The sequence below is a fragment of the Lycium barbarum genome, chromosome 5 (genome assembly GCF_019175385.1).
Source record: "Lycium barbarum isolate Lr01 chromosome 5, ASM1917538v2, whole genome shotgun sequence".
NCBI classification, from domain to species: domain Eukaryota; kingdom Viridiplantae; phylum Streptophyta; class Magnoliopsida; order Solanales; family Solanaceae; genus Lycium; species Lycium barbarum.
The window spans coordinates 14,116,208-14,188,296 of NC_083341.1; the positions used below are offsets into that span (position 1 = coordinate 14,116,208).

Sequence of the window (72,089 nt, forward strand, 5' to 3'; positions counted from 1 at the left end):
CAAGATCAGTTCCGGAGCAAGTGGTACATGGACACCATGGGTCCCCTGCAGGTCATGACTAATGAGCGAAAATAGTCGTTGGCATGTGTGTATGGTCGAGATACTATCATTGGTTGCATTGCATTGGACTTATCCTATTCTTGTGATGCATTGTTGATTTGTTGATGATTGACTTTTGATACTGTTATATTGTTTTGTTGTCGTGCCTATCTATCTATCCTGTTGATTTTATGAACGTATGCATGATACTTGTAACACCTCGTAACTTCGGACGAAAGTTTGACTCATAAGATGATAATATAATGGAACCAATATGAGGATTATAGGAAGTGTTTTGAAAACCAATTAAGTCATAAGAAATGTCTTTGGGCAAAGCAAAGTTGAAAACCACTCTACGGAACATGTTTGCAAGAGAGTTTATAGAAGGTCATACTTCCAACGATTATAACCCCATTATTAATTTGGAATTTGGGAAAACATCCTTGATTAAAGTTGTAGCCCTTTGAAATAGCTTTCCAACGGTATATTATGGAGGTCAAACGGACATCTTTGCAAAGAGTTATGCCCATTTTACTGAAGCCTGTCTTCGCTGGAAAATGGGTGACTTCGACGGGAAGATCGACGTTTCGTCGATCTGATCGACGGTTCGTCGATCTGATCGACGGTTCGTCCTTTGAACCGTCGATTGTGCATTATTCACTGGAAATTTGACCAATTCGACGGAGCAGATCGACGCTCCGTCGATCTGATCGACGGTTCGTCGTTTGAACCGTCGTTTGGTCCGTTAAGTACGTTTTCGGGTCAAAAGTCGGGTTTACGCGTTTTCTTGTTATATTTGGGGTTGGGGTTTATTTCCCCAACACCCCATTCACGAAAATTCTCTCTAAACTCAGAGACAACAAATCCCAAACCTCAAGATCTTCCAAGGTAAGTTTTTATCATGATTCTAAGTTGAATTTAAGTCCCTAATCCCTTTCTAACTTGAGTAAAACTCTTCTAATCCATAGAGTTAGGATTGAAACATTTTTGTTGGATGTGGAAACCCTAGAACCCGAATTCAAGAGGATTGGACTTCAAAAAGGTAATGTTTTTATCCCTAATCATTTATAGTTGTGAATTGACGAATTCTTGGGAGAATAATATTTGGGTTGGATGAAGAGAATTATATGAACTATGCTAGAGTTGTTGGATTGTTGATTTGGGATTGTTGTATTCATATGGGTGATGAAGAATGATGTTAATTACATCTAATTGAGATTTTAGCATTTGCTAGAAGTAAAAGAATGGAGATTGGGTGAAGAAAACACCATTAATGAGGGTTATAGAGCTTCATGCCCACTAAGTGTTTGATAAAATGCTTAGATGAACAAAACATGGATATTGTTGCTAATATAGGATCCCTATGACTTGTATTGCTATAGATTGAAGTTGAAGGGGTTGAAGGACATTGTGATACGCTCAAAAGCGGAAAGTTAAGGTATGTAGAACTTCCATCCACATGTGGGAATTTCTACGTTCTTCCCCATGATTCGTTTCGTAAAATATATGAAGTTCAAATCCTAGGGCATTAAACCCAACATATTGGTAGCCCGTAATTATGTATGTATGTACATGAATTTTGTATCTATGTTCGTTATTGTATTCCTAATCTTCCATTACGGATATTAGGAATCCTAGCTAAATCCATGAATCATGAATTCTTCCTCATGTGTTCTCATTATGTTTATATGAAACTTTATGATTTCATCCAGCAAGTTACAAGCATGTTTTCAAGTCAAGTATATATATATGATTATGAACTATTGTTATTACTCATGCATCAAAAACATGTTTTGCAAGACTATGACAAGTTATCTTATGAAACTATATTTACAAGTTATGATTTATGAAAATCATCTACAAGTAAGTTATGATTCATGAAAACCATGTACAAGCAAGTTATGATCATGAATACCATGTACAAGCAAGGTACGATTCATGATATACCATGGGCAGCAAGTGCCACTATTTTCATGTTCATGTTTTGGGAGTTGCATTAATTACCGAGGAGGGCTTCAGATAGCCTGAAACTACGTAGCCACCGTAGGATGAGGATCGCTCCACCCATGTCCCGGACGATCTCTCATAATGACTGGATCCTTTCATATTTTATTAAATCTCATGTTCCCTGGCAAGGACTGAGTGTTCTGCTGGCGGGACGCAAGCACCAGACCATGGATCGGTTATAAGTTATTGCTCTCCCTACTTATGATATTTTTACCATGTTTTATATATATATGTATGCACTCATGTTCATGTCCAGGTTTTCAGTTTCAGTTCTTATCATGTTATTCCATGTCCCATGTTATTTCTTTCAGTTGTTTTACATACCAGTACATTCAATGTGCTGACGTCCCCTTTTTATTGCCCGGGGGCCTGCATTTCACGATGCAGGTACTGATATACAGGACGACACATCTGCTCAGTAAGACAGCATTCGTATCAGCTTATTGGTGAGCCCCATCTCATTCGGGGTTTAGTCAACTTTTGTTTTATGCTTAGTTATGCATCTGAAGGTACGCTGGGGGCCTTGTCCCAGTAAGTATGTTTTCCAGTCAGACTCATGATAGAGGTTTCATAGACTAGACAAGTCAGTTATGTTATGTCAGACATTCGGAGTCGTATAGCCATTTTTGGCTCATTCATGTTATTTCCGCACTCATGTTTAAACAAGTGTTTTTATTAAGTATTATGACTTACTACGTTTTATAAAGGCTCATCATGCATTCACGTTATATTTCCGCTCATGTATGTATCATGATGATTCAGCAAGCCATGTGGTTCGCTCGATCACACGCAGTCAGGCACCGAGTGCCGTGTTACGTCCAGGCCATGGTTCGGGGCGTGACAATACTAACCTTAGTCGGCCTATAATATCTACCAGTACATAGTGTTTGTACTGATACTACCTTGTTGCACCCTTTTTGAGTGCAGATTGTGTGCCAGACACTTCTTCCAGACCTCACATCTAACTTGAGGCTATTTCATGTCCAGATCAGAGGGTGAGCTCCTATCCACACCATGCCGCCTGAAGATCTTTCCTATCTTGATGTCTACTTCATTTCAGACAACTATTATTTCTTAGACAACTTTATGTTTTAGTCCTTGTATGATGACTTTCGGATCTTTGGGGTTGTAATAGTTTAGAATTCCGCACTTTTATTTTATTATGGCATGACTATACATTTTTATGATTATCTCCATTTTTATTGATTTGTAATTGAGTTATGAACGAGAATTTGGTTAAGGGGATGCTTCGCCCACCAGAGGGGTTAGTGTGGGTGCCATCACGACGGGTTGGGTCGTGACACCTTTATCCTAATTAACTTTTGTAAATTTCAATTTTACCCTTACATTATCAACTTTTCTTTTCTTCTTTTATTTATTTAAAATCATGATATTTTTTATCTTCTTAATCTGTGTAACAAATTTCCTATAAGAAAATAAATATTATTTTCAAGAAGGAAAAAGAAAAGTAAGAAATTCTAATCTATATATAATATAAAGCTAGGCATAGACAATCCTATGTGGCACCTCTCTATGGCCTCCATTGACATTTATCTTTTTTCTCCTTTTTTTGGTTTTTTCCTATGTATCTTATTATTAATTTCTTTAAGACTGAATGTCCTAATTATTGTAATTAAGAAGGCTTAAAAAGGTAGTCTCTTTGTCTACTGTGGCAAGTCATTTTCTTGCCTATAATTAATTGCCACATATAATCTTTCTGGCTATGAAACGGATGCAATGCAAAAATGTGATAATCAATTATTATGATTTGAGTATTGCCTTTTTTCAGTTACCGTTAGCGTTAGTGTGTTGCCTTTCTCCCCTATTTTTTATGCAATTTGTTGTAAGAATAAATGACTCAATCTATACATATAATAAAGCTAGGAATAAAAAAAAGTGATGTGGCATTTCTCTTTGGCCAAGAATGATTTTTTTTTTTTTACCAAATTCGGCAATTTTTTCTATTTTCTTACTACACAAGAATAAATATGATAATTATTACTATTCCATTCATTCCTATTATTTAATTAAGAATTTAAATGTTTCAAAATTTACTGCTCCACTAAGTCCTATTCTTTATTATAATACTATGTACTAATTAATTAAGAACTTAAATGACTCAAAATTTACTACTCCACTACTTCTATTCTTTACTGTAATACTATATACTAATTACAGTACTAAAATCCGTTGAAATTCTGGAACTATACTCATATGTATAACTCTTTTGTTCCCTCTATAACTTTATCGTGAGCCGAGAGGGGAACGAAGCTATAGGAGTTTTGTGAGGTATATCCTTATTGCTTCCTCTGTTTGTCCATATTTTTCTTTTTCTTATTTTATTTGTTCTTTTTACATTATGTAGTGTTATTTTGGCTGCAATTGCAGACAAATTTGGCTGCAACACACCATATTAGGTTATTAGTCTATACTTATGAAGAAAAAGTGAGTTAAATACAACTTCATGGGTTTAGTGTCAAATTTTATGATTGCAGTTAATTTGAAAATCTAATTATATTAAAATAATCCATACCAAATAAGTCTTACAACTGATTATATGTGATGAATATTATGAGTTGCTATTTTATAGGATGAATATGAAATAATAAAGTCTTACAATAATTTTCTTATCTGGTATTATTGTATTAGCGTTCATATTGAAGAGCCGAGTGTTCGTACTGGGATAAGAAATTTCATATTGTTGAATAAACCTGGTCTATTCTCTATTTCCTGAAGCCGAGGTTAGTTTTTCATTTGAATTGCGCGTTTTTGCATTTGAATAGCGCTTACTCAAAAAAAAAAAATTTAATTTTACTCGATGAGTAGTAGGATTTACTCAAGAGTAACGACTCTTCTCAAAGTTTTCTTATGTATGGACTTGTATTTTCATTGCTTTTCTAAGTAATTTTGTATGAATTATTTCATATATGATCTTTATTATGGGTCAAACTCTTTCTATTGCATATTTTGTACAAGATAACTATTTGTAAATCTTAATGTTAACATTGCAGGGATCGGACGACATCATAGCATTGTATCCGGCTTTTCAAATTGATGATTCTATAAAAGATAATGACGAAGTATGTAATTTCTCTCAAATACATTATTGCTACCGAAGAAAGTTTAAAAGACGATGCTTTGGAAAGTTTAACAACAACTCTTGGGAAGAGATTTTTGACGATCTTCAGCAAGTAATGTTTGGTAACTTTCTATTATGTTATTATTAATAAGTCAATCTTTCAACTGTGTTTGTGTTATTTTCAATTTTATTGTCTATATTTATTCCTCAAAAACTTTATCGATATTAAACTACAAAAAGTATGAAATGCATTTATTTGAACTTATGGTTAATTTTTTTAATATGTAGTCTTTCCTTATACATTTGATTTTTTTTTTTTTAAAAGCTAGTATGTCTTGTATTACTCCATATATTTGCTTTTTAGTTTTGGTATTTTATTTAATGAGACTAGATCAAGGTTTAGTTCACAATCATGAGATGCATTTGGATTTGAAGACAGAAAACAATATTTGCTATGTTTTTTTACTATTCAGCCATTAGAAGAAGAATATTTCATAAATTTATTAGGGTATCTAATAATTGCACAAAGCGTGGACAAATTCACTAGTTGAGTATATAACTTAATATCGTTCTATAATGAAATAAATGAAAGATTTTTTTTATAATAATCAAAACTCTAATATCTGTATTTACACAAGTAAAAATAACATGTAATAATAACTTTATAAATATATTTCAATGTAGGTAATACAAATTAATTAATAAAAATAGCGGTATATTCTATAACAAATTCCTAAAAGATTATCTATTTATATTGTAAATGAATCTTAAATTATTATTTAAAAATTACTACATCAATGACAACAAAAACTCGCTAGTTTATATATTGACAATAGAGAATAAGAGATAAGAGGAACTTATATATATATATATATATATATATATATATAGACACACACACACACACTTAATGCACGTAATATTAAAATATCAATCATAAAAAGTAACATTAGATTCTGCTTATAAATTCTAAAAGGATTATTCTACTTATAATATGAACTTAATAAAAATTTATAAATACCTAGGTTAAAAAATAAATTTTATATAATATAAAAGGTACTACATAGATGAAGGATTGAAATGTCAATGGTAAATAAACATTACATAGGATAAAAGGGGGAGAATGACTATTGTTCATAGTTGACGGGACAATTTGATTTTTAAAACAAAGTATTTTCACCCCATATGATATTTGTGGGGAAAAAAAACATACGATATTCGGAAGGATAAAATTTACAAATAGTTGTTTTTTAATGGTAACTTACCATATGTACAGTTCGGCGAAATTTAGTTATTAATATGGACGAAATATACAAAATCTATACACTAATTATGTATATTATATGTATATTATACATATAAATATACAAAACCTATACATTTGGTCTTATTTTGCAAATTGGATCACTCAAAAGCATGAGTGTAATTTTCCCCTTTTGTAATCTCTATAATTGAAAAACAATTACCATCATATAGAATTTCAAATACAAAATATAAAATTCCAAGGCCTTATCATAAAGTTTCATTTGTGAGATTGACGCCGCAATTCCTTGCCCACGTCCTGACCGGACTTATCAGTTTCGTCATGATCTTAACGTGACAACAAACCCTTGTATCAAGACTCAATTACGAAGAGATCCCCTATATTTTAAAATTAAATACTTACACACCCTGTACTATGAAAATCCTACACTTATAATCCCTTTGATGTGTATCAGTAGCTAAATATATTAAAACATAATTATTAAAAGACAAACTAAAACTATAAATAAGATGTTTTTTTGGAGTTACTTTTATGAATTTTAGAATAAAGATATTGATAAAAAATATAAATATTTTTTGAAACATTTATCGTTCAAAAGTCATAAATAGAAAAAGGAACACAAATCATTTAATAAGATATACCAACTATCAGTAATATCTTTCTTGCACTTTCTTTTAGAGACAGTTAATATGGCCCACAGTTTATGGTAATAAATTATTTACCTTGTCTTTCAAATAAATGATATATATAGCAAATAATATGTTAGTTATGCATATCGGGAAGTTTTCTTGATAGGCGGAAATGTTTTATTAGGAGTCCTTAGGGCAACCATATTTTATGGAGAAGTCCTACAGTTAAAGTTTTTGCCCAAGAGTCCTCAACCTATCTATAAATACGCCTGCGACTCCATCAGTCCAGCATGCCTTTTGTGATAGGCATAGGTTAGAAGACTCTATGGTTATTTCTACGTTCTTTCGGTGTTTCAAGTCGGTGCCAGATCAAAGGCAGTTCTCCACGACACTTGAACAATCATGGCTGAAGGTATATTTCGATTTAATATTCCACTGCGACAGCTCTGTGTAAGTGTTTAGAATCAACATGTGGTATCAGAGCTTGTGTAAATTATTTGTAATTTTGTTTAATTATACTACTTGTTAAACAAAGTTTCTCTTTTTTTAAATTTAGTTATTGATTTATTCTTTCGCATCAAAATTATCTTAAATATAATTATATGGAGTCTCATTTGTGTATGATTTTTTCTATAAGATTTTTTCTAGTACATAAAGGTTTAATTTTTTTTAGAAAAGGGATAACATCATAGGGGGTGTAAGTGCAAGATTTTTATAATATAGGTGGTGTAAGTATTTAATTTAAAATGCAGGGAGTATATCCGTAATAGTATAGTTAACTCTTTCTTTCTTATATTTTTTTTAATTTTTATTATTACCATATCATATTGAAGGATAAAATTCACAAATAGTCATTTCTAATCTCTCTAATTGAAAATTCCTAGACATTATCATAAAGTTTCATGTGTGAGATTTGAATTCTATGACAAAGTTATTTTTCAACTGAAAATCTGAAAATAACTAGCTTGTACTATTATTGAACTTGGAAATTCACTAGTCCAATAACACAAAACTGGAAGATTTACACAGACAAAATAACTTAAGATCACTATTTTATTTTTATCCTATTTAAGTGGGGTGGTTAGGTTGATTATACCGTATACGACAGAGTATTAGCCAGTCAAGAACACTTATGTCCAAAAGATGAAAGGAGCAAAAATGAGGATGCTGAGATGGATGTGTGGGACTACCTAGAGAGATAAGATTAGGAATAAAGATATCCGGGACAATGTAACGGCCCATTTGATCGTTTAGGCATTTCACCCTTTTTATCCCTGTTGACCCTTTTCCCAGTGTCGTTGGAGTGTTTTTGACTTGTGGGGATGAGTGGAACGGTCCTCGAGGTGGTCAGATGAGTCTTGGTTGATTTTGAGGAATTTAGAAGCTTTTAAGTTGAATAAGTGAAAAATGGTTTACCAAAAGTTGACTTTTGGGTAAACATGTCCGTAATCGAATTTCGACAATTACGACTTAGTGGGGTCATTGGTTTGGTTCTCGAAGGGTTCGGGTGTGATTTAGGTCATTGGTTGAGAAACTAGTTAAGTTAAAGAATTGGAGTTGACCACGGTCAACATCAGGTCAAAATGACCCCTATCGATGTTTTGAAAGTTCCAATGAGTTCGTATGATGATTTTGGACTTGTCCACAGATTTTGGTTAGATTCCGATGAGTTTTGGATTAGTTTAGGTTGTATGGTGTTTGTTTTAGGGTTCGACGTTGATTTGAGGAAAAAGGGTACCATATTGAGCAAACGACCTTTGTTTTGTGTTTCGATTGTATATTTAGATCCGCATCGTAATTTTGGAAATATAGCAACAAGAATCGTCACATTTCGTTGTTGTATGAGTGAGATATGACCATTTTACTTTAAATTGTTGTTGCTGGTTTCTGGTGCGAACTTTTGTTCTTCGCGAACGGGATGAGGTCCCGCAAATGCGAAGAAGAAATTTTCGGCTGACTGTCAACGCGAAAAATTTCTCTTTGCAAAGGCGTTGGTGTCCCGCGAAGGCGATGAGTAAAAATCATTTCGACAGTGTATTAAATGGACAGATTGAATATTTTAGTATTTTAAGCATATTTTGAGTTCCATAGCTCCGTCTGAGATGATTTTCATGGCGTTGTTCTCGTCTCAATGAGATGGTAAGTATCTAACCTTATTTTGGTGTTTTTTCGCATTTATTTTCGTTGGTTATCGTTTATATTCGTGTTTGAATTATAAAAATTGGGGTTTTGAATCCAAAAGTTGAAAAATGGTAAATCATGGGTTTGAAGGTCAAGATGATGGATTTTTGAGTGGGTTTTCTAGATCTAGAGTACTAAGCCATGTGTAACTAATTTTGAAATAAAATTCCTGTTTTGCCCTTGCGGGCTCAGGGTTACCTTTTTGGGGTTTGTTTTGGATTTTGAATTAAAGTATAACAATATGAGTATCATTGGACTCATCTAGACTAGTAGAGTACTATTTTGACTATATTGAACCCGATCTTTCAATGAAATTACAGTTTTGCCCTTATGGCTCGGGTTTGCCTATTTTGGGTCCATTTTGGGGTTTTAGGTAAAACTATGGCATTATGGGTATCCTTAGATTAGTATTCTAATGTATAATTCGTACTTGATAGACGTTAATCGTTCGAAGGCTCTCCGAAGAAGAAGGACAAGGCTCAAGTGGATTATTTCTTGGCAACTGTTCGGCATCGAGGTAAGTTACAACTTACTTTAGTTAGACTTTGATTAGTGAAATGCATATGTAGTAGAATTGATAGGAGAAAGCATAATTAGGTCTTCGGACACGATGTTGGGTTGGATATACTCTTAGGTTGGTATTAACTTTTGATTATGTAGGTTTTCGCCGTTACTTTATGTATTGAACCATGAGGTGTAGTTGTTGTGTTTTGGAAGGACAGGGTTGATATAGACTCTGTATGTTGATTGAGATGGTTTGCATGATTCATTCCATGGTTGAGCTGATTTATATAAGTCTAGATATGACTTATAGTGTTGTGACTTCCATAATATATTCATTGACATTGATTGCATTGATTTAGCATTTTTTCATCCATTCACTCATATATGATGGAAGTGATTCGGAAATGATTGATGAAAGACTTATGGCAACTATGAAAGAAAATGTGGCACTTTTGAGAAAAATATGATATGAATCCGTGATCGGAGGTCTGTTCCGGAGCGGACGGTATGTGTATCCGTGGTTCGAGGACTGTTCCGGAACGGAAGGTATATGGACTCGTGATCCGAGGTCTGTTTCGGAGCGAGTGGTACATGGACGCCATGGGTTCCCCGGCGGTCATGACTATTGTACGAACAATGCCTTTAGCATGTGTGTACAGGTTACTTGCATTGGCACTACATCTGATTCCATCACATACATTCATTGAATTTCATATGTTATTAATTATTGTTTTTGTTGTGATGGTATTGTGTTAGTTCGAGAGTTATTGAGACTTGAAAGACTGGTGGTTTAGAAGCTTCACCTTAGGCTATGATTCGGTTAGTGATATTCTGCAACTTGAGTGATTATTATGCGCCTATCTGCTTATCTTGTTGATTTTATGCTTATATGCGTTGACTAATCTTAGTCGGCCTATGATGCTTACTCAGTACGTGTTGTTTGTACTGATGCTACCTTGCTACACTCTTTTTTGGGGTGTAGGGTTTGAGACAGGATCCAAGCCAGGCCCTCGTGAGTGGTCTCCAAGGCAGTTGCATTGGACACTTAGGGTGAGCCACTGCCAGATCTACAGCCCGAGTTTCCATTCCTCATTATATCTATCTTTTAATTTTCGGACAGTATTTCTTATCATGTTATGAGTCTTATATGGCAATATTCAGACATTTGTACCTATTGCTTTAGACTTGTGTATCGAGTAGTAGCTCTTGTACTAATATAGACCGGATCCTTAGGGTGTCACTTGTATTTCCGCAATTAGTAATTATCTATGATATTGAGATTGCACTTATTACTTCGTATCTCATGTGATAACTAGAAATGGTTAAATAAAGAGAAGGGTTCACCTACTAGATGGGACGGAGTAGGTGCCTGCACGATTCATAATTTGGATCTTGAAAGGCAAGGTGGGAGTGACCTCCATGGTGGACAAGATGCGGGAAGTAAGACTGAGATGGTTCGGGCATGTGAAGAGGAGATGCACAGATGCTCATGTGAGGGGGTATTAGAGGTTAGCCATGGTGGGGGCCCGATGAGAGATATAGGCAGGACAATGAAGTATTGGTGAGAGGCCGACATGGGGCAACTACAGCTTACTGAGGATATGACCCTTGATAGGAGGGTGTGCAGGTCGAAAGTTAGGGTAATAGGGAGTAGGTAGTCGAGCGCATTTCTTTTCTATATAAGGAGTATTACTATTATTCTCGTATTTTCTTAGTCTTAGATTTCTATTACTACCTATTGTTACTTTCACTTCGGTAGCTTTTATCTTGTTGTTGTTACTGTTTCTTTTTCACCTTTGCTTGAAATCGAGACTCTTCAGAAACAATTTCCCTACTGATGTGCCGTGAATTTCAACACATTTTATGTCTTTTTCACTAGAAGTGTTTCTTGTTTTTAAGTGTTTTTACATCGTTTCTTATGTTATTTTGGTGTTTTGTAGGGTTGGTTGACTAAGGAACAGAAATGATAAGAAATGCTGAAAAACGGACAACTTAGAGCAAAAGAACGGACAGTCCGTAACTCTAGTTACGGACCGTAATGTGATCCGTACCCAGAGAGGAAGATCCAGATACGTGCCGCTATAAAGGACGGTCCGTAACTCATGTTACGGGCCGTAACGTGTACCGTAATTTGAAGGAAATTTCCAGTAAGAAGCCTAAGTAGTGTCACATGTTACGCCCAGAAGGACGGTCCGTAACGCAGGTTACGGGGCGTAACATCATGGCGTAACGTATTGGCCACTGAACACTGAATCCATGATCCTCTGGAAGATACGGACCGTAACCTGTGTTACAGTCCGTCTCAAGAAGCCGTAACGATTGACCTATATCAAGCTGACAAAGGACGGACCGTAACCGGTTTTACGGTCCGTAATGATGCCACGGAAGGGTTTTTTGTCCAGAACTTTGGCCCGATTTTTGGCCTTATAAATACTTAAAGTTAGGTTTTTAACATTCATTCTGATCTTTTGGAGCATTAACTTTAAGCCTTGAATATTTGTGAAGTGGTTGGAGCATTTAAAGCACCAACTTCACTCTCATTCCACATTGTATTAGCATTGTAAGTACATTATGTTAACTTTTAAGCTTTCTTTGTTAACCAAAATGATGAGTAGCTAATTTTAATTCTAAGGTTGTGGACCCCATGATGGGTATTATGTGAATGAGTTTCTACTATTGATATATGCATAATGGTTGTTGGTATTTATTCTATCTTTGTGTGTTAGCGTTGGGTAATGGTTGCAAGCATTAGCCTAAGCCATTATACTAACTTTTCTTGGGAAAGAGAGTTAGTATTGGTAAGATTGAATAACAATGACTCGGGGTGTTAACTCTCGTTTAATAGACTAACTTAGGGATAAGAACAAGCCTAATTGGCATTATTGGTTGCTCTTCGAGTTCAACTCTTTTACATTTGGAAAAATCATAAAGAGGAAATACGGCCTAACTGTTGGGAAACATTAGGAAGTCCTTAAGAGATCAAGTGCATACTCTTATAACAACCATTAGAAGTATATCACATTGAAACCTGAAGCATAATATCTAATCAAAGTGGAGAACACAACCTTAGTCTCTCTCTCGCATTAAGTACAATTCAAGTCAAAGTATTCAATTACATTACACATCAAATATTTCAAACTATTCGGAATAGGATTAAAGCCTTTAAAGACTAGTATCGCATACAATTAGTACCCTTTTCTCTCCATATTCCCTGTGGGATTCGACCCCAACCTTGTTTGGGTTATTATATTTGACAACGACCGTTTTACGCCACTCATAGGTGTAATTTGAGCGTATCAAATTTTGGCGCCGTTGCCGGGGAATATGGTTTTGAAATTTCTGATTGTTGCTTACTCTTATTTAAAACTTTTTCTATTCCATCACACCTTGTTTGCTGTTATGGTGAACCAGGTGAAAATGGCAGGAAGACAGAGTCGAAATTAAGGAAACCAAGGTGGACTCCAAGTGAACCCACCTGCACCAGAAGAGGATGAAGATGAGAATATATTTGCAGTGTCACGACCCAATTCGCGAGTCATGGTGGCACCTACACTATCCCTCCGAGTAGGCGAACCACATTACTAATAACAAGTTAAATAAGCAGAAAAATTAAATAAGAATAAGTTATCAAGTCTTAAATGCTTATCATAATTAGAAATGTCACGACAACCCCAAAATCTGGTCAAAGGGTACAAGAGCGCTAATATAGTACGGAATAGAAGTCTGAAAATACCCGAAGGCTACATATTGTCTGTAGAATACAAGAACCGAAATAAATAGAGGAGGTCCTTCAGGGGCCACGGATGACCAAGTAGCTCACCCTGAATGACTGAAGATGTCACCCTCGCGTATCAGCCACGGGGTGTAGAACTGGAACCTGGATCGTACTCTGCACTCAACAAAAGTGCAGCAAGAGTAGTATCAGTACAACACTTGTACCGGTAAGCATCATAGGCCGACAATGATTAGATAACGCATGAAGAAGTTGAAACCAACAAGTAGCATATAGAGCAAACGGGTATGGTCATGTATCATATACAAATAAAGTATAAAGGAATCATGAAATCAACCAAGACAGATATAATTCACCAAATGATCAGTCAAATATATGAGTGGATGAATGCAATGCAATGCAATACAATAATCACCTCTCTCACTCCACTCTCGTACACACATGCTAAGGGCAGTGCCTCAAAGTCATGACCCATGGGGGACCCGCGAAGTCCATGTACCACTCGTGCTCTCCGGCAGAAACCTCGGAGGCTTTTAATCACTCTCAATCTCCGGCAAAGACCTCGGAGTCTCTCAATCAGTCACCTCACCAATCATCACAACAATAATATGGAAAGCATGCCATGCATGATATCAGTCTCAACAATATCACCAATATAAATCAACAAGTACAAGTCATATTACTGTCCACTGTTCAATTATCAATATTACCATTCTTTTTCATGCGATGAGTGAACTAGTATGTGACGGAGATACAAACAGGTGATTATCACAGAAATAACACATTTGGCGACAAGCACACATAACAGCTGACAAACCAACCTAATTAGAATTCACCTCCACTTCATGCCCGAAGGCCTATCATGCTATCCCCGTCACTTTCTACAACTACATGCGATTCTCTAATCAGAGTCTAACTAAAGTAGACCGTAACCTACCTCAATGCCGAACGAGTGCCACGAACAATCAAACTAATGCCTTCCCTTTGCGTAGAGCCTCTGAACGATTAAAATCTATAAGATATGCGATCTACGTTAGAATACGAATCTACGAGCACCCATATTGCTATATTTATATTCGAAACCGAGAAACACACCCCAAAAAGTGGCATTGGGCCCACAAGGGCAAGATTGTAATTTTATTGAAAACTGGCATACAATAGCCCAAACTTATGATTCTCAACAATCATCGAAATCCAATCACGAATCGACGTTCAATTCCACATTTTACTTGAAAACTCGTTTCCATGGAAAACCCACCAATTTCTATATACCATTATTTTATTGATTTTTTTTGAAATATCAAGAATATGAAATATAATGGACAATAATAAATAAAATAAAAAATCTGATCCAAACACACAATATAGATGAAAGCATTCACAGATTAAGACAAAAACATAATTTAATATATTTGAACAAGGGCTTCCATTATGTACATAGTACCAAAACTTTTGCATACTTAATGAAGAAAAAGATTGTTAAATAGACCTCAAGCAATTGCCAAAAACATCTTCGTCAACTGAGGAAAAGCTCAATAAGCGGTAGCTCAACATTATAAAGTCATTAAAATTGTCCAGTCATTAAAATAGTGACTCTAGACCATGATGCATTCATGAGACAGATCAAAGGAAACATGCACCAAAAAAAAAAAAAAAAAAAATCTAACGTACATATATATCATCCAAGAAATCCAACATCAATACTTAGTTATATTTCACATGATATTAAACAATTTAAATATATAATATGAACTAAACTCAAGTAAAAGAAATGGATCCATAATCATTACTAATACCATCTCTGACATGAACACTATAATCTTAATCACTAAACACATAGAGGATTAATTATATTACACCAAGAATCAATAATTGGAAGAAATCCTTACTTGCACAGTTGAGTTCCTAGAATTCTTTTTGGAATGTTTTTGCTCTTCCTCTTGATATTTCTGGTGTTGTTCAAGTTAAAGTAATTTGTGTCCACTTCCAATAATGAATCGAATGGAGCAAGATCCGTAATAAGATCTTGGACATGGGTGGTGTCTTGATAATTTAGAAAAGAAGAAGAATTGGTGTTTGTTGGCAGATAAAGGAGCTGGTGGTTATCATTATCATTGACTTGTTGAAAAGGAAACATTGAGTGGAAATTATCCTTCTGTACTTCCACTAATTAATATGTTTTCAACTTAATAATAAGTACATGCACTAACTAACTGTGACTTTCCTTTATCTTCATCATTAAACCTACCTACCTAACAAATTTATTACTCCCTCCGTAAGTCCAAATAGTAGATTGGCCCATTTCTTTTACCTTTTATTTAATAACCAACCAATGCATTTTAGTCCACCAATCCATTAGCATATTAGCCAAATAAAATAAAATAAAATAAATACTCTCTCCTCATGCCTTATATATATATATATATATATATATGTAAATAATATTCCCCTTAATTTCTACAATTTACTTATCCACTTAACCACCTGTAGAAATATAGTCCTTCCGCCAAATATTTTAATTTCCAACTTAGATCTTATATGTGTGAAACTCATATTCCTATAAATAAACTATTCACACATATTAAATAAAAAGATATTTAAAAAATATCCGCCAATTAAATCACCATGCCACCAAATTCCCGCAAATTAAGAATACCCTTTAAACTACGAAAAGGGTATTTTAGCGAAAACTAGTTCACAGGTTCTAAACGACCAAACGGGTCGTTACATCAGATACCAATCAAACAATCGCTCGTCCTCGAGCGACAAGGGTAAAGGGAGAGAAAAGGAGGTACCTGAACTGTCGAACAACTGAGGATATCTACTCTGCATATCCGCCTCAGTCTCCCAAGTAGATTCCTCAACCGGACGGTGCTTCCACTGCACCTTGACTGAAGCAATATCTTTGGACCTTAACCTTCTCACTTGTCTATCTAGGATTTCTACCGGCTCTTCCTCAAAGGATAGATTCTGATCTAGTAGTACCGAATCCCATTGAATGATATAAGACCCGTCTGAATGGTACTTCTTCAACATAGAAACATGGAATACCGGATGAACACCTGCCAAACCTGGTAGCAACGCCAACTCATAAGCCGCCTCGCCAACACGACGAAGAATCTCAAAAGGGCCAATAAACCTCGGGCTCAACTTGCCTTTCTTCCCAAATCACATCACACCCTTCATGGGTGAAACCTTCAATAGGACCTGCTCACCAACCATGAACTCCATATCACGAACCTTCCGGTCAGCATACTCCTTTTGCCTACTCTGAGCTGCTAGAAGCTTTTCCTGAATAAGCTTCACCTTATCCAAAGACTCCCTCAGCAAATCTGTACCCCAAGGTCGAACTTCAAAAGCATCAAACCACCCAATAGGAGAACGACTCCTCCTACCATATAAAGCCTCGAATGGCGCCATATCAATACTGGAATGGTAGCTATTATTGTACGCGAACTCTGCCAAGGGTAAGAATTTGTCCCAATGACCACCAAAATCAATAACACACGCCCTCAACATATCCTCAAGCACCTGAATAGTCCTCTCGGACTGACCATCTGTCTGCGGGTGGAACGCGGTGCTAAGATCTAACTGAGTTCCCAATTCTTTTTGCAAAGTCCTCCAGAAATGGGAAGTAAACTGAGTGCCTCTGTCAGAAATGATGGAAATAGGAACCCCGTGCAATCGCACTATCTCCCGGATGTAGATCCTGGCCAACTTCTCCACGTTATAAGAAGTCTGAACCGGAATGAAGTGCGCAGACTTAGTCAACCTATCCACGATAACCCAAATCGAATCAAACTTACCCAGAGTCTTCGGAAGACCAACCACGAAATCCATGGCGATCCTTTCCCATTTCCATTCGGGAATGGGCATTCTCTGAAGCACACCACCTGGTCTCTGGTGCTCATACTTAACTTGCTGGCAATTCAAACACTGTGCAACAAACTCCACAATGTCTCTCTTCATTCTACCCCACCAATAGTGTTGCCTCAAGTCACGATACATCTTTGTTGCTCCTGGATGAATGGAGTATCTGGAACTATGAGCCTCCTTCAAGATTAACGGAATCAACTCACCAACTCTAGGAACGCAAATACGCCCCTTAATTCTCAAAATACCCTCATCATCAAGAATAGCTTCTTTGGCTTCTCCACCTAGCACTTTATCCCGAATTTTGCACAATTTCATATCCTCAAACTGCTGGGCCCTAACCTGCTCTAAAAGAGGCGACCTCGCCTCCACACAAGGTAAAACCTTACCAGGTTCTGAAATATCGAGCCTCACCATACTATTAGCCAAACTCTGCACCTCCATGGCTAAATGACGCTCTTCTACAAGCAAACGCGCCAAGCTACCCATACTCACTGCCTTTCGGCTCAACGCATCAGCTACCACATTTGCTTTTCCCGGATGATAAAGAATGGTGATATTATAGTCATTAAGCAACTCCATCCATCTACGCTGCCTCGAATTGAGGTCCCGCTGATTAAGCACATGCTGAAGACTACGGTGATCCGTGAACACCTCACAATGGACGCCATACAAGTAATGTCTCCAAATCTTCAAAGCGAAGACTACTGCAGCCAACTCTAAGTCATGAGTGGGGTAGTTTTTCTCGTGGACCTTCAACTGTCTCGAAGCATATGCGATCACCCTACCCTCTTGCATCAGCACACAACCCAAGCCAATCCGAGAAGCATCACAATAAACAGTAAAGTCCTTTCCCTCCACAGGTAAATCCAAAATCAGGGCTGAAGTCAATAAAGCCTTGAGCTTTTGAAAGCTCTCTTCACACTCATCGGACCACTGGAAAGGCACATTCTTTTGAGTCAACCTAGTCAAATGGGAAGCAATAGATGAAAACCCCTTCACAAATCGACGATAATAACTCACAAGGCCCACGAAACTCCGAATCTCCGTCACCGAAGTAGGCCTAGCCCAATCTCTAACCGCCTTGATCTTCTTGGGATCAACCATAATCCCGCCCTTGGACACAACATGTCCCAAAAATGCCACGGAACGGAGCCAGAACTCACACTTGGAAAACTTGGCATACAATTTCTTCTCCTTCAATAGGCCAAGCACGATCCTCAGATGCCTCTCATGATCTTTCTTACTCCGAGAGTACACTAAGATGTCATCAATAAACACGATCACGAATGAATCTAAGTAAGGCTTGAATATCCCATTCATCAAATCCATGAATGCTGCGGGGGCATTAGTAAGCCCGAAAGACATCACCAAGAACTCATAATGACCATATCGGGTCCTAAAAGCAGTCTTCGGAATATCCTCCGCTCGAATCTTCAATTGATGATAGCCTGACCTTAAATCAATCTTAGAAAAGATCGACGCACCCTGAAGCTGGTCAAATAAGTCATCAATGCGGGGTATTGGATACTTATTTCTGATGGTAACTTTGTTTAATTGCCGATAATCGATACACATCCGCATGGTACCATCTTTCTTCTTCACGAACAGAACGGGAGAACCCAAGGGGAAATACTGGGTCTAATAAATCCTTTGCTCAACAAGTCTTGCAACTGTTCCTTCAACTCTCTCAACTCTGCCGGAGCCATCCGATAAGGTGGAATAGAAATAGGTCGAGTGCCTGGCTCCAAGTCAATGCAAAAGTCAATATCTCGATCAGGCGGCATACCAGGCAAATCTGTAGGGAAAACCTCTGAGAACTCACGAACAACTGGCACTGACTCTAGGGAAGGAGTATCCACACTAGTATCCCGAATATGAGCCAAATATGCTAAACATCCCTTATCCACTAACTTCTTTGCCCGAAGAAATGATATGATCTTCTTAGGTGCTGGACTAGGAGTACCTTTCCACTCTAACCGCGGAATACCTGGCATGGCCAACGTGACTGTCTTGGCGTGACAGTATAAAATAGCATGATAGGGAGATAACCAGTCCATACCCAAAATAATATCAAAGTCCACCATATTCAAAATAACCAAGTCTACCCAAGTATCATACCCTATAAATGTGACCACACAAGACCTATAGACCCGATCTACTATCACAGAATCTCCGACAGGAGTAGAGACGCGAATAGGTACATCAAGCATATCACAAAACATATCCAGAACCGTAGAGAAATAAGTGGACACATAAGAGAAATTAGAACCGGGATCAAATAAAACAGAAGCTGGTCGGTGACAAACTGAAATAGTACCTGTGATAACAGCATCAGAGGCCTCGGCCTCTGGTCTACCCGGAAATGCATATAAATGAGTACGTCCACCCTCGGACTGTGTGCCTCCACGACTACCATGGCCTGCCTGAGATCCTCCTCTCACTGATTGAGTGCTGCCCCTACTCGACTGATGACCACCTCTGCTAGGTTGATGGCCACCCTCTCCAGACTGCGAACCCCCTCTACCAGAATATCCTCCTCCTCTAGCTGTCGGTGCTGGAGGCCTAGATATCTGAACTCTAGAACCTTTTCTGGATCTTGGACACTCTCTCGCGAAATGCCCTGTCTCACCACACTCAAAACATGCTCCTCTGGCCGTAGGCTGCTGAACTGTCATAGAAGAACCAAAATACCCTCCGCGGTCTGAAGGTCGAGAGTAAGAACCTCGGGAAGTCTGCTCAGAATTATGCCCGCTATAACCTGAAGAACCACCTGCTAAAGCCTATAGTGATGACTGGATGGGGCGGCTGTAGGGATGATGACGAACCCTGTCATGGCGTCCCCCACCTCTAATAGGACCTCTGAAACTATCAAATCCACGAGCTTTCTTGTCGCCACCCTCACTATGTGCCCGACCCATCTCTGACTCAACCCTCCTGGCATGCTCTACTACTGACTGAAATGAGGCCCCAGAGGCCTCTAACTGTAAGGTCGCCAGCCGAAGCGGAAGGTCCAAACCCTTCACAAATCTCCTCACTCTCTCAGCCTCTGTGGGAAGTAATGCCGTCGCATAACGGGACAAAGCGAGAAATCTGGTCTCATACTCCGCAACCGACCTACCCCGTTGCTCCAATGTTGAAAACTCATCCTTCCTGTTGTCTCTCAGAGTACGAGGGACATACTTCTCCAGAAACACCTGGTAGAACTGGGTCCAGGTCAAAGGTTGCAAGCCAACTGGTCGACACTCCATGTACGATCTCCACCACTGCTTGGCATCCCCAACTAACTGTAAAGAAACATAATCGACCCCGTGAGACTCCACTACACCCAACTTATGAAGCATCTCATGGCAGCTAACGATAAACTCATACGCATCCTCCCTGGGAGTGCCATAGAACCAAGGAGGAGACATTTTGGTAAATCCCTCGAACAATTTTCGCTCCTCGCTGGTCAACACTGGCCCATCCATAGGCCTTGGAGAAAAATCAGGCGCTGGAGCGGCATCAATACGGGGAGCCACTGCTGCAGCCGGCAATACCCTCGATGTCCGAAATCCTGGAGCAACCGTAGCATCGGGAGTATGACCTCCCACTTTAGGCTGCGAGCCATCTGGAGCAACTAGAATCATGCCCACCTGAGCCAAACTGTCAAAGTACCCCAACACTCGAAGCACAGCCTCCTGAAAATCAGGAGTAGCTGCGACCCCAAGCTGTGCCTCAGCAGCCCTAATCTCCTCTCCCGGAATGTCGTCAAGCTCCCGAGTTAAATCTCTGTCAGGGTCCTGAGCAGGTGCTGGTGCTTAGTTCCTATTTGGATTAGCTGCACGGCCTCTGCCCCTGCCTCGTCCTCTACCTCGCCCACGGACAGCTGCTCGGGCAACGGGTATGGATGCAGGTGCAGGTGCAGGTACAGACTCCTGGCCTCCAGTAGCGGTTGATCGCGTCCTCACCATCTGTGAGCGAACATAGAAATGAGGTTAAGATACCAATTTTAACAATCTCGCACGAAAAGAATGAACCAGATACCAATCGGATTGAACTAGCACGAAACGAGAAAAAGAAGTGGAGTGTTTCCTAAATGTCCTATAGCCTCTCGAGGATGGCTACGGACGTCTACGTACCAATCCGCAAGACTCTACTAGACATTGCTCTTGTACGTATTAGACCAATTAACCTAGAGGCTTTGATACCAACTTTGTCACGACCCAATTCGCGAGTCGTGGTGGCACCTACACTATCCCTCCAAGTAGGCGAACCACATTACTAATAACAAGTTAAATAAGCCGAAAAATTAAATAAGAATAAGTTATCAAGTCTTAAATGCTTATCATAATTAGAAATGTCACGACAACCCCAAAATCTGGTCAAAGGGTACAAGAGCGCTAACATAGTACGGAATAGAAGTCTGAAAATACCCGAAGGCTACATATTGTCTGTAGAATACAAGAACCGAAATAAATAGAGGAGGTCATTCAGGGGCCACGGATGACCAAGTAGCTCACCCTGAATGACTGAAGATGTCACCCTCGCGTATCAGCCACGGGGTGTAGAACTGGAACCTGGATCGTCTCTGCACTCAACAAAAGTGCAGCAAGAGTAGTATCAGTACAACACTTGTACCGGTAAGCATCATAGGCCGACAATGATTAGATAACGCATGAAGAAGTTGAAACCAACAAGTAGCATATAGAGCAAACGGGTATGGTCATGTATCATATACAAATAAAGTATAAAGGAATCATGAAATCAACCAAGACAGATATAATTCACCAAATGATCAGTCAAATATATGAGTGGATGAATGCAATGCAATGCAATACAATAATCACCTCTCTCACTCCACTCTCGTACACACATGCTAAGGGCAGTGCCTCAAAGCCATGACCCATGGGGGACCCGCGAAGTCCATGTACCACTCGTGCTCTCCGGCAGAAACCTCGGAGGCTTTTAATCACTCTCAATCTCCGGCAAAGACCTCGGAGTCTCTCAATCAGTCACCTCACCAATCATCACAACAATAATATGGAAAGCATGCCATGCATGATATCAGTCTCAACAATATCACCAATATAAATCAACAAGTACAAGTCATATTACTGTCCACTGTTCAATTATCAATATTACCATTCTTTTTCATGCGATGAGTGAACTAGTATGTGACGGAGATACAAACAAGTGATTATCACAGAAATAACACATTTGGCGACAAGCACACATAACAGCTGACAAACCAACCTAATTAGAATTCACCTCCACTTCATGCCCGAAGGCCTATCATGCTATCCCCGTCACTTTCTACAACTACATGCGATTCTCTAATCAGAGTCTAACTAAAGTAGACCGTAACCTACCTCAATGCCGAACGAGTGCCACGAACAATCAAACTAATGCTTTCCCTTTGCGTAGAGCCTCTGAACGATTAAAATCTATAAGATATGCGATCTACGTTAGAATACGAATCTACGAGCACCCATATTGCTATATTTATATTCGAAACCGAGAAACACACCCCAAAAAGTGGCATTGGGCCCACAAGGGCAAGATTGTAATTTTATTGAAAACTGGCATACAATAGCCCAAACTTATGATTCTCAACAATCATCGAAATCCAATCACGAATCGACGTTCAATTCCACATTTTACTTGAAAACTCGTTTCCATGGAAAACCCACCAATTTCTATATACCATTATTTTATTGATTTTTTTTGAAATATCAAGAATATGAAATATAATGGACAATAATAAATAAAATAAAAAATCTGATCCAAACACACAATATAGATGAAAGCATTCACAGATTAAGACAAAAACATAATTTAATATATTTGAACAAGGGCTTCCATTATGTACATAGTACCAAAACTTTTGCATACTTAATGAAGAAAAAGATTGTTAAATAGACCTCAAGCAATTGCCAAAAACATCTTCGTCAACTGAGGAAAAGCTCAATAAGCAGTAGCTCAACATTATAAAGTCATTAAAATCGTCCAGTCATTAAAATAGTGACTCTAGACCATGATGCATTCATGAGACAGATCAAAGGAAACATGCACCAAAAAAAATAAAATAAAAATCTAACGTACATATATATCATCCAAGAAATCCAACATCAATACTTAGTTATATTTCACATGATATTAAACAATTTAAATATATAATATGAACTAAACTCAAGTAAAAGAAATGGATCCATAATCATTACTAATACCATCTCTGACATGAACACTATAATCTTAATCACTAAACACATAGAGGATTAATTATATTACACCAAGAATCAATAATTGGAAGAAATCCTTACTTGCACAGTTGAGTTCCTAGAATTCTTTTTGGAATGTTTTTGCTCTTCCTCTTGATATTTCTGGTGTTGTTCAAGTTAAAGTAATTTGTGTCCACTTCCAATAATGAATCGAATGGAGCAAGATCCGTAATAAGATCTTGGACATGGGTGGTGTCTTGATAATTTAGAAAAGAAGAAGAATTGGTGTTTGTTGGCAGATAAAGGAGCTGGTGGTTATCATTATCATTGACTTGTTGAAAAGGAAACATTGAGTGGAAATTATCCCTCTGTACTTCCACTAATTAATATGTTTTCAACTTAATAATAACTACATGCACTAACTAACTGTGACTTTCCTTATCTTCATCATTAATACCTACCTACCTAACAAATTTATTACTCCCTCCGTAAGTCCAAATAGTAGATTGGCCCACTTCTTTTACCTTTTATTTAATAACCAACCAATGCATTTTAGTCCACCAATCCATTAGCATATTAGCCAAATAAAATAAAATAAAATAAATACTCTCTCCTCATGCCTGATATATATATGTGTGTGTAAATAATATTCCCCTTAATTTCTACAATTTACTTATCCACTTAACCACCTGTAGAAATATAGTCCTTCCGCCAAATATTTTAATTTCCAACTTAGATCTTATATGTGTGAAACTCATATTCTTACAAATAAACTATTCACACATATTAAATAAAAAGATATTTAAAAAAATATCCGCCAATTAAATCACCATGCCACCAAATTCCCGCAAATTAAGAATACCCTTTAAACTACGAAAAGGGTATTTTAGCGAAAACTAGTTCACAGGTTCTAAACGACCAAACGGGTCGTTACATGCAGAATTCACCAATGAAGCTGATTATGCTTCTGCTGTGGCCCCTCCTAGGACTGGAAATGCTACTTTCAAAATTGATAGTTCTACCTATCAGCTGCTGAAACTTGAAGGTTATTTTCGAAATTCTTCGGAGGATTGTCCACTCCGACATTTGAAGAACTTCCTGAACGTGTGTGCTCAACAATCCCAAGGTGCTGTTTCTACTGATGCACTTCGGTTACGGGTCTTCAAATATTCCTTGGCTGGCCAAGCAACAGAATGGTATGAAAAGCTTCCCAGCAATTCTGTTCATACCTGGAGCGAGCTAGCCAATACATTTCTGAAGAAGTGGTTCCCACCGAGCAAAAAGGCTGAACTTCGAGATAAGATCTTTGAGTTCAAACAGCTCCCAGGGGAATAATTATATTCGGCATGGGAGCGGTTCAAGTACTATCTAGCTCAATCTCCAACTCACGAGTTTCCGAATGCTATTCTCACCTAGAAATTCTACAAGGGCTTAGATACAATGAATCAGATTGCTGTCAATAATGCCGCGGGAGGATGCTTCATGGACAAGTCATTTATCAACATCACCCATTTTCTTGATAAACTCACCACCCACAATCAAGCTTAGCATTCAACTGATTGTAAGGGTCTCTCTTATGGTAGTCCATCACTAGCTGTTGTTGCAAAAGAAAACCACGAGAGAGATCATGCCTTTTCTCAATTGCAAACCACGATGGATCTATTATCAAAGAAGTTGGCAGAAAAGGATGCACAAGGGGTAAATATTGTTGAGGAGTTACCACCTCATCCATAGGGGATGTATCAAGTCCCTGAGGGGATGTACCAAGATGGGCAATAACATTATGAAGATGCTAATTATGTCGACAACTCCCAAGGGGGTTATCAAAGGCAAAATTATCAAGGTCCGGGCCATCACACATGGCAAAAGCCTCAACACCAATTGCAAGGGAACAATTATAGCAGAAATGATCAGGGAAATCCTAATCAAGGGAATTACAATAACAACAATTATGGAAATAAGAGCTCTAACCCTTACATTCCACCAAGGGGGCAAGCATCAAGTTCCCAACAGTGGAGAGAATTTTTCTAGCAATTCTACTAGCAATGCTGCTAATGATTCTGCAGAGCTGAAAAGTATGATGCAGAAAATGCTAATGAATCAGGACAGAGCTGAAAGTACAATAAAGGGAATGTCTCAGGTTCAACTATCTCATTCAGCTTCCATTCAGAAGTTTGAATCGCAATTCAGAGACCTTTCCAGAGAAGTGCATACTACTCAACGTGGACAACTACCAAGTGATACAGTTCCAAATCCGAAAGGTAGTGGGGTAAACTCTATGGAGCACGTAGCTGCTACTAGCACCCGAAGTGGAAAAATACTTCAAGGTGCTGATAAAAAAGTGATTGATCTTGAGCAAATTGTTGAAAAGAGGCACAACCTGATGTATCTGATGTTATTGTGGAGGAAGAAACAGAGGAGGAAGTCCCTATTATAGCTGAAGAGGAACAAAATCTTGATAATCTCAAGGCACAAGGAGAAAAACATGAAAAGGGGAAGGCAAAATTTTCTGGCGCTCTACGCCCTTTGATTCAAATGTTCAAATCTTCACAGCATTTTCCTCAAAGGCTAGTGAGGAAAACAGAAGATGACAAGTGTTTGCGATTTTATGATCAACTCAAGCAATTGATGATGAACATTCCTTTCATGGACGCTGTCCAAGAAATGCCTGGGTTTGCTAAGTATTTGAAGGATCTCTTAATAAAGAAGAAGAAGCCATTGAAACACGACACTGTGAGTATCACTCATCGCGTCAGTGCTATTATTTCCAAGACCACAGTACAAAAAAGGGAAGATTCTGGAGCATTCACCATTCCATGCACCATAGGGCAACAAGAATTTGCCAAGGCGTTGTGTGATAACGGGATAGCATAAATCTTATGCTCCTTAAGATTTTCAACAGATCAGTATTAGGGATACCAAAGCCCACTACCATGAGGTTGCAGATGGTTGACAGGTCGATAAAAAGGCCAGTTGGGGTAGTTGATGATTTTCTTGTTCAAATTGGGGAATTCCTATTGCCGGCATATTTCGTGATTCTTGACTGTGCTGTTAATCAAGAAATTCCTATTATTCTGGGGAGACCTTTCCTTGCTACAGGGAGGGCTCTTATGGATTCAGAGAAGAATGAAATCAAGTTCCGAGTTAACGATGAGGAGGTGACTTTTCACGCCAGCAAGGCTATGAAATTGCCTAGTATTTATCAAAGTATTTCAGTTATTAATTCTTTTGATGTTGTGGATGAAGAGGTAGAATTCAAGATGGAGGAAGACTGCTTGGGTGAAGCATTATCGGCCATCTTGGTCAATTTCGATGCAGAAGAAATGAAGGGATATATTGAGACGGTGAATTCACTCACCGGTCTGGGGTCTTACTCTTATGAGCCCAAGAAATTGTCTCTTGATTTAGAGAAGCGAACAACTCCTCCAGCAAAACCGTCAATTATTGAGCCATCGAAGTTGGAGCTCAAGCAACTTCCATCCCATCTTAGATATGAGTTTCTTGGAGCAAATTCCACTCTCCCAGTTATTGTGTCATCACTTTTGAATGAGGGCCAAAATCATAGACTCATCGCAGTTTTGAGGAAACATTTGAGAGCTTTGGGTTGGACTATTGCAGACATCCGGGGGATTCCCTCTGAAATTTGTGAGCACCAAATTCAGTTTGAAGAGGAAAGTTCACCAAGTGTTGAACATCAGAGAAGATTGAATCCACCGATGCAAGAGGTGGTAAAGAAAGAGATTATTAAGTGGCTAGATGCTGGGGTGGTTTACCCGATTGCCAACGGTCCATGGGTAAGTCCAGTCCAATGTGTGCCAAAGAAAGAGGGCATCACTGTTGTCCTTAATTCTAAAAATGAGTTGATTCCTACAAGAACTGTCACCTGTTGGAGAGTGTGTATGGACTACAGAAATCTGAACACTGCATCTTGCAAGGATCATTTCCCTATGCCTTTTATTGATCAAATGCTTGATCGGCTAGCTGGAAGGTCTTATTATTGTTTCTTGGATGGGTACTCAGGTTACAACCAAATCAACATTGCATTGGAAGACCAAGAAAAGACTACTTTCACTTGTCCCTATGGGACATTCGCTTTCAGCCGAATGCCATTTGGTCTTTGCAATGCCCCAGCTACTTTCCAACGATGCATGATGTCTATATTCTCTGACATGATTGAAAAATTTCTTGAAGTCTTCATGGATGACTTCACTGTTGTGGGAGATTCATTCGATGAATGTTTAGACCATCTTGATCGGGTGCTACAAAGGTGTGAGGAGACAAACCTCGTTCTCAACTGGGAAAAGTGTCATTTTATGGTAAATGAGGGAATTGTCCTTGGCCATAAGATTTCCGAAAGAGGGATTGAGGTTGACCAAGCCAAAATCGATGTGATTTCAAAACTGCCTCCACCCATCTCAGAAAAAGGGGTTCAGAGTTTCTTGGGGCACGCCAGATTCTATAGATGATTTATCAAAGACTTCTCCAAAATTGCAAATCCAATGTGCAAACTCTTGGAAAAGGAGTCAAAATTCAATTTTGATGAGAAGTGCATCAAGGCTTTCGAGGAGTTGAAGTTAAAATTGACCTCAGCTCCTATTGTTGTGTCCCCGGATTGGTCGTTGCCCTTTGAATTAATGTGTGATGCCAGTGGTCTTGAAATTGGCGTTGTGCTTGGTCAACGGAAAATCCAATGTGAAAACTCTTGGAAAAGGAGTCAAAATTCAATTTTGATGAGAAGTGCATCAAGGCTTTACTAGATTTGGCACTCCTAGAGCTATTATTAGTGATGGTGGTTCTCATTTCTGCAACAAACCATTCGCAGATCTTCTTAAAAATGTGTCGTGCATTACAGGGTTGCCACTCCATATCATCCTCAGACGAGTGGTCAGGTTGAAGTCTCCAACAGAGTGATAAAGAGCATCTTTGCAAAGACGGTCAATGTGAATCGCACTGACTGGTCTAAAAAGTTAGATGATGTTCTATGGGCATATTGCACAGCGTTCAAAACGCCAATTGGGACTTCACCGTATAAGTTGGTATTTGGGAAGGCATGTCATTTGCCTATTGAGCTTGAGCATAAGGCCCTTTGGTCATTGAAAAAGTTGAACATAGATTGGCATGAAGCAACAAAGCTGACGTTGTTTCAAATCAACGAGATGGATGAATTTAGGTACAATGCCTATGAAAGTGCAACACTGTACAAGGAAAAGATGAAATACTATCATGACTCGAAGATCCTCAAAAGGAATTTTCAACCGAAGGACTTGGTCTTGTTGTACAATTCGCGCCTAAAGTTCTTTCCGGGTAAGCTAAAGTCTCGATGGTCCGGTTCGTTTGAAATTGTAAGTGTTTCCCCAAATGGAACTGTCATTGAGGTGAAAATCGAGGATGGCACTCGGACTTTTAAAGTGAATGCACAAAGAGTGAAGCACTATCATTGGTGCATTGATGATGGTAAAGTGGTTGATCGGTATCGTTTGAAATACAATTCCTGAACTGGAAATTGAGGTAACACGTCGAGCCGTGACGTTAAACCAAGCGCTGTGTGGGAGGCAACCCACATTTACTGCTTTATAAGTACTTTAAATACCGTATTTCCTTTGTTTTCTTTTATGTTTTTGATGGTTGCTAATGTGGTAGGATTCTGAGGACATAAGAGTCCAAAAGAAAGTAAGTGCTAAAGTTTGCAATGAAAGGACGCTCCACTTTACGCTCCGTAACTCATGTTACGGTTCGTATCATGGAGTGTAACAAGATGAAAAAAATGCAACAATCACTGAAGGATGAGGAAAAGTGTTACGGTCTGAGTTACGGACTGTCGAATCGCGTTACGGACCGTAACACATGAGCATAACCTTGACAGAAATCGGGGCAACCACTAGAAAATTTGCACTCGTTATGCCAGGTAATACGGATCGTAACACGAGTTACGGTCCATCGGCTGTATTGCCATGTCATTAATGAAAAATGAAAACGGGGTCGTTTGGTAGACCGTAACACGAGTTACGGCTCGTACCTTGTGTTACGGTCCGTAACTCGAAGCGTAATGGTCGGGCATGTTTAAACACATCACCCGACGGTTATACTTCCATTCAAACAACACCTTTCCATCTTTTTAACTCCCCCTCTCCCTCATAACCTCCCTCATCCTCTCTTCATCTCCCCCTCACTATCTCTCCACTATTACCTTACCATAACTGTTGATTTTTCTTGTCAAAGTCCATCGCTGTTTTGGTTTAGTCTCAAGTTTTCATCCAAGCATCGTCCACGATCAGGTATGACAATGTGTTGACCCTCTCTAGTCTTTCATCTATCGATATGATTGGTATGATCTTCCATGATTAAATTCGTATACCATGCCATGAACTTATGATTTTTAATGATTTTGAATCCCCATTGAATAATTACGCGGGATTTAACAATGGTGGGGGGTTGGGTTTGGTATGATTGCTGTTTGAGAGACTCGTGGGCACAAATAAATTGTCTCCCACTGAGTCGGTGGGCATCCCGATTGAAAGTTTCATTCATGAATCTATTAAATTGGTTTGCCCGCCAACTGTTCGATAAAAGGTTTCAAAGAAATCTTGGATAAAACCGGGTGAAGTCTGAGTAACCCGAGGTATGTGAGGGGATCAACTGGTGTTTTACACTATACCCAAGGAGCATAAATTTGAAAATCTTGGCCTCGTGCTTAAACGGAAAAATTTGGCTAAGCTGAGAATCTGTGAAATGTTGCCCGATGTTCAGTGTTCCGGGCCGTAACGTGTGTTACGGACCGTAGCACCCCATCGTAACACTTATGATTTCCATGAAAACTTTCTGGAAATTTGGGTGACGTTGCGGTAAGGTGTTACGGACCGTAAGACGGTTGACGGACCGTAACATCATACCGTAACACCTATGATTTCCCCAAAACTTTCTGAAAATTTGGGTCAGGTTACGGTCAGGTGTTATGGACCGTAACACGTTTGACGGTCCATAACATCATACCGTAACACCTATGATTTCTACAAAACTTTCTAGAAATTTGGGTCACATTACGGTAAGCTGTTACGGACCGTAACACGTATGACGGTCCGTCGAACGTGTTACGTTTCCTGTGTTATAAATGAACAAAATGAGTTATGGTTGAAGATACGGCCCATAACACCATCGACGGTCCGTCGACCGTGTTACGGTGCATGAGCTAATTGAAGTCCTGAACTTCAACCAATAAGTTGTATAATTGAAAAGCTTCCTGTGTATCATAGCTAACTTTGCCTTCAACAGGTATGGGTAACCCAAGACAAGGAAAGAAGGTTGCACCCAAGGTTTCCGGCAGAGGAAAAGGTCGCGGTGCAAGCAAAGTAACCTCACGGTTGCGCGATGAAGATCAACTCAAAGACACAAGGGCTACAAAGAAGCCCGCTGCACCTAGTAGGCCAGCCTCACCATCCGAACGTTCCTCCTCGTCTGATGAGGAGAGTTATTCTATTTCGTCGAGCCATAGTAGACCCAGGGAGGTTGTCACATCACCACACCCCACAACCACCCATTAGACAGCCTACTGCAGAGGAGTGCGAACAAGAGCGCGAGCAGGAAAGAAGAGAGACTGACATCCGGATGAGGGCTGTGTATGAGCAGGACCTCCGATTTTCTGTGGAGGGGTTTGAAGAACTGTACAACAAAGGGTGTGATCTAGCAAAGCATGAGAGGCAGGGCCCGAAAAGAAGTATTTTCGAGGAATGGAACGTCAGCTTCGATGGTCTCGATGGATATCCGGGCATCCGTGACACTTTCCACTTCCACAAGTTAGAGTTTTTGAAAAACTCTGTGGGGTCCTACATCCCGGCTCTTGTTCGGGAATTCTACGCTTCTTATGGGGCTACTGTATTCAAAGCACAGAAAAAAGGGCAGCGCGCAACTCAAGTGCCGGCCATGAATGAGGTAGTAGTGCGCAAAAATAAGATTGATATTTCTCCGATGGCCATCAATAAAGTACTATTCGGGGAGGATTATATTGCGCCTACAGCGGCGGAAGAAGGACAGTTTGTCTACAAAATTGCACAGAAAGATACAATCTCAGTCAGAAAATGGGTGGCTTCAGTGATTGCACGGTCGGCAGATCCCGACTGGGCAATAGTGCTAAAGTTGACAGCCACTATGAGGATTTGGAAAAACACCCTCACGCCTGAGGTAAAGTTTTTGTGGCAGGTTGTTCTGTTCCGCATCCGTCCTACCCAGGCAGATAATTATTTGACCCCGGACAGAGCTGTTCTTGTGGGTGCCCTTATGTCGAGGTATAAGATCAACATTGGAAGACTGGTAGCCGCAGATCTCTGGGAGAGAGCCACACAGCCAACCACTTCCCTGATTCATCCATGTTTGCACACATTCTTATGCCTGCGAGAGGAACCAGAACCCCTCCCTTTTATCGACCACAGTGTGATCACCAGGAGTATCTATGACATCATAAAGGATATAGATGATATGTTGGGCCAAGGTACAATGCCATCTACCTCGTCTTTTGATGTGCCGGAGGGGCCAACGGGATCAGACGTTCTACCCTTAGCTATCATGGGTGCTGAGGCAACTGCTGCGGGTCAGCCCACAGATTCTGAGGCTCCACCGGCTGACTATACTCCTCAACCCATGCCAGCTCCAGCTCCACCTACTTCGGGTGGTCCCACCTCTTCCACTGGAGCGAGTCCAGCACCGGCTCAGCCCATACCGGGAGTCCCACCCGAACTTGCGAGAAAGATGATTTTCAACCTAGAGAATTTTGGGGCAGTGGTCTTGCAAGCAGATAGAACAGATAGGCAGGTCAAGCAGCTCATAACCGAGCTGAAATTGTACACAAAAAAGGCTATTGACGTTAAGGCTGATAAAAGAACAGATGGCTGATGACCACCTACAGATCCACTTTCGGATAGATGGTATTGAGAACAAAATGACAGAGCTGACTAAGACACGCCCTGCTATGGAATTGGGGACTGTTCGGAGTGAGTTGCGGACACTAAAGGATGATGTGCAGAAATTGAAGGCACAGGAGGTGGCTGTTATGACGGACCAGATTCCGAAAGTACACACAGAGTTGGTATAGAGCTTATATCAGCCGGTTCAGAGTCTACTTGGGGATGATGAGATTGAGGAAACGGTTGATGAGGAGCAAGAGGAGGAGTTGGAAGAGGATACCCACTCTTTGGCTAAAGGGAAGCGCAAAAGAGTCACGCTAGATGATGGAAACCTTGATCCCATTTTCAAGAGTCTTGATCCGTTTGATGCCTTGCGCCCACAGAATGAGGAGGAGGAGCGGCGAACATTGAAGAAGATCCGACATGAGTCCCGGCTGAGTTCTGACACCTTTGGAGCGACTTCTAGCTCAGCCCATCCCATTGAGCCGGCTCACCATACTTCTGCTCCACCCACTGAGACTGAGACTTCTACCTCCGAGGTTATCCAACCTCATGATGCTGCAGCAGATCCAAGCTCCTAGTGCGCTCCAGGGTGGCCCTACATTCTATTGATGGATTATATAAATGCCTTGAGGGCAATGCATGTTTCTAAGTTGGGGGTGTAGGGTAATTGCTGGTATTGTTGGTATCGTTTTGGTATCGGATATTGTTTGGTATTGTTTTTGTTTTTGTTAGTATTGTTTTTATCTTAAATTGTGATATTAAGAATGTGTTTAGGACCCTCTTCGGCTGTTCTTTGCCATGTGTTCTTTTCCTGAAGAGTATTATTTTATGTTGAACCTGACATGTTTAGGATGTTTAGTTAAAAGTAAAGTAAGGATGACTTAAGTGGTGATGGTCCGTGTTTTCTGGCTTATCTAAAAGTGTTTTACGAGTCAATGATATCCCTCCAAAAAATAATTTGTGATGTACATCAAGAATGGGTTGTTGATATTGACATGTATTGTTCTTTTAATGACATCGCAAATAAAGGGTGTCCATGTGTGTGAAATCTTCAAACGGAAGTCAAGTCAGAGTATTAAAACAATCCTTATGCCATTGTGTTGTGAGTTCTTAGTTTCTATTTGTGTATGATGCTTGTAATCTAGAACTTGCCCGGTTGGTCTTGCGTGAATTCGAAGGAGAGTTTGATTGTGAAGTTATCTTAGGCTTTCTTTGTATTGACTCCCGAGCCTGTTCATCTTAAATGAGCCTAGCCTGTACAGAAAATGATCCCTAGTCTCCCATTTTGAGCCTATAGACTTTTTATTTAATTAGCCGTTAACTAACCTACACCCCTTCTGTGAATAAACCCATTTGGCACCAAGTCCCTCCTTGACACTAAAGAATGACAAAAGAGGCTAAAATCCTAAGTTGGGGGTGATAAGCGAAATATGCGGAAAATGAGGGTAAAAGCCTAAGTTGGGGGTGATAAGTGAAAGATGCGGAAAATGAGGCCAAAGGCTTGTTGGGAGTGATCGTGAGTATTGCGGGGTATGATTCGGTGTGGTTAGAGTAGATGTGAAAAAAAAGAGAATAAAAAAAATGGTGTATATATATATATGTATATAGATATATAAGTTCTAAATAAATCCACGCCGGAGCTGTAAGGTCAACAATAAAAGGAAAAAAGGTGAATGAAGTCAAAATGAAGTGTCAAGGAGGGTGAGTCACCACTATCCAAATACTTATCCTACCCGTCCCTAAGCCAATGTTACAAGCCTCAAAAGTCCTAATGTGATCACAGTCGAACTGTTCAAAGTTGAAGGCATGGAAAATAAAGGCAAGCCTATGGTATGTACAAGTATGGTATGAAAATTTCTTTGTGAGTGTGAGTGTCCGTCTGTCTCTTTAGTCTCTTGTCCCATTTATTTTGTAAATGTGTGTTGGGACATTCTTTGGTCTATGTGAGGGCGTAAGGATTGTAGATTGCGAAGTAACAGGCTTTCCGGAAGTTGAAGTTCATGTGCATAGAGACTCCCATACTATGATTGTGTCATTAATTGAGGTTGCATAGTGAATTGCAATCGTTCTAAAATGTGCGTCTTATGTCACAAATAGGACGTGGATAAGAGCCCAATATTTTTCTTGGATTGAAGAGTCTGTGTTAGAAACACATGACAAAACCATCGTAGGCATTCTTATTTTGCTAGATGTCATGTGTTAGTAGTGAGTCTTGCTGTAGTTGCTTGAGGACAAGCAAAAGCTTAAGTTGGGGGTGTTGATGTGCCGTGAATTTCGGCACATTTTATGTCTTTTTCACTAGAAGTGCTGCTTGTTTTTAAGTGTTTTTACATCGTTTCTTATGTTATTTTGGTGTTTTGTAGGGTTGGTTGACTAAGGAACGAAAATGATAAGAAATGCTGAAAAACGGACAACTTGGAGCAAAAGGACGGTCTGTAACTCGAGTTACGGACCGTAACGTGATCCGTACCCAAAGAGGAAGATCAGATACGTGCCGCTATAAAGGATGGTCCGCAACTTATGTTACGGGCCATAACGTGTACCGTAATCTAAAGGAAATTTTCAGTAAGAAGCCTAAGTATTGTCACATGTTACGCCTAGAAGGACGGTCCGTAATGCAGGTTACGGGGCGTAACATCATGGCGTAACGCATTGGCCACTGAACACTGAAGCCATGATCCGCTGGAAGATTACGGTCCATCGCATGAAGCCGTAACGATTGACCTATATCAAGCTGACAAAGGACAGAACCGAAGGACGGACCGTAACCGGTGTTACGGTTCGTAACGATGCCGCGAAAGGGTGTTTTTGTCCAAAACTTTGGCTCGATTTTTGGCCCTATAAATACTTAAAGTTAGGTTTTTAATATTCATTCTGATCTTTTGGAGCATTAACTTTAAGCCTTGGATATTTGTGAAGTGGTTGGAGCATTTAAAGCACCAACTTCACCCTCATTCCACATTGTATTAGCATTGTAAGTACATTATGTTAACTTTTAAGCTTTCTTTGTTAACCAAAATGATGAGTAGCTAATTTTAATTCTAAGGTTGTGGACCCCATGATGGGTATTATGTGAATGGGTTTCTACTATTGATATATGCATAATGGTTGTTGGTATTTATTCTATCTTTGTACATTAGCGTTGGGTAATGATTGCAAGCATTAGCCTAAGCCATTATACTAACTTTTCTTGGAAAAGAGAGTTAGTATTGGTAAGATTGAATAACAATGACTTGGGGCGTTAACCCTCATTTAATAGACTAACTTAGGGATAAGAACAAGTCTAATTGGCATTATTGGTTGCTCTTCGAGTTCAACTCTTTTACATTTGGAAAAATCATAAAGAGGAAATACGGCCTAACTGTTGGGAAACATTAGGAAGTCCTTAAGAGATCAAGTGCATACTCTTATAACAACCATTAGAAGTATATCACATTGAAACCTGAAGCATAATATCTAATCAAAGTGGGGAACACAACCTTAGTCCCTCTCTCGCATTAAGTACAATTCAAGTCAAAGTATTCAATTACATTACACAACAAATATTTCAAACTATTCGGAATAGGATTAAATCCTTTAAAGACTAGTATCGCATACAATTAGTACCTTTTTCTCTCCATATTCCCTGTGGGATTCGACCCCAACTTTGTTTGGGTTATTATATTTGACAACGATCGCTTTACACCACTCATAGGTGTAATTTGAGCGTATCACCTACCTTCAATGTCTGCCTGCACTCTATCCTTCCCCATATGAGATTATACTGAGTATGTTGTTGTTATTGAAAAAAGGAAAATCTACATGGCATAACTAACACTAGTACTTATTTATATTTAGTAGCGATAGTTTAAATAAATTACATCCTATAGCTAAGAGTAATATGTTAAATACAATTAATAGCAATATATATATATATATATATATATATATATATATATTTAAAGAAGAATACCTTATTATTATTATTTATAATTTTTTTGACTGCTTCTGCTCTCAGTTTCGCCAGAGGTACTACTTTTCCGATTACCGGAGTTTCGCCTTTCACTTTCTTTCTCATCGTTATTTTCTGGCAAAAGCACAGGACCAGGTGAGGAGATTAGGCGGAGAAGCAGCGCTGCCGCAACTGCCGCCAATAACTGACCAACTCTGCCGCCGCCAATTAGCAACAACATTTTCTCCATTCACGTTTTCTGCTCGTCTTCTTCACTCTTACGCTACTACACTGGTTCAGTTTAAGATAAAAATAGAAGAGTTAATAACATTTTTGGTCCTTTTTGATAAGGTCCCAACATGACTGAAAGAACGAGCTCCGGCGATGAAGGATACAACTGCGGTTGTTGGTGACGATGATGGTGACGACGATGTTTTCATAGATCTGGTGGCGTCGGTGTTAGATCTGGACGAAAACAGTCAGATCTGGAAGGAATCTGACCAGAAACAGACAGATCTGACCGGAAAATACAAATACACTGATTTGTTGTATACATACAGTGTATACAGTGTTTTTCGCTTGTATTTTGAAGAAGATCTTTTTTGTATACAAATGAATACAATGAATTTTATTTCTTGTATTCAGTTTTGAGTGTATTCGTTAATTTTTTTAGTGCAAAATTCAGTGTTTGGGGTGTATCTTGAAGGATATTTTTTTCTATACAACCGATTTTAAATATAATAAAGTGAACACAGTGTAAAAGTAGCTACAAATGAATACAGTTGAGTTGAATGCATTTGACTTGAATACAACTTAGTTGAATACATCTGACTTGAATACAACGAAATCTAAACTTGAGTACAGCGAAATCTGACTCAGTTGAATTTTGAATACAATCTACTATAGCGCGCGAATACAATCTACTGTAGCCACGAAATGTAATTAGCTAAAGTGTAGCTATGCCTAAAAAAACCCTTAAAATGTTGTCATTTATGTAAGTTTCCCTTGAAAAAATTATGCAAAAATAGCTCGTTTGAAATCACAATCTAGAACAAAATACTAGGGGCTTGGACCCCGGCCCGCTTTCAAAAGATTTGTTTAGAACTAGAATTACCAGAAGGAAGAAATGTTTACCACCTTTAACCAATGTAACAAAGGGAATCTTTGATACTTGTACAAAAATAGAGTTCGCAGATAAATAAATTGAGCCAAATTATATGATTAACAACCAACCAAAAGTATCAATGAAAGAGAATTACAAAATAGAAAAGGGAGGTTTCAGAGAAAACTCCATAAAACTAAAGAGAGAATGGCCAAATGAGCCCCCAACGTTTGGCCAAAATCCTAACTACACACCCAATCTCTGCGGGGGTCCTATTACCCCCTGTACAATTTAAAAGAGGGATAAAGTGACCCTTTTTGCTGATGTGGAAGTGCGCGTGTTGTCACTTTACCATGGCTCGTTCAACACTTTATATTTATTTCTCAACTGTTGTAAAATGTCCACCTGGTAGTCCAAATCAGCAATTAAACTTCAAAAAGTAATAATAAAGCAACGGTAATATTCTTTACACCCTCTTAAATTTTACCTGACCCATTTTTTTATTTTCCCCAAATTAAAAGCTTCAATCTCTCTTCTTCTTTTAGGCCATTTTTGAATAATTAAGCTAGTATATTCGGTCGGATTTGGCTGTATTGTAAGTAGGTTCTTTTAATTTTGGTGTGTATTGTTATACTTTACTCCATTTCAAAGCTAGGGTTTCGAAATTTCTTCCCAAATTATAGTTCATAGATGCTTGTTTTCGATCTGTCAGGCTTTGCAATGGAAAAAATTGATATTAATAAACTGTGTATGGACGAATCTGACCCAATGCTCAAAGCAGTAGTTCAATGCAAACACGGAAATTTGCTTCAATTGAAAACTTCTTGGTCGAAGCATAACCCGAGAAGAAGATATTGGTATTTCCCATATTATGGTGTATGTGTTTTTCTTATATCGTTATAAGTTTTTATTTTCGGCTTGTTTATGCTTTTTTTTTTTTGGATAAATTTCAGGATAACAGTTGCAAGGTTTTTCGTTGGAGAGGCAAAGAAGAAGTTGATGCAAGATCAAAATTTATCCTCACAGGATTAGTGAACAAGATTAGAGATTTAGAGAAGAATTTGCTCAATATAAGAGTATGAAGTTGGAATTAGATGAGCTAAAAAATGTCAACATGAATTCTGTTAGTGTAGACATGAATTTGATTGGGCAAGAAGAGACAAGTCGGGTGGTTCAAAGGAAGAGAAAATGGTGTAGCTTGAATAGGAATATAATTTTTGTATTTGTACTTTGTGTTGTTGTTCTTATCATGAGCAAACTATTTCAAATTGGCAATTCAAAGATTGTGGAAATGACTTTGCCATAGGAGTGCATAGTAGAATGTTGTTGTTGTTGCTTTGTTTAGTTTAAGGCCAATTTCTATTTCCTCTTTTGTCTCTATGTTTAGCTTATGTCTGTTTAGAAGCCATTACATAATATCCATATCCTTAATCTGCTGATCAACCACCATTCAATCATTTGCTGTTGCCACGGTTAGATAAAGCTAAATGAGTGCAAAAATAGTACACCGAGATCATCTGCTGATCATTTCACAAAGTGGTAAAAAAATCACTATCACCAAATGATGTGGAGACCATTTTCACACAATGCTATATAACTGCCAAAACAGTACACAAAGAGCTCCACAACGAGACCATTTCAATTAAACAAAACACCATGGATTCATAACAGCCAAAACAATAATAAAACTTCCCATACATAGTGCATAATAATCCCATAACAACCAAAAACAAAGAGTGCACTTAGATTGTCAAGACAAAACAACAAAGTCTACCAATAGAACATAATACTAGTACATCATTAGATTTCTAGTCTAAATAATAATTTCTGCATCATTAGATTCTCTATGGATTCTTGGACTGTGAACAGGTGCTTTCTTGGCTTGGATTTACTGATTTGCTTGTCCTTATTTTCATCTTTTGCTGGATCTCTTGTAGTTTCCTTGTTGTGATTGCTTCAATGCCTCTCCATTTCAGCTTGCAATTTGCACTAGGCTTGTAACCAATGTCACCAGTTACCTTAGCTGATCTGGTCACAGTGGAGACAATTCTGCTGCTTGACATGCCAGGCTGCTCACACAAAACATGACAAGACACATAGAAGAGCAATTAAAATGACTAACACACTCACATTAGCAATTTTGAACCTATTTTTGTCACGACCCAACGGGAGGGCCGCGACGGGCACCCGGTGCTAACCCACCCGGGCACCTCTTATCATACTTTCACATTTATATCTAGGTGAGCCACGTAGCTAATTCATACTTTCCATCCATTATTCATACTAATTTCATCGGGAAATAATGCATATATATCATCATCAATAACAATGCCCATATAGATGTACATAAGCCGACGAGGCTAACAAAATGATATCAAAATAAAGGCCGACAAGGCCAAACACATCTAACCATATACACATATCTACGAGCCTCTAAGGAGAGTATGTCATATCATATAGGCGGGACAGGACCCCGCTATGCCCATAATTATGTATGTTGACACCCAATTTCGTCCCTCCTTTATTCCTATTTATTTCTTTAGGCTTCTAAATTTATTGACGAGCTAAACACTTTATTTTTACTATTATTGTTTATTGCTGCAACTATTAATATCGTTACTTTACTATCAACATTACTAGCATTACTTTATCACAAATTTTAAAATGGTTCGTCATCATTTTATTTTCGGATTTTGTGCTCGTTAAATTAATTATACTTTATCAAGTCCTTTATTTTCTACATATTAATCACTAATTATCATAGTATATATTGTACTAGTTATTTAATTAGAAGCCTAAAAAATAATTAAATAGAGGAGGAAGGATCAACAATTTCAGCCAAATAAATGGCCCAAATAATCAACCCACACGTTTAATTCGATACCAGCCCATTTCCCCTCCTACCTGAACCGACCAGCCCACACCCACCATTTACCCTACCCGGCCCACTATTATTATTCATATAAAAACCTAAAGGAAAGGAAAACATCATCCGCAGCCCTCTCTCTCTCATCTCTTTCTCTTTTGAACAAAGCTCCACCTGCTTCAACAATGGCAGGTTTAAAATCATCCCATTTTCGTGCAAAATATTCTGCTCTCCTCTCCATTTCCAGCAAAGAACCAAACCCTCTTTCACCATCACAGACTTTTGTTATCTCCATTTTCGTGCAATACCTCCCTCTTTGATCGTCAACGATGTGGTCAACGTAAAGGGCCAAAAATACTTTTGAAGTTTTCTGAAAAAGGAAGCAATTTCAGAGATTCGATTTTGATCTTCTAACAGCTAATTCGTGTAGAAATCCCGCCCAAATTGAAACCCTAGGGTTTCAACTCCCTATAAATACAATCTTATGTCCTCAACCGAAGGAGGATGTTTTTTTTTGGAACCACTGGATACTTTACCACACTCAACATTTCTATTTTTTACTACTACTCTAAATCTGAGATTTGTTCAAATTTCATTCTGTTTCGAAGGTTCTTTTTTAGCAGCTCCAATTCTCTGAAAATACAAAAAAAACGGTCTCATTTTATTTCTTGACATCAATTTTAAAATACCAAACATTTTTACTCTCTTTTACTCTATTATCGTTTTGAATCCGAGTGTATGCAAGCTCGGAGGCATTAACAGTCGAGTGTGGATCCGCGACCCCGCACCCCGTTCACTGCACTCGAGGAAGGTCAGAAATCCTCCTTCTCCCTCTGCTTTAAGTTCTGTTCTACGTAAACTGATGTAGTTAGATTAGCCTAATTTAGTATGGTTCTGATTCGACATGGTGATTAACTATTTTGCGAAGTATGTTTCATTAGTCCAGTTTGCCGAGATATAGGAACTGTATCATATAATTAATTTGCCTTCATAGGATTATAGGTGTTAGAGTAGTTGGTTATTTAGCATGTTGATTATAACCAGATGGATAATGTTTTCTACCTTATTTGATAGTTGAACCTGTTCGGCATGTCTAGATTGGCTCAACCCACTAGGTCTTATATGATCATTTCATTCCGTAGCATGATTATGTGTTATTTAGCCCAGCGCGTCTTTGTTCAGGTTGATTACGTGTATGGTTTGAATCTCCTCTGTTTTAAAGTCCAACAAGGATCAATACCATGTTTTGTCTATTATATGTGATGATAGGTAGCTATGTTAACGCCAACGGACTCAAATCGAATGTCCTTAAAAGTGTACTATCAAAGGGGTAATGGTGTGCTCTTTATCTGTTCAAAAATGATTTAGTATGGGCTGTTAGGTTATATGGTTCGGCCTTCAAATGCATATGTGTTTAGTTTTTACATTCTTGTTTTCATTTGGATCTACTCTCATCTTCAGTCGAATAATCAGCCTCTGATTTTTCTTTAGCATGTTTAAAAGGGATATTTCTCTGAAGCTATAGTTACGTAGCTACTGGTCTGGTATCTGTTGATAGATCACTGAAGATAAAATCTTATTTGTGTATATGTTGAGACGATTGAGATGAGAATCTGCATATGTTGAGTCTATCTTGATCAGAGGAATTCTAATGAGTCGTTGTGATTGAGACCTTGAGTTAATTGTAACATAAAACGATATGGTTGTGCTGTTTGTTTGAGTGTCTCGTATTCACTGTGTGCCATTGTTATGTACGGAGGGTATTTTGGAACCTTTTTTTGATGAATATATGAATCAAATGTGTGCCAAGTATGTCATGTCATTATATCTTCAATTGCCTTTGTCATATATATGTGATGTGGATTTGAGGTGGCATCTTTAGTTTTGACTCTTCCTTGTTTGTATTGTGCAGATGGTTGTAGAATTTAAGGTCACAATTAATATGCTTCTTTTGTTGATACATTCTGTTTCGCATATATTGTTAGTGGGATTAAAGTTACAATATGTTTCTTATTCTGGTTTGCACGTACTGTTAGTAGAATTAAGTTGACAATGTGTTTCTTTGTTGATATATTTTGGTTCGCATATATTGCTAAGAAGCAGATTATCTCTTTTAACAAGCTTCTTTTCGTTTCCTTTGCATGAACACCGGAGCCGAAGAGTTTCATATTTGAGACTCAACAACGTTGCTATCACATGGAGCCCGTACATGTTTGCTCGTTCCCAGCCTTACGTCGCTCAAAAGCAAACCAAATCTGATCTTTCTAGAGTCAATGTCGGTTGCAGATTTTTTGGCTTCTGTTTGTTTTCTACCTGTGTTATGCTTGCTTGACGATATCTTTTTGCTGAATTATGTGATCATTATTTGTCTTCTGGTTTGTTTGCTACTTTAGCTAAATAACGAGGTAGTTTTGATCTCATTCATGTTGTTAGTTGATCTAAACACGTTAGCAATGCTAAAATATACTCACATCACGTCTAATTAAATATATTAGCAATGCCTAAATTATTATGATTTATAACCAGCTTCATTTAAAGTTCTACTTTATTAATAGTGAACAAGTTACTATAGGTTTGGAGTTTGCCCAAATGTTTTTCACTAAAATGCTTATCTTACTAAGTTGTCTTCTTTCTTCCTGACAAATCTAATCCCTCTGAAGATTCACCTTAAAGTTTTTACTTCAAAGTCCCTTTCACGACAAAACTCGGCATTTTATAAAATCAAAAGGTTATAGTCAACGTCATCTTCAAATAGAAAGATATATTTTTGTAAGTCACGATAGGGCCCTTTTTAAACGAAGTTGATACAAATGTTCCTTTTCTTTGAATATATTTTAGTTAATTATATCCCTCTCAACACCTAGATTTTAAGCATTTTCTTTTCACATTTACACTTAGCCTAATTAACATAAGTCCGGTCGGTTAACCATTATTAATGGAATTTAAAGGATGCCTAATACCTTCCCTTTAAATTAGTTGAACCCGTACCTAGAATTATTTGGTTTCGTAGACTTTAAAATAAAATCAACTTTAGATAATTACTTTAATTAACCTTAGGTGCCCAAATTCACCATAAATAATTAAGTGGCGACTCCTTTAACTTTAATTAACTCCGAAATTATCGGGATGTTGTAAACTATTTTGACTCCGGTTAAAATAGGGTATAACAATGTACACAAAAGAATAAGTACCAAAAACTGTAACTCCGCTATGTAGTCCCTGAGTAATAAAGCTATGGATCAAGCCTGTCTCCTTGGCCACCTGCGGGCATGATGCAGCGTCCCCAAACAAAAGGACGTCAGTACAAAGAATGTACTGAGTATGTGAAGCATGATCAACATCATTATGAAAGCATAATAGACAACATAAGAAATAGCATAGGATGGGAGATAGTAGTATCATCATCACAAACACTTACTTGCTTTTCATAAGGACTTTCCATTTCTAATGCGTGATTGTGTACATACATCCATATCCGTACTCATTTACATTTAATATCCAATTTCGTATTCATATACATATTCATATTCATATACATATCATTTACATAGCATACCCGACCATGAAGGTTCGGTGTTTCACATACCTGGCCCTACCAAGGCTCAGGGTTGTCCGTACCCAAATGCAGTGGTGCGCGCGATATATATATATATATATATATATATATATATATATATATATATATATATATATATATATATAGCTCGGGGTTTCATAATAGCCATACATAGGCACATATACATAGAAGCTCATAAGTGTCTTTAGCATCATTACTATCGTCGTTAATTACATCTATCCCTAGAGGATTACTCATCATAGGAGGGATTTAGTACAATCGTAACATATTGAGAATCATGAGCTTAGTAGCTTTTAAAGATAAAATCATTTGGAGGACATCATAGGCTCACAGAAGATTAGATATTTAGCCAAAGAACCATGCCTTATGAAAGAAGGGTTAGCCTTACACACCTTTCCGTTCAACTATTCTATCCCTTGCACGTTCTCCTTCAATGCTCACGTTTCTACCTTCATTAGAGTTATACTATCATTAGAAAATCGATAGCTTAGCATACATGACTTAAATCTAGAGAAAACTGGACAACATCTCCTTTATTTATACGACTTCCTCCATATCATATATTAACTCCCAAACATCAATAATACATTCACAACATCATAACAATAGTCTTTATTTACCTGCATTATCCTTACTTCTCAATTCACTTCCAATCATCCATGGTCATAGCACACTATTACCTTCGCTCATATACAATGTTTATCCCATGTTCTCAATATCATTTATAACATGATTATAATCATAACATATCAAGAATCATTACTCAACCCAAGCTACTACTCACAAACATCACTATTCTCACATTCATGACCCATTTTCTATATTCTTCTACAATCCAAGTGTTTCAACTTATCAATACCTTAAACAACATGAAAATACCATAAAACTTACCTTAGATGTTTTAGGAATAAGCCTTGAGTGGAAATACTTCGCTTGAGCCAAAACCCTAGTTCACCTCCAATGAAATTTCTTGACTTGGATAATCTCTAATGAGTTTCTTACACTTGGTTTTCTTAGTTTGATGAAGTTGATCATAAATTTCTCTTGGGTTATTGTAGATGAAGAGTGGAGAGGGTTCTAGAGAGTTCTTGAAGTGTTGGGTGAAAAATGAAATGAAATAATGAACTTGGGGTGCTCTTTTATAAAATAAAAATTTGTCCCGACATTATTATACAGACACTTATTCGGTCTGTATAAATTTATACGGTCCGTATAAGTGACCGTGAAATCATCCCAACCACACTTCACTTCTGTAATCATTATACGGCACATTATACGGTCCGTATAAATTTATACAGTTCGTATAAGTGACCAAAAATTATCCCAGCAACAACTCATTCTGTGACCATTATACGGCCCGTATAATTTTATACGGTCCGTATAAGTGACCGTATAATACCACCAGTGAGGGACTTCACTGTGACGATTCTGCGGACCATTATACGGACCGTATAATCGGCCGTGGAACCCATCTTTTCTCTGATCTTGTTCTCGTCACTTCGTTTGAACTCCAATCCTTATGGAACCTTCTTGATACTTGTTTAACACCTCATTACCGATCTAAGGGACGTTATAATTCTTCTCCAAGACACTATTAAATCATCATTAACTTGTTACTCATAAATCCTTTCCGATACACATCGTATGCCTTGCCCTTTTTTGGCAAACTTTCTTCTCTTACTCCGAATGTCTATGCAAATCTCAATTAGGGTCATCAAATGTCATTCCTTACTTATTGAAATATCGTATAATTCGTGCTCTTCGTTGGTCTATTCACTGCGCATCAACGGAAAAGTTTTCGAGGTGTAACAATTTTCAGCTTGAAAGACACCCACGCCCATGACTCTAGGCCTTTTATATGGTGTAGAAGATGAAACTTGAACTTGAGCAGGTCTCTTTCGTACTGCTGGGGCATTTTTTCTAGGTCTTCCTCTTGGCCTCTTGTCAGCTGGTTGAACTTCTGTTGTTGCTTTCTATCATACATATAAATTTATATGTTAGAAGTGATCAATCATTAACTACAAATATCAAAAATAGAGTTACCTTTGGTCTGCTCCTGCCCTTGCTTCAAGTTGCTAGTTGTGATGTCTTAGCACTTCCCTAGCTAGAACTTGTTGGTTATGTTCTTGTTGATGACTCTATGCCTTGATTTTTTTGGTCACCCTCTCTTGTTGTGGACTCTAGTATTGCAGATACTACAAGTCATGGCCATTCTAGTTCTAGGCAACTTCCTAGACTTCCTAAGTTCAATGGACTTCTTCCTTCTGACCTTTGGTGGCCTACCAGGCATGATTTTGATCTCTGGTGGAGCCATAATGGGGTGGGTAGAGACAGGTGTTACGCCCCAGAAAATTTCATGTTACTAAGGCTGTAGACGGCTTAATGTGAGCTCAAAGAGGAGCAAATATTACAAGTATAAATGATGAAATTCTACTGTATTAGTATGAGGATAGCATGAGTATGATATTTGAAATTCGTACAATACGATTGGAATGATACGTTAAAAGATATATAGCCCTCATAATCGTAAGCTGAGGTGGGGTCCACATGTCGAGATTTTATAAAGGACATATGACAAGTTATATGGATAATATATGTGAAGTTAAACACAACTCAAGAAGGACCCTTGAGCCAAATCAAAGTGGAAGCCCTCCAAAAAGATGTTTTTAAGTTACGTTTTCGGGTGATCTGACTTCGAGAGGCCATAACCCCATCATTATTTGGGAATTTGGGAAAACGCATAAAATAAAAGTTTTAGATAATTGAAATACCTTTCCAACCATAGGTCGTAGGCCTGCATGTGACATAGGGATAAAAAGTTATGGACGTTTTAAGGCAGAAAGGTCAGCTGGGCAGTGGGCTCGGCCCAACCCGATTCCAAGTCGGGTCAGGCCCACTTCCCTTGATATTTAAGGGAAATTTTCAGTCTTAACTGCCTCATTTTCATACCAAAAGTCCAGAATATTTTAGATATAGAGAGAGGAGGGTTAGAGAGAGAAAGTGGAGAATCGATCAAGTTCGAGGCCCCGAATCCCGAGGCCCGTGAAGGATAAAGTGTAGTACAAGTTGTTGTCGTCGTTTTAAGCTAAACGTTGAACTTGGGGGATGTTGGTTTCGTGGTGGCTGCTCATATAAGGTATGTTTAAGATGTTCTTACCATGATCATTGATAGATTTGACGGGTTAGAATAGAGAAAATGACGTTGAAAGTTCGGTTATAATTTTTGGATATCAAATGACTTGGGGGCTGTTTTGGTATGATTAAATGGATAGAATTAGCTGGATATTGATATAAAATGATTGTTGATATGTTGTTGATAAGTTGCTGTTCTTGAATTTGGGAGAATAAAGTGTATGAAGATATCGTATACAAAGCGTATACTGGGTTGTTTGGGTGTATATCTTTGGGAGTTGATGCTTTGAGTTTAAAGAGCCGTATATGAGATGGTTGTTGTTGTTGTTGGTTGCTTATTGTGTTGTTAAATTGAATTGGAATTAGAGGGAAGCAAAGATTACAGGGAAAATGCTGCCCGAATTTACGGAAGTTAATTACGAGCTTAGAGAAGTATATGAACCTTTTTCAAGTTGTCTACGGGGTTTCCTTTACCTTGATTGTGGATTGGCCAGTGTTTGGAAGCATAAGTTAAGCTAATCACGTAAGCGACAAGGTATGTAAGGAAAACCTTTCTTCCTTTGGCATGATTCTTGTTGTTATTCATTCTATAGGTACTCCATATGATTCCATTCTTAGACGAGTAACGTCTAAATGTTTCTTGTGATGGCTTATTGATATTGTACTCCTATTCTGTTCCAAATGGAACACCCATAAGCTGCCAAGTTGAGTTATGTATATGGTTTTACTAATGATTTCGAGGAAATGAGTTTCTTACTAAATGAAACATAAAGTTTGATTTTCAAAACCACTCCGAAGGGGGTGCGAGATTTTACTACTTCATTTCATTTATGATTTATGTTTACATTCCATAGTATCATCCCTTTGTATTGATATGATCATTTATTCTTTGGGCAGGGCAATAAGATGAAATTGAGTAGAATATAAGTAGTAAGAATTTCATAAAAATTCTACCCTCAAACCTGGAAGTATGTCCTCCTAAGTCTAGTGAGATACAATTTGATAACTTCTTATGAAAGACTAAGGCTAATAACTGGATTGTGATGACTTGATTAGTGACTTATGATATGAATTGAAATTGATATTTGTGCATTGAGTTTGTGTTGATATTAAGCCGGAAGCGGCTGCCCAAAGGGGCCATCGTTATTAAGCCGGAAGCGGCTGCCCGAAGGGGCCATCATTATTATGCCGGAAGCGGCTGTCCGAAGGGACCATTCTGTTAACATGTCGGAAGCGGCATGTGTGTTGGATTGCATCATTTACTTAAAGATTGTTTTGAGACTTTGTGTGCCTATTTATGTTTTTTTTTCAGCGAAGGCTGCAGGTATTGAGTTAGATTGTGATTTCTTCTCTCCTAAGTCAAATTATGATTATGACTTGTTACCACCTTACATACTCAGTACATTGTCCGTACTGACGTCCTTTTGCCTGGGGACGCTGCGTTCATTCCCGCAGCCCCAGATTGTTTGACAGGTTAAGTGTATAGCTAGGATGCATGGACGTCAGCTGGGATTGGCAAGTTCCACCTCATTCTGGAACTGTGCTGAGTCATGTATCGATATGTATGATTATGGGTATGTCAGGGCCCTGTCCTGACTCATAATGTTCAGTTTACTTCTTAGAGACTTCTACAGACAGTGTCCTGTGGTATGTTTGTCGAGATGTCGACAAAGTGATGTCAGTTGAGTCATTTATGGATTTTAAAAGAGTATGTATTTTAGATGATTTAGATTGGTTTAAAGTACTTATTTGATTAAAGGTTTTCATAATCGTTATAAAGATGATGATTTCTATTTGGAAAAGTTTCATGTTTTTAAAAGTTTTTTAAATGAGAAGTTTTGATAGAGCGAATGTCTAAGGGTTCGCTCGACTCTGATGAGAGTCGGGTGCCCGTCATGCACTACCACTGTTAGGGTGTGACAACAGGACACATTTCCATGTTTGTGACTGGTTGAAGAACATGTTCATATGTTCTCAGGTAAGTCTCTTTGTTGTAGTAATGGTCAATGTAGCCAAGTGGATCATACTTCTTGAACTGTAATGCAACTAAATCATGTGCACATGGAATGCCTTTCAGCTGCCAAACCCTACAGCTGCACTCCCTTTTAGCAATATCCACAGTGTGCACACATAGTCCTTCTCTAATTTCAAAGCCTGCAACTCCATTAAAGTCAATGTTACACTGCATTGACCTAGTAACATTTTCCTCTAACACCTTTTATACACATTGGACAGTAGTTACATCTCCAAGTATTTGCAAACTCCCTCAAGCTTCTAATCCTTGTTATCATTTTTACTCTAATCTTCTCAAGCATAGTTATGATTGTCTTGTGTCTACCAGATAGCAAGTATTAGGAAAATGGAGTGAAATTTACAAAACAGACAGCAAACTAAATAATTAAGGCATTACTCATATCTGGCAACCAGGATCCAAGCATTAAAACACTCAGCCATATTGTTGTCAACTGAATCACATTTAACAGTGGTGTTGAAGTAGACCTTACACCTAGAGTCTATGTTGTAGTACATCAGTTTGTCCATCATTCTCTTTGCACCAAGCAACTTCAACTGCTCAATGTTTTTTCTTAGTTGAGCAATGTTTTTTCTTAGTTGAGACTCAAATGTGCCTTTTGCAATCCTCCAGAACTGTTGTCTCCTTTAGAGGCCTCTCCAATCTTTGCTGAAGTCAGCCATGATGTGTCTAGCACAACTTCTGTGTTCAGCAGCAGGTAGCAGATCCTGAATAGCAGCAAATAGTCCCTGAAAACAGTAGTAGTTAGTGCAGATGAAGACACATAAGTTAGTGTGATAAAAAAATGCAACAATAATCAAGTAAACATACCTTTTGCATATCTGTTATCAAGGTTAAATCTGTCCCATCTCCAAGTGCAAAATCTTCCTTTAAAATCTTGATAAACCAAGTCCAAGTGTTATTGTTTTCATACTCAACTATAACGCATGCTAGAGGCACCATTTGGTTATTACCATCTTTACACACTACCACCAACAACTGCCCTCTACAAACCCCTTTCAAGAAACACCCATCCATACCAATACATTTTCTACAGTGCTGAAATGTTTTCTTCAAAGCATCAAAACAGATGTAAAAGCTCTTGAAAACAGTCCTACCATCAGCATTTGGTTCAGTAAGTTTAACTACACAAGTGCTCCCAGGATTGGTCATTAACAGTTCATCCTTGTAGTCAAGGATTCTTCCAAATTCCAAAATATGATCACCCATGATTTCTTTCAGTATTTTTGCTCTTGCTCTCCTAACAGTAGTCTTACCAATATGCAGGTCAAACTTTTTCCTAATTAGTTCTTGCAATTTAAACACTCTAATGTTTGGCTGCTCAGTTATTCTCTTTTTATACACTTCAACAATAAACTTTGCATTACACAAGTAATTTCTAGTGCTTTGAAGGCAAGTATGCTTTGGATTGTAAGTTTTTATTTGGAAATCATTTATGGTGTTGTCAAGTTTAGTATACAATACCCATGGACAACCATCCCTGCACCTAACCCTAACCCCTTTTGGCTCATTCACAAACTTTTCTACTGGAACCCTTTTTTGCACATCATATTTTGTTACAGCTCCCCTGAACTCATTAACATCTTTAAAGACCATACCCAAATGCTAAACAACTTTCTTGGCAGTTGGGTCATGAATGATTTTGTTCGTAGCATTGTTCCTTCTTGGCACATTTACCCCACTAAATTCAATATTTTCTTCATCATCCAGCACTCATCCTCATCTATTTCAAAACTATCATCATCAGAACTTCCATAGTAGGGCTCATCACCTCCTAACCTTCCCTCAAGACTAACCCTACCTATTTCAGTTTCATCAAAACCAAGATCCACGCCAGTTTTACCTGCTGGTACCTCTTCACTATCAGGTTTAGCCCTCTCCCTTCTTTTTCTCCTCTGAACTGTACTCCTCCTTTCAGCCCTCAACTCTCTAACCTCTTCAGGATCATCACTTGCATATCCCTCCTCATCTTCCCCTTCTATCTCATGTACAGATTGTTCACTATCATCAGTTAAGAAATCAGAATCCTCATCTAAAGAATCAGATCCAACTGGACCTACATCATCTTCAAAAGGAGGATTACTATTTGTATTTTCAGTAGCAGCAGGTGTAGAAGATGAAGGACATGCTGTATTTTCAGCAGCAGTAGCAGCAGGTGTAAATGAGGTGGGAGGTAATGTATTATCAGTAGCAGTAAAATCAGATGTGAAAGAGGAATGAGGTGGTGTTTTTTCAGCAGTAGCAGCAGGTGTAGAACAGGAAGGAGATGGTATTTTTTCAGCAGTTTTAGAAGTAAAGGAACAAGGTGTAATGGGACCATTTAAGGGCTCCTCAACAACCCTTTCATTACTCCCAATTTCATCAGCCCCTATGTCATCAACCCCTATATTAAAAGCTAAACAAGATTCCTCCCTATCCTTTTGACTAACATATTCTAATAAAGGTGGGCCTAATTCTGGTTCTTCAACCATGTGTTGGACAAAAACCTCCACAATATCACCACTTTTCAAAGACACACTCATGTCTAAAATAACCCTATCACTCTCAACATCTAACAAAATGCCACTATTAGGTGGCTTAATACTAAATGTGCAAGTAGTTGAGTATCCCAATTCATTAATGAAGTCTCTCAACTCAAAATAGGACAACATATCAACATCAACATCAAGTACATCAGTAACTTCCCCACCTTCATATATTGGTTCCCCACTACTTAAGTCTAACAAACCCCCAGGACAAAATCAACCATCTTCTACCTAAATACAAAACATTATGTATTGGTTAATGAAGAATAACATTCTCAATAAATAAACAACAACAGGTACATGAAACTACATATGTTGATTACAAATGGGAAAATCAAAATTTGTTGTTTAAAACCAGATTTAATCAAAAGGGGACAAAGCACAAAATCCTACACTCGTTTTTAAAAAAAAAATGTCAAAAACTAACCTTCACTTGATGCACAAGGAGCAGCAACAACAAATGAAGTTCAAATCCAACCTTAAAGAGCGTACGCAATAATATTGTTAATAAAGTTTAGGGTTGAAATGGAGTCGAACGGGTTTTGGGTTAGGGATTTGAGAAATGGGGTTGATTAAGAGAAATGAGTAATTTTAGATTTTGGTATGGGTATGGGTCGGGTTACAATTAAAGAGGGAAAATAAAAAATAATGCAGGTGGGGCCTAGCGCGTGTAGACAAACACCGCACAATATTTGGTGGTCTGCATATATGACTGCCACATCAGCAAAAAAGGGTCACTTTATTCCTCTTTTAAATTGGCCAGAGGGGTAATAGGACCCCCGCAAAAGTTGAGTGTGTAGTTGAGATTTTGGCCAAACGTTGAGGGGGTATTTGGGTATTTTCTCGAAAAGAAATAAGATAAATATATACTAGTATAACTCTAATTGAATGTTTCTTCTGCTGTATATAAGCATCTTCGGTGCACATGTTCTTTCTTTTAATCAGTCTCAAATATAATTTGACAACTTTTCAACTGGGTTATCCACCATGGCCATATTCACAACGATTTTACCGTTTGAAGACTCAATCAAATAACCATATCGACAAGTCATTTGAAAGATGAGCATTTGTTAAACATGAGACGAGGGCAGTTAATCACATAGCTCTGAAGCTTAAAAAAAAAGTAGTTAATCGACATAGTCCGAGTTATAACTTGTTTAGCTAAGCTTTCAAATTCTGTTTATTTGTACATACTTATTATAATTATCGATAAATGTTTATAATATGCATTAATCGTAACCTATTAAACATAGTAAATTACTTGTTAAATTTCATGATAATATAATGTTTTATATTACTAGTATATATACCTTAAATCTATTTAAATTTAAACAGTTGATTCAATTCAGCGTTTTATTCTCATAGCAAAACAATGACGGTCAAGTTATTCCAACATTTTATTTTAACTTTATTAGAAGAGTCAGTTGATCTACTTTATTGTCATCCTGGGCATTTATTTAAAGCCATTACCATTGGTTACATTAAGAAGTCATGCCATTAACAGAATATTAAAAAAAATGTGCTAATTAATATTTAAAAGATTTTTATACCTTTTAATAAAATAAAAGTAAATTATGTTTAAAGTGTAGGAAATTATTACTAATAGTCTGGTATATCTTATTAAGTAAGTTGTATTCATTTCTTATTAATAAGTTTCTAAAGATACATGTTTCAGAAATATTTATTCTCTATTTTAATCAAATGCGTGAATAAAGATATTCAAAGAAATATTTATCTTCTTTATTAAATTTCATAAAATAAATACATAATCACTTCTTATTTATAATTGTAATTTACTTTTAATAATTACATTTTAATATACTCAATACAAATGTACCTCATAGGGTGAAGGTGTATAATTTTCGTAGCATAGGAGGTATAAGTGTTTGATTTTAAAATATAAAGAGTGTATCCAAAACTGAGTCATAATAAGTTCATGAAAAATTAAAGGTGGATTTAGATTGAACTCCTAAAACACTAAGACGTGTGTACGCATATTCTTTAAAAAGGATTAAGATACAGTAGTTGTTTTGTACTTTTTTTTTGTAAAAAAAAAAAGATTCTTCGTATCACATCCGGAGAGAGAGCAATTAGGAAAAAGGAATTATATGCAATTAATGGTGATTTGAACACTTCATTTCAATCGTGGAAGCCAAGGAGCTCGCCAAAGTTAGCACTCAACCCCTTAGTCTGTACGTGAAAATATAGGATTATAACAAATGTTATTGGAATTGAAATTGTGTTTATGTAATAAAACTTTTATAATTTTATTATCAGACCGACTCATTTTTTGTGCAAGCACGGGGTTCACATTATCTAGTCCTTTTAGATATTTCAACATGAAAATAGTACTCTTGGGTCACGTCAACTTATTTAATTCCCATCTACTTAAGTCCGAAAAAGATAATGCTGCTCCTACTACGTAATGATCGATGTTGAAAAATGTGGCTATGGAACCCACTAGTGACATATACAATAGTCTTCTCAGTATGTCAGATTATTCACCAAAAAATTAAATGGTAGTTTACTCTTTAATTACGAGTCCCCATAAATGGAGTTTAACATGGTCGACGAATCCTGAGCTTACTTTATTCTATGACATGATAAACTCTTGGTCAAAGAATTAGAAGAAAATATAAGAAAACTAAGGCGACAAACAACTTGGAACTTGGTAATTAATTGCTACTATATTTTTAAACCTAGGAAATGATGTTGTGGACGTTTGAGAATTTATATACTCCGAAGAAGACTTGTTTTTAGTCGTGGGTTGGTCTTTGTTAATCCTAGCTCTAAAAAAACTAACGAGTCACACACTAAACATAGCAATTATATCAAATGGTCAATCTAATTTTTATTTTACCTTATAGAATTAAGAATTAAAAATGTTCCCCTTGTTTGATTAGAAAAAGACACTTGACAGGAGGAATACATGATATGCTGAAAGTTCCTCGAACGTACTTTTAAAATAAGACGTAACATTCTATCTAACAAAAACCTCTTTCTTCGATCTAGATGAATAGTAACTTCTTTTAGTTTTATTTCCATTTTCCCTAATCATGTTCGTGGGCGGATCTAGTACTATGAGTTCGTTGAAGTTTGAAAAGATAACTTTTAGATTAGATCTGGATTTATTTGTGTAAAATTCACTGAAATTACCGAAAAAATTGAACTATAAACTTAGGGCTCGTTTGGTTGAGAAACAACTTATCCCGGGATAACTAATTCCGGGATTAGTTATCTCGGGATTAGTTATTTCACCCTCAAGGTGAGATAAAATAAAATTACAATTCCGGGATTAGTTATTCCAGATTTTTATTCCAACCAAACATGAGATAAGGATTTTATCCCTAGACTATTTTTGCTTATCCTTCACACCAAACGACCCCTTAGCACTCAAATAAGGTGATGGGCTCAATGGTTGAAACTGAATTACTTGAACTCGTAAAATTAAAATTCTGAATCCATCTCTCATAAACTTAAGCTTAAATTATTTCCAAAATTAACTTACATTTTCAATTAAGGATAGTACATTAGCAACACAAGTAGGGAAAATTAAAACAAGTCATTCCAACTTCTAATACTTGCAAAAGTAGGTAAATTAAAAGATCAACCAAACACTGGTCTTGAACACGACTACTAGTAATAAACTTTAATACACAGTTTACATCACAACAAAATATAATTAACACACTATGATATAGTCTTTCTTCAAGCATCTGGATCTTCAGCATGAGTTGGATTATTAGAAGAACGAGCCATAAATGCTCTAATCATAGGCTTAGCTTTCTCCAGAGTCTTAATTATTCCCAAAAACATGAACCTATAGAGTATCACCATTCCAAAAACTATGGCGACATCCACCCATTTTGAATATCCCATTTGTTCTTGCCATACATTTCTCAAAATTTCATCACCACTAATTATTGATGGCCCTCTAATTTGCTCATTAGGGAAATTCAGTCCCAAGAACTCGTTCTTGTAAAAACCTTGATTTGCATATTTGTGAAATGCAATATAATACATTGGGTACTTCCAGAATGGCTTAGGAAGATCATCAGGCAATCTGAAGAAACCTCCATTAAGCATCATAACACCTTGAATTCCAGCTCCTGTTATCAAGGAATCACAAAAGTAGACCATGAAAACATGACTCGCCCAACCCACTCATTTATTAATTCAGTACATTTTGATCAATTAAATTCAGTCCATTAAAAAGTTGGGCCAATATGTAGCCCAAATTGACGTATGAGAAAACTTGTCGAAATATTTTTAAGAATATTTTTGGTTTAATATGTTATGTAAAGACATTAATACAGAAAAAATTATGAGGTAATTATATATATATATATATCAAAACTTGATAAGAGTTGCGCAGGACCCATTGTTTAGCTCATTTTGATCGAGTCAATGTCAACCCAAGTAATCTTTAGGCAAGTCATTGATCCGACCATTTATTAATTTTGACTTGCTAAAATTCAGCCTAACCCGTCCATTTGACACCCTTACCTGTTATGATTCCCATGAGGAAATCTGGGACAATGCTGGCAACAATCATCATTAGGCTCTCAACTAACATCATCGTTGCGAATAGCATTAGTGCAAAATAGGCGAAGTGATCGAACCCCTTTTGTAATCCAACAAGGTAATAAGCCATAGCCCCAGGTACTACTGAGATCAATAGTAGGTAAAGGATGGAAGAAAATGTATTTCCCACCACAAATGCAGCCACACCATAGTGTCCATTTAGTCTTTCTCGAGTGAAAATCTAGTAATTAGGAGAAAAACACAAATAATTAGCATCATTGTTATTATTTGTGTGTGATATAAATGAACAAATTGTGTATAGTTAGTAAGTGCATACTTTCATATCTTCAACAAAAGAAGGGAATCCACCAATGGCCATAAATGTTAAGAAGGCTGCAACAAACATGAGCATTGAACCTCTAGCCTGCAAAAGTAGCAAAAAGGGAAGAAAGGAAATTGTTATACGAATTAACGGGCATCTCAATACACTAACATGTCACTTAAAAGATAATTGTTTATATATATTTTACTGACCAAATTTATTCGCATCTTGAGATTTACCAGTACATAAATATTATTCCTTCAATCTCATTTTATGTGACGCTATCACTGTTTTGTGAATCAAAAAGTTTCCTTTACTAAAATTTTCTCAATCTAATTCGAAACAATTGAAAAGTTCAACTATTTACCTGAATGGAGCCATAGTCGTGGCCAATGTCATGAAAAATGGTGCCAACACACAAGCATAAAGCAATATATATTGCAAAACGAAGCCAATAATAGCCAAGATCACGATACATGTTCACAAAAGACCTCCTTGTGAGAACCATACACTGAGTTATGAAACCTGCTTGGCTTCCTTTCTTTGCCTCTTCTCCACCATTCTATACATAGTCAAATATTCACAAAACCAATTAATTACTTAATTATCTTGGCATCATAATAAAGATCAAAGCAACATGACCAATATACAAACCTGTTGGCAAATTTCCAAAACTCTTCGTTGAACTTGTTGGCAACCCTGTGAGGTCTTGTACGACTTAACCAGAATGTCGATTGCTTCTGTTGCAGTGGCTTTTCCACCAACTCCTTTTTCGATATCCTAAAGTCAAAATAGAGAACGAGAAAAGCCTCAATAATTATATCTCTAATTTAATACTACTAGTCCACAGTACTTTATAGTAATTACTTCTGTGCAAAAATTAGATTTTAAACGAAGATGAAAATATTGGATGTACTTACAACGTCAAAGTCCTTGTTGATTGTCCTTAGGTAGTGATCAGATGGATTCCTCATAGTTGGACATGGGAACCCATTCAAAGCAAAATACTGAAAAGAAAAAGTTGGGGTCAAAGATTCATTATAACTTATTTCATCTATAGTGCATGGGAAATTACGTATAATTATATTTTAAGAGACCTACTGATCTAAAAATTATAGTATTGTGTTGCCACTATATAGAAGTTAAACTGATATGTAGACTATAGTTAATGTGACTACCTCATTTGCTCCGGAAATGGAACCAAAGTAGACAGTCCTACCAGAGGACAAAAGGCAAAGATTGTGAAAAAGTTCAAAAACTTCACTACTGGGCTGATGAATAGAAGCCACAACAGTTCTTCCATCTTGTTTAGCTAATTGAACAATTCTATTCATCACATGATAAGAAGCTGCACTATCAAGCCCACTTGTTGGCTCATCAAGAAACAGAAGCTTTGGACGTTTTAGGATTTCAATGCAAATACTGACTCTTCTCTTTTGTCCACCACTCAATCCTTTGACACTCCATCCACCAATTCTTGTATTCATAGCATCTTGTAACCCCATTTCTCTTATTGTTGCTTCAGCCCTTTCTTTCTTCTCGGATCTTGACATTGAATCAGGTAATTGGAGTTGTGCTGAATAGTAGATTGCTTCTCTCACTGTTAGTGTCGTCATTAACGTGTCATCTTGTGTCACATATGCCTTTGAAAAGAAAAAAAAGAGTCATTCGAAAAAAGAACAGAAAAATATTACGTAATTTATACTGATAGTATATAAAAATTAAACTTGGGAAAAAATGGGTGAGATATTAGTTGTTATACCGAAGTGCCAAAAGCAAGTGATTGCCTCCGACCATTGATGAGAATTTCGCCAGTTTGTCTTGTGTTGGAGTCCAATCTCCCTGCAATAGTATTAAGTCCACATTATAATCAGATTTACAAACTTAAGCTTCAATTCTTGTTTTTCTTTTCCCTCTCTTTTAAAAGGAAAAAGTACTCTTTTTTATTTTAGGTTTAACTCTTTAATATATCAAACTTGTCTACCGGTTAGCAGGTCATTTTTTAAGAGTTGGGGTGAATGAATAAGATTCTTCTACCTTAACTAGTGATTTTGGGGTCAACAACAACATAAAAACAATAACACAAAAATAACATATTCAGTGTAATCCCACAAGAAAAGTATGGGAAAGGTAGAGTGCATGCAGACCCTACCCCTACCTTAACAGGTAAATAAGCTGTTTTCGATAGATCCTCTGCTAAGTCAAAGTTTTGAAATGTAAAAAATAGAGAGAAAAAAATAAAGTCTCTTTCTAGTGGATCAAAACATTCCCTTTGCTTGTCTTTTCTTTTACTTGGCCCTCCAGAGACCAAACGACAATTAATGGAAGGATCTCAAAATGTGGAGGATTTTGAGTCAAAATCTGTGGTCCCTTATAGTATCTGGGGTAGTAGTTCATAGGTCAATTATATAAAACAATTTTAAGCAGAATGTTCCAATTTTTACCAATTATTGTTTTGGGCATTCTTTCTTAAAAATATAAAAAACACTGATTAAAACAGAGAGAGTATTTTTTGTAAGGAAAGAGTAAGCATCTGTTAATTTGATGATTTTCTTTTTTTGAAGAAAAATGTTTTAAGAACTACATCAGCCAATTCCTAGCATCAAAATAATCACCATGAGATATGTGACTGCAATGGTTTGATCCCTCAAACCCTAACTAGAGTATGTTTCGAGCTTCAAGAATGAAAAATCTTTCGGCAGGTGAGTTTTTTACGTACTTATTGGGCTATTCGGTGCAAATTTAGATTAATCTATCCAGTAAAATTTAAATATCAAATGGTTAAACCGGAAAAATAAAACTAGTTAATATGAGAGTAATACCTGCTAAAGTATCTAGAAGAGTAGATTTGCCACAACCAGAAGGACCCATAATGGCCAAAACTTGACCAGGTTGAACATAACCAGTAAGCCCTTGCAATATAGCTCTCCTCCCAGTTTTCTTGTCAGGCACAGTCACACACAAGTCCTTCCATGTCAAGTAAACTCCTTCATGACCACCTTTATTAAACATCAATGTACTCAAAGGCACATCATCATATGCAGAATTAGTACTGCTAATCATAGGGGGAACATTAATTTGTGGTGGTGCTTCTAAGGACCTTTTTATTTCATAATTAACCCTTAGAGATGGTCCGTCAATATCACCAATATGATGAGGTGCTGGTATACTACTAGTAGTACTACTAAATGGGAAATTTTTGGTTGGATTTTTGTTGTTAAAAGGAATCTCATATTCAGAAGTAACACTTTCATTTGTCTCTGATTCATGACGTCTATGTGGTGATCTATTTGGACTAGGTGTCCATCGTGGTACATAATTAGCTTGTAACTCCATTTGCTAATATATATATATATATATATATATATATATATATATATTGTTTGTGTGTGATTTTATGCTAGTTGCTCGGAATTCTATATTGGAAGAATCACAAGAGAAGGAGAAAGGTAGAGAAATAGCTTAGATTACGTTAAGCTAATGCATGGAAGAGAGTGGAGAAAGGGTTGATATTTATAATGGCTAAAAAGGTAGATGGTTGGGAAGTTGGAGTAATATCTCGTTGTACTATAAAACAGTTGACAAAGTTAAAATAAATCAGATTGACTTCCAAAGGATAAAAGCTAATTGCATATTTTAATGTGGCCTATATATATAGGTCTTCAACTTCGTTTCACTATTTCCTCAAGTGGTAAGATTCATTGGACTTCTTCATCTTCTCTGAATTGTGTGAAAAGGAAATTGCTTAGCATCTTCATTTTTTTTTTTTTGGCTTTTACCATTTCTTAATGAGATAAGGGTTAAAAACACACCCTAACTATCACTTTTTTTTTTTAAAGTTTTATACCTAAATTATCAGAAGGTTGAGAAAACTACCTAAACTATCACTATCTAGTTTGCAAAACACACCTGAATTAAATGTGTGAACTCACTCTCCAAAAGGTAAGTGAAGCTGAAATTTCTCAAAAAAATTGTCCACATGGCATAAGTAATGCCATGGTGGCACCTACATGGAAATTAAAAAATAATATTTTTTTATAAAATAATATTTTTTTATAAAAAAAATTGTATATTTTTAAAAAAATATGAAAAAAATAATAATTTTTGTAAAAACAAATTAGAAAATCAGAAGAAAAAAAAAGTGAAAACGAAATAATTAAAAGTTTTCTTTTTAAAAAAAAAAAAAACTTTTCCATTTTTTAAACTATTTTTTTTTATTTTCTATAATTTTTGATTTTTTTTTACAAAAATTATTATTTTTCAGTTTGTTTTTTAAAACAAATAGTTTTTTTTTTTTAATTTCCATGTAGGTGCCATTGTGACATTATTTATCCACGTGGACAACACTTGGCAACATTTTTGTATAAAATGGAGAGTTTAGATCACATGCCATTCAAGAATAATTTGAGGTGTTTTGCAAACTAGATAGTAATAGTTTAGGTAGTTTTCTCAACCTTCCGATAGTTTAGGTATGAAACTAAAAAAAAAGTGATAGTTGGGGTGTGTTTTTGACCCTTATCTCTTTGTTAATTGATTTATGTACTTCTTATCCGCTCCTTCATTTTTATGGTAAGTTAATGGATAACACCGCCATAAATGTGTAGTGGGATAGTTGGAAATTTTTAGCTCTTATTAATAAGATGTTTCGGGTATATATGGATGGAGGTCAGGGGCGGAGCTAGCCGCAAAGGGTTTATTTGAATCTTCCTTGTCTAAAAATTACGTTATATATAATAATAATTTTTTTAATGTTATATGTATCTTTACTTCTTCGTGTGTTTACTTTTCATATTTTGAATCTTTTTAGTGAAAATCACGGCTTTACCAATAACTATGGAGTAATAAAGAATTTTTTCAATAAGAGCATTGAAGAATCATTCAATAAGGAGCATTTTATCTCTTAGTTGATTTGTATGTCCGATAAAAATTAAGGTTAGTCTGGTTAATAACTTTAAACCGAATTAAAATAAAGCTAGATCAATTGCTAAGATACTACATGATGTTCATGATAGACATTACCTTCCCACATCAATCAACTTCCGATTTAGAACGAGTTCAAATTATATATACGTTAGTGTAAGGAGTTTTAAATTTTTTATATTATCATGTCATTTTTATATGTTGTGGCAGGTAATATATTTTATTTTTAAAACTATGAATCTTATATTTTTAAAAAAATATATATTTATAAATAGCATTTGAGTCATATTATAGTGTAATTTTTTATATTATGGTCTATATAATTTAAATTAATTTAAAATTCATCTTTGAGAAGTCTTCATGTCATGGTTAGAAAGCAGTGTTGAATCCGCAAATGTAGCCGGGTTTTTGACTACCATTAAAATATAGAAAGAAAAAAGATAGAAAAAGTGAACACGTAAATACACAGAGACTGCAATTTCAGCTAGAGCTTAGCCAAACATGTTTGACTGGAACTTGAAAAATGTCATTCTATTATTTGGAGATTATAACAGAAGGGGGAAAGGAGACGAAGACTTTCATCAATATTACTAAACTGTAATAAATTTTGGTAGTTATTCGTCTTGACTATTGGTTCTTGTAATATAGAGAGGCCTAGCTGCAGGGATGCCAAACAAGCTATAAGAAAATCAAATAATTAAATCAGCATCAACTTTGATATTTTTCTTCACCACTTGGTATGTACCTTGATTGATTACCGAATAACTTTAATCTTTAACGTTTAGACAGATGAGAAGAAATCACGAATTTTTTTGAAGAATGCCTCCACCGGCTTTTAAGTTTGTACAGTATTCACTGCACTTTTTCGTCATGCATATGGATGCTCTAAATAAGTATCATATGTATCTAACAATTGAGAATCGAATCTTCAATGTTAAAACTCGCAATAATTTTCACTAAGTAATATTCCCTCATCCACTTTTACTTGTTCATTATACTAAAAATAAGTATCACTTCTCAGCCACTTTTAATTATCCAGTTTGAAAAATCAAGACAAATTTTATCACTTAGTTCCTAATTTACCATTATTATTAACTATAATCATTTATCAAAACATTGAATTTATTATATTCAAATTAAAGGGTAATATAGTGAACTTATTATTTTATTACTTACTTCTTAAGGGATGTGCCGAGTCAAACATAGACAAGTAAAAATGAACAGAGGTAGCTAATATTGAATCAGACATTGCAATTCAGGATAAATAAATTATAGAAGAAGAGTCGATTAATTTAAAGTTTGGTCAAGTTGATTCAAAGTATTATTAAAATACGTGGGAGGTTTTAATTGGTTGAATTTTTCACGTAGGATACGATTGACATTCACGCGCAAGGCTAAAGAAAATAAAACTTACCATATATGTTACTATGTAAGTTGGATTGGGTTTGATAGACACCCTTGAGACCAAATTCAGGGGTTCAATAGAAACAACATTTAGTTGAGGTGCCAAAATGAAAAAAAAAAAAAAAAGATAAGTTTAGAGGGCTGCATATGCATTAAGCCTTTTATTTAAGGCTACTTCAATTTCCAAGAGAGAGAGAGAGACGACTCGAATCATTAATCAAACTTGTACATTAAAAGTCATGAAATATATTATTGCAAAAGCTTTTTATTAAATAATGAAAAAGAACATGCAGGCACCTCTAGGAGACTTGCGAGTAGGTCAAGATGCAATGGAGCTTATAGAGGCCGATCCAGGATGTAAATTCTACGTCATTCTTTAAGGTTTTTTAGCATTGAATTAGTTAAATTTATGAGCTCGGTCTACTATGTGTTACAATTTTAGCGGAAAAATTACACATAAAATTATAGTACTCCTCATTAAAAGTACTGAATTCTTATATATATATATATATATACGAACTCGGTACCACAACGTTGCATTCGCCTTAATTAGGAGCCATTTATAGGTAACAAAATTAAAGCACTTGGAATATAAAGAAATGGTACTATATTTTGAAGTATATATGCATTCATCAGGGAAGACATAATTCATCTAAGCTAGCACACATTATCATATAGCTATAGTATGTGTTCTTTATCTTCTTTGATTATAAATTCGTTAATATTGAATGAAATGTGTCAAATGCATGTTTTGATGTCAAATTCACCATGAGAATCACTTAGGCCAATATTTAAAATAGATCATAAAACCGATCTCTTATTTTTTTCGTCAATAGTCTAAATTTCAGATCGTTTACCCAACGTTTTTTTTATAGATCAAGACAATAGTTTTTGAATTATTCTAATTCCATTTCCGTGGCTTTAATTAGTATCATCCCTTTTCCAGATTTTGACATCCGTATTCATTGTATAGTAAAGCTTGTACAATTGCAATTTGACTCTTTCATTGATTCTAATTAACCGCGATACATAATTTCCTTTTGTACTGTTTAATTTTGTTGCAACAGAATAAAAATATTTTGACTTCTAACCTGTTTGGCCAAGCTTATTTTTTTCCAAAAGTGCTTTTTTTTTTCTTTCCAATAAGTGCTTATTTTAAAAAAAAGTGAGGTGTTTGACCAAACTTTTGGGAGAAAATAAGTGTTTTTGGGGAGTAGCAGAAGCAGTTTTTCAGAAGCTAAAAAAATAGTTTTTGTTCAAAAGTACTTTTTTGAGAAACACTTTTAAGAAAAATACACTTAGAAGCACTTTTTGAAAACTTGGCTAAACACTAATTGCTGTTCAAAAGTGCTTTTAAAATTAATTGGCCAAACACGAACTGCTTTTCGCCAACGTGCTTTTTTAAAAAGCACTTCTGGAAAAAAATACTTTTCAAAATAAATTGATCTTAGAAGCTTGGCCAAACAGGCTAGAAATCGTCACGTTTTAGAACTACTAGTAGTAGTATGAATAAAAAGAAGTAGAAGAAGAAAGAAAGCGCCAAAAACATAATCATGTTATTTTCCATCCGAAATTTAATGTTTTTTTCATCTAATTGTTGGGATATATACTATTAACCATGTGTATGGATATAGTATTTATTATAGAACAATTATTTATTCAATTTTTAATAATTAGTTAAATAGATCATGTATGAGTATGTGTGTCCTTTACTTATATAGTAGATGATTTAGTGTATAGAGTTTACCTTATACACGGAAGATTAAACCATCGGTTCTTATAAGTATAAAGTTTATGTTCACAATCTAAGATAAAATTTGGACAAAGCCATCGGTATGATTGTAGTACAAGATTAATGTAATGTATCTTCATTATGGGAACGGTATTGTTCCGTCTTCTTGTGCTAGTACATTTTGTATGTATTGAACGGACCAAGTAGAGATAAATGTTTTTGTACTGAATATATAAAACAAATTCTCTAGTTCATTAAATGTACTTATACTCTTATAGCCTGTTTGGCCAAGCTTCTGAAAACAACTTATTTTAAAAAGTACTTTTGGCTAAAAGCAGTTTGTGTTTGGCCAATTAATTTAAAAAGTACTTTTGAGCAGCAATTAGTGTTTGACCAAGCTTTTAAAAAGTGCTTCTATGTGTATTTTTCTCAAAAGTACTTTTCAAAAAAGTGCTTTTGGGCAAAAGCTATTTTTTTTTAGCTTCTGAAAAACTGCTTCTGCTAATCTCCCAAAACACTTATTTTCTCCCAAAAGCTTGACCAAACACCTCACTTTTTTTTAAAATAAGCACTTATTAAAAAAATAAGTATTTTTGGGGAAAAAATAAGCTTGGCCAAACAGGCTATTAATCTTGATATAATTATTATGATCAATGTGATTTGTTCATTATTTTAATTTATTAAAAGGTACGACTCAATTGCGGGTCTATATATTCCTGGTAAATTGGATAATGGCAAAATACATTTGTGAAATAATAATTAGTTGATAGAATCCATGTCTCGACTTTGAGATTGATGATACCCCTTTATGAATGTTTATAAGTCTCATGTGAAAACCCTGCAGGTGGATTTTGTATCTGTTACATGATATAAGTTAAGCGGAAATATAAAGGATTCAATTAGTAAATGAATTAAATTGTCAGTAATTTAATTTAATTGATTTGATATATGTAATCTTAACATGGGGAGTTAAATAAGATTTAATGAAAGATTTCGAAATTGAACTGAGGAGTACAGTTACGATTTTTTAGTGGAATGATTCGTAATTTATTATGGTAAGATTAATTTAGATATTTCGAATTAATTCCATAATAGGAAGCCTCGTTAATCAAATTTTGTGGTCTCTGTTGTGCCTGAATAATAAAGAATTAAATGGAATATTATTTCTTAGTGGAAAATAAAGACCCAGCAGGTTTTGGAAAAGGGGGAAAAAAACCCTAAACCTGTAGTTATAAAATAGGGGTCTTATTCCATAAGGAGGTCTAGGGTTTTAGAAGTTTCTTCAACTTTTTCCATAGAAATTCGCCCACACGAATTTTCCAGATTCTGGTATTATTCGAGTTACACAGTAGAAGGCCGTGGAGGATGAACGTGTGAATGACTTTTGCTCGTGCTTGAAGGCTAGATTCGAAGTTACATTCACGCTTCAAGAGATAAGTATCAATTTTGTGTTTGATTAATATCTTGATTATGTGTTGTCTATAATATATGCAAGTCCGATTCTGACTATTTGCTTCCGCTATTTATGCTTGATTTCCATCAATTGGTATCAAGAGTCTGCTTGCATCTAAATAGATAACTTGATATATATATATATATATATTCGTATATATGTGTGTTCGATATATACATGAACTTGCAGTTCTTAACGTGAGTTCGGTTTTGAGCGGTGTTTTGTTCGATGATGATAGAACGGATGCTAACTTCTGCCCTATCTATAGGAATAAAATGATTCATTGTCTGAGTAATCTTGTGACTAAGGGATGTTAATTTTTTTTTTTTTTTTTTGGGCATTGAGGATTGGCCAACTAAGAAAGAGATCTGGCTACAAGATTCTTTTAATTGTGATGGTCATTATTGCTCTTCAAAATAAATTTGTTATCCCTTAAGGCAGTGCATATTTTTCCAATTGTCGTAATTTCATTTTAGCATTTATAAGAGGCAATTCTTGTTAGATCTTTGTGATTTGGGTAAAGACACTGCCCTTGGTGCTTTTGGATAGAGGTTATTGTATGGCATTACTGTTACGAACTTAGGATACACTGTTGAACTTAGGATACATGTGCCGTTCGAAAGTCCAGGGACGTTTCGGTGACGGCGGCGCAAGGCTAACGATTCAATTGTTTTTCTTTGTTGACTGGGAAAACCGAAGCCTTTAGTTAATTATCCCAGCACAATATAATCTTTTGTCTGCCTAATTCTTTTGTGTTAAACTAATTTTATTCGACGGCACAAAGTTTTCACTATGTTAATTGATAGATCACGTGTGAATATTTGTTCAGACGCCAGCTATATGCGTCTATGTGCTGTCAAGTATTGGTCTAGTTTACAGGAATTACCTGAGCATTATTTACTCCTCATATATATATAAATACTGTATAAGTTAAGAATTTTATGATTAGTAAAAATAGTTATCACCGAAGTGAAATATTTATTTGGAGTCATTGAGAATTCTTAAAGCTTTATACGTGTGAAATTATATTAATACATGGATTGAGAATTATGATTAATAAATAGGATCTACGAAAAAGGGCTATTTATTTGAGTCATTAGAATGTGCTTAATGTGTCATGTATAAATTGTCCTGGATAAGCGTACACTGGTGGTGAATGTTTATCTACTTGAAAGAAAATTTACCTTGAGAGACTAGTAATGCTTAATTAATTCATGATAAGAGATATCGAGGTTTTCACCCAAAGGAAGAAAATGCAATATCTTGGATTCTCAGGTACATTAATCGAGAGGATAATTTGTTGTGCGGAGTTTGTGCATCTTACCCATAGAAAGGACACAATGTATATATTCTTGTGTGATAATTAAGGATATAGATCATATTATTTTTCCGTGAATCGCCTGAATAAGTTATTTATCGAATTTGGTCACAGATTTAGAGATCGGGAATATTTCGAACTCTGATTGGTGTGAAATTTGGTAGGTTCATCGGAAACGATCCAGTAAGCAATACTTGTAGTGAATCATGTTGTTTTTCGACGATTCGGGGTTGTTTAGATGGTGTTTTGGGCAATTTTCTTTTTCTAAAAAAATTAATTTTAAGGGAAAATGACTCGGCTATGATCTTGTGGTGATAGAAATTATTTTCTATGGTTTTCATGACTAAATGCTAGTGAAATAATAAATTTATGTGTTGACTTCAGGTCTTCCTCCCCATCGGATAGATTTATTATGGGTTGTCACTAGGTATAATCACTAGTTATTGATAATTGATATTAACTATCCATCTGAGTTACATGTTGGGTCAATGGAACTAGAGATAATGATAATGATATTCACTTGGCTTAAATTAGCAGCATACTCTTCGTTTGAGTTAGCTCTGGTTTTAAATTTATAGAGTGAATATCTGGCATCACATATATATGTTGCATGAATTGTTCTTTTATATTGAAATTTGTTGTTCAAGATGCATGGATATCTATGTGGTATGTTTTGAATTTTATATTCAATGATTACATAAACATGCTAATTTCCAGAAAGCAACACTCAGATTATGTAAACATATTTTAAAATTTTGTTCGTTGTTCTTGATTCATGTATATTAGTACACTAATGATGATATGTGATAAGAACTACTGAACAAATGTATATGTTTTTTAAATTCTATTTTGGCTGGAAAAAAAAGGATTTTTTTTTTAATTTGAATTGGTCATGGTTTCGGAATTCGGATTTTTGACGAACTCTGATTGACTCGAAATTTGGTAGGTTCATCGGAAACGATCCACTGAGCAATACTCACGAGCATAGCTCGTGAACTGAGCCCTTTTTGTCCATCCGGGTCGTTTAGATGGGTTTTTTTTGGTCGTTTTGTTGTTTTCTAAAAACAAATTTGTTAAATAAATTTTTTATTACTTCAAACAATGGTGGTAGGGTTCATTCTCTATGGTCTCCATTGTATATAACAGTGATATAATGAGTTTATATGTTGACGTAGGTTTTCTTCCCCATCGGATAGATTCATTATGGTAAATTACTGTGCTTTAGTCTCTAGTTAATTGATAGCTTGTCTTGACTCTCCAACTGAGTTACACGTTGGTTCAATGGAACTAGGGTTTATTAAAAGTGATATTTACCTAACTTAAATTAGTAGTTTACTTTCCATATGAGTTGGTCCCGTTTTAATTTATGGGGTGAATTATCTGGCATGACTCATATAGTTTGCATGAATAATTAAGTTTCCCTATCGAATCTAGCTATTCAGTATACATGGTTGTATGTGTGATGTGTGTTTTGAATTTTATTATTCTTACTACATAACTAATGATCTATTTAATGATTATATCTCAAATTCTCAATAGACTTTATCCAGCCCACTTACTACTACTCAGGAATTTCTTCTGATAGAGATAAGACATTAATTAGAGAATGCATTATATGTAACTTCTGTTAGAAAGAATTTATTTCCAGTTTCTAACCAAACAAGAGATGGATAGTTATTTTATTTTTCTTGTAACTCTTGTGTTATTGAGTTTGATAAACATTGTATCTCTTGTGGTACATTGATGCGTGGACACTTTAAATTAATATCTCTTCTGAACTGAATAATGTTAATCTGTCCCATAAGAGATTTTTTTTCTTTCGAGAATTGAATGAGCTTATCTGTTGGCACTTATGTCTAGGTCATTTTAATTTGGATAGGATTTCGAAGTTGGTCAAAGGATGAACTTTTAATGCTCATTGAAAGTGGAGGCACTACCAACTTGTAAGTCCTATTTAGAAGGAAAAATGACTAAGAGACATTTTCTCTTAAAAGGAAATAAAGTTAATGATAAGTTAAGCCAATCCATTCTGATTTGTGTGGTATAATGAACTTCAAGGCAAGAGGTGATTTAGAGTATTCTGTGACATTCATAGAAGATTACTCATGATATGAATATATTTATTTGATGCTCTATAGGTCCGAGTGCTTTGAAAATTTCAAGGTATTTAAGGCGAAAATGAAAAGCGTCAGGGAGAATATATTAAGTCACTGCGATTTGATCGTAGTGGCGAGTACCTTTTTGTAGAGTTCATTAGTTACTTATTAGATAGAGGGATTACATTTTTAATTGTCTACACCAAGTATTCTACAATAGATTGGTGTGGAAGAAAAAAGAAATATGACTCTTTTGAAGGTGGTAAGATTAATGATTGACTTATTTATATTTGCTTTTTCGTTTTGGGATATGTCTTAGAAACTGCGAGTTACATTCTTAATTTAATTCGCTCTAAGTTAGTACCTTTGATACCCATAGAACAGTGGATTGGATGTAAGCCAAATCTGCAACATGTTCAGATATGAGGTTGTCTAGCACATGTGTTCAAAGGGAAAACAGATAAGTGGGAATCAAGAACGGATGTACGCATGTTTATTAGATATCCAAAGGGAACGAAAGGAGGTTTATTTACTGTCCTAAAAGAAAATAAGGTAATTGTTAATACAATTGCTACATTTTTTAGAAAAGGACTATTTAATAAACCAAGTCCTTAGAAGTAGACTAGTTTTATAGGAACTGAGCAAAGAAATAGCAAATGGGTCATCTAAAATTCAGAAGTTCAAGAATATCTAACCGACAAGTCAGGGTTGACGTTCCATTGCATTTAAATAGTGGGAGAAACGTTAATAGGCGTAAGGAAAATCACTACCTATAAATAGTAGGAGTGATGTTGAGCAAATAACACTATATGAGGTCGTTAATATTTCAATACCGAAAGGCAATGAAGATAATATTAAGACCGACTATAATAGTAGTAGTACTTAGTCACAGTGGGAGAACATAATCAAGATCGGTTCGGTGTATACTCTTGGGAGAGTCTCATGATAGGATCCTGAAAAAGTGATACTTTTTTTTCGGAGAGTTTCATGATAGGATCCTTGAAGATCATAGTACAGAACCGGTCAGTTACAACGTAGCACTACTAAGACTTTTGGTAGTCGTGCAAAAAGAATACATATGAAAGTTGTAGATGCATGGTTAAAAGTCTAAGTGGGAGATTGTTGGGGTATATACCATTGACCATGCGTTTAGATATGGTATATTCTAACAATTGTCATCGTTAAAAGTCTAAGTGAGAGATTGTTGGGATATATACTATTAACCATGTGTATGAATATAGTATTTATTATATAGTAGATGATTTAGTGTATAGAGTTTAGCTTATACACGGAATATTAAATCATCGGTTCTTATAAGTATAAAGTTTATGTTCACAATCTAAGATGGAATTTGGACAAAGCCATCGATATGATTGTAGCACAAGACTAATGTAATATATCTTCATTATGGGAACGGTATAGTTCTGTCTTCTTGTACTAGTACATTTTGTATGCATTGAACGGACCAAGTAGAGATAAGTGTTTTTGTACTGAATATATAAAATAAATTCTCTAGTTCATTAAATGTACTTATACTCTTAATCTTGATATAATTATTATGATCAATGTGATTTGTTCATTATTTTTATTTATTAAAAGGTACGACTCAATTGTGGGTCTATATATGTCATGCCCCAAAACCCACCCTAGACGTGACCGGCATCCGACGTCATGAACAACATCGGAAGAACCTAAACGACACAATAATAACACTTGAACCCGCCAGGTTCAATGTTTGCCTCCAACAGTTTATAAACTAAATGTAACAAATCATGAATATATGAATTAAATCAGCGGAAGTCTTTATAATTTAAATAATTCACCCAAAACATGATAGCGTGCCCAAAAGAGTTACACAACAACTCTTCTTCTACCCACATTCGAATGTATACTAAGGAGCTTCTAAGATAAAGGAATAATTTGTCTGACACACCGGGAAGCAGCCCGAAAAACTAGAATAGTAAATAAATATGATAAGGGGTGTCCCACGAATGAACATGTGGGCTCACCAAGTCAGCAGCAACAACAAGTCCTTCTTAAGCATTTTGAGTATCAAGAACCTGCTCTTCTCCGTTACCTAACATACTATCAAAAACAACAATGGTATGCCTGAGTACTTCGTACTTCGTACTCAGTGAGTGTCTAAGGGGCAATAGTTAACAAAACAAGATATGATGAATAAAATCAATAAAATGACATCAATGAAAATCACAATTCAAACCCAGGAATAACGTAAGTCAGCAACACTAAAGAGTCATCAGAGAATCCAACAACGAAAGACACATTAACTTAACTCCTTACCATTTACCATGCCACGTATTGCACTTACGAATTTAATATCACCACAAGCCATTCACAGGCAACAAGATACGAAACAAGCTACTCACAGGCTAATCAAAGTACGAAACAAGCCACTCACAGGCAGATCAGTCAATCGATACTCCTGGTTAGGAAACCACGGAGGCTAATCGTCCTCTGGACTAGCATAACAATAGATACTCCAGGATAGCAAGCAACGAAGGTCAATCGTCCTCTGGACTGACACAGCAATACTCGTATCGATACGTTAGGATCCATAACGGCTAATCGTCCTCTGGATTAGCACAGCTTGCCCATACAGGCCCAAACACCAAAAAAATACAAATCATGGCATATTACCGAATCATCAATCATAGCTTAGAGCCGAATCTCACTTCTCAAGTCATCATCTCAAAATAGAGGCATTTCAAGTTATAACCGATTTAAAATC

The 72,089-nt window shown here is 36.6% G+C and overlaps 1 protein-coding gene, 1 long non-coding RNA gene, 1 other non-coding gene and 1 pseudogene across 3 annotated transcripts; all 4 read right to left on the reverse strand.

The window, feature by feature from the left end:
• Positions 1 to 13,215: 13,215 nt before the first annotated feature.
• Positions 13,216 to 21,255, reverse strand: LOC132640523 (uncharacterized; annotated as a pseudogene).
• Positions 21,256 to 21,630: 375 nt separating this feature from the next.
• LOC132642315 (uncharacterized) lies at positions 21,631 to 23,912 on the reverse strand. The gene is made up of 3 exons (XR_009583103.1): positions 23,612 to 23,912; positions 22,661 to 22,735; positions 21,631 to 21,879 (listed from the first exon to the last, which is right to left on the reverse strand). It is a non-coding gene; the product is annotated as an uncharacterized LOC132642315 (long non-coding RNA).
• An 885-nt stretch (positions 23,913 to 24,797) lies between these two features.
• LOC132642982 (small nucleolar RNA R71) lies at positions 24,798 to 24,903 on the reverse strand. The gene has a single exon (XR_009583448.1). It is a non-coding gene; the product is annotated as a small nucleolar RNA R71 (small nucleolar RNA).
• Positions 24,904 to 55,037: 30,134 nt separating this feature from the next.
• On the reverse strand, positions 55,038 to 59,904 carry LOC132640524 (ABC transporter G family member 1-like). Its single transcript, XM_060357136.1, has 9 exons — positions 59,240 to 59,904; positions 58,180 to 58,259; positions 57,596 to 58,060; positions 57,338 to 57,424; positions 57,072 to 57,197; positions 56,785 to 56,979; positions 56,433 to 56,519; positions 56,078 to 56,336; positions 55,038 to 55,680 (listed from the first exon to the last, which is right to left on the reverse strand). Exons 1-9 carry the CDS (start codon positions 59,751 to 59,753, stop codon positions 55,280 to 55,282), a joined length of 2,214 nt encoding a protein of 737 aa, XP_060213119.1. The 5' UTR covers positions 59,754 to 59,904; the 3' UTR covers positions 55,038 to 55,279.
• Between the last annotated feature and the right edge of the window lie 12,185 nt (positions 59,905 to 72,089).

What these genes read in the sequence shown, in the direction of transcription:
- LOC132640524 (XM_060357136.1), bottom strand. Translation starts at nt 59,753, where the DNA reads ATGGAGTTACAAGCTAATTATGTACCACGATGGACACCTAGTCCAAAT. An exon ending in CCATTTCCGGAGCAAATGAG is followed by an intron (nt 57,425 to 57,595) that starts GTAGTCACATTA and finishes TTTTCTTTTCAG; the next exon opens with TATTTTGCTTTGAATGGGTT. An exon ending in CTTTTGTTGAAGATATGAAA is followed by an intron (nt 56,337 to 56,432) that starts GTATGCACTTAC and finishes CCTAATTACTAG; the next exon opens with ATTTTCACTCGAGAAAGACT.